The sequence below is a fragment of the Lissotriton vulgaris genome, chromosome 6 (genome assembly GCF_964263255.1).
Source record: "Lissotriton vulgaris chromosome 6, aLisVul1.2, whole genome shotgun sequence".
NCBI classification, from domain to species: Eukaryota; Metazoa; Chordata; class Amphibia; order Caudata; family Salamandridae; genus Lissotriton; species Lissotriton vulgaris.
In genome coordinates this window covers 957,877,377-957,949,465 of record NC_141694.1, presented here as the reverse complement: position 1 = coordinate 957,949,465, position 72,089 = coordinate 957,877,377, and positions in this window count along the sequence as shown.

The following is a 72,089-nucleotide window of genomic DNA, read 5'->3' as shown; positions in this document are numbered from 1 at the left end:
ATGCGGTCTCCACCCCGGCCGGGCTGAGGTACCGAACACAAAACAGTGTACTCAAAATCTTTAAGTTTTTTGTCATGCACCGCCCGAAAATGCCTAGCTACAGGATAGTTGTTATCACTGTTGATGATTGCGCGAATATGCTGGAGAATACGTTGATGTACAGGGAGCTTGGTGCTCCCAATATATTCGAGATTACAAGTGCATCTCAATTTATATACAACAAATTCAGACCTGCAGGTTAGATATTCGCGAATAGGTATCGGTATCTCACTAAATGCTGTGACATAGTGCGTGCTGTTTTTGGCAAAGGTACAAGCACGACAAGAGGTGCATTTGAAGAACCCTGTTTTGTTAACAAAAGTTTTTTTAGGTGGAACTTCAGGCATCGGCCTATCCAGTGCATCACGCATGGAAGGCGCTCTTCTAAATGTTATTGTGGGTGTGCTAGACAATAATGGTCCAAGGATAACATCCGTCAGGATTATGGGCCATTCTGTACAGATGATGCGTCTAATCTTGCGCTCCTGTGTACTAAAGGTAGTTATAAGACTCACAGTGCATTCAGAAATTGGCGTATTGGAAACCTTAGGTGTAAGGAGTGTTTTGCGATATATTGAGCATGCTTCTGGAGGGCCTGTTCCAGAGTGTGATTGGAATAGCCTCTATTTTGGAAGAGCTGTTTAGACTCTTTAAGACAAAGATCTAATGAGTCTTTGTCACTGCAAATCCTGCAGATGCGTACAAATTCCCCATAGGGGATACTGCTGATGGTGTGGGCCGGATGAGCGCTCCGAGCATGCAAAATTGCATTGCCCGCTGTAGATTTGCGGTGAAGACGGGTTTCAATTTTGTTGTTTTTGATGAAGATCTGGACATCAAGAAACTCTGCTACATCAGTTGTTACAGTGGATGTGAATTTGAGATTTAATTCATTAGTATTCAGATCCATCACAAATGCATTGGCCTCATCAACTGAACCTTTCCAAATTATACAGACGTCGTCAATAAAACGCCAGTAATTGACAATGTTGGGTAGCCACCGTTGGTGCGTGGTTCTGAGCTCGCGCTCCTCCCACCAGCCCACATGTAAACATGAGTAACTGGGGGAGAAGCACGAGCCCATTGCCACACCACGCAACTGCTGATACACGCGGCCCTGAAAACGGAAAAAGTTAGTAGTTAAGCAGATCTTAATCATTTCAATTAACATGTTGTTATGATCCCCGAAAACAAATGTCCCTTCTGCTCAAATAATGTTCACAAGCATTTATCCCTTGCTGGTGGTGAATCGAGGTGTACAGTGACTCAATATCCATCACTAGGAACAAATAGTTATCACACCATTCCACATTAATGACCTTATTTAGGAAGTCCGTTGTATCCTTTAGGTAGGATGGGAGATTTGTCATATGTGGTTGCAAAAAATAATCCACATATTTGGAGAGATTTTCATTCATGCTTCCGATGGCAGCGATGATAGGGCACCCCAGAGTTGGTGTCATTTGTTTGTGTATTTTAGGGAGGAAATACAGAACTGGCGTGACTGGATGCTCATTGTTAAGGAAGCTGGATTCATCCTTTGTTAATAGTCCTAGTCTCTTCCATGCTTGAATTTTTTTACAAGTTTTTTCATGACTCTGTGTCATGGCAAATTGAGTTGACAACAGATAGCAAGAGGTATCAGATAAATGTCTCCCTGCCTCAATGATGTAGTATTGTGTTTGCCATAACACCGTATTGCCCCCCTTGTCTGCATTTTTAATTATGACATTGTTGTTCTTTTGTAGTTTACTTACAAGCTGGTGATATTGTCTGTCTGTTAAATTCAGTAAAATAAAGATGATGGGTCCTTGTTGTAATGTTCATGTAGTATATTTATTCTTGGGATTAGATAGTCAGGTACAGCATTCAAGTAGGAATGTAATATGGTAAGAAACCCCACCGGGAGCAGATAACTTCCTGCTCAGCCTCCAGGTAACTGATAAATCCCTTGAACAGCAACAGGTAGAATCCTGGATGACATCACAGAGACATGACATAGACAAGCAGACACTAACACTAAGAAGGGACAAAGAGAGAGGAAGAGCAGGATATAACACACCTCCCTCCTTTAATTGAAAAAAATGAATAAGATGAAACTAAAGAAGGCAGAAGCAGAAAGCAGAAGAAAGAAAGAACATAAATGCACCAGCTATAAACACCCTCTTCAACATGATGGAAAGAAGAGGTAATATCAAAGGGGAGCAGGTACAAAGGTTGTACAAGCACAGTAAGCTAACAAAAGAATGTAAGCTTAAATGAAATGAAAACTGAACATCTCAATACAAATGAGCAAAGGTACAGTATGGCTCAGTACCGTGGATAGAAAATGAAATATCAACTCCTCAAATTCGAATATTTTCTATTCCTCTAAAATAAAGCACAATAAAAATGAGCCCAACTCCTCAAAGTAAACACATGAACTCCTCTAAACATAGAGCACAGTAAAAGTGGTTCATGACAAAACGGCTCTTCACAGAAAATGCACAACTTCTCTATCAATAGAATAAAACTGAGCCCATGCAGCTCCTCACGTAAGTAACAGAAAATCACCAATAAAACTGAGCCCTGCGGCTCCTGACAGTAAATAGATGAACTCCTCTAACCATAGAGCACTATAAGTGGTTCATCTGAAATGACAATACAATTGAGCCCCTATGGCTTCTAATAGCAAGCACATGAACACCTCTAACAATAGAGCACTATAAAGTGGTTCATAACAGAAATAAACATCAAAATTGAGCATCACTCTAGCTCATCATCACTAAGAATGAAAACAAATTGGAGCACCTCAACATAGTTGAGCACATTAATGACCCCAATAAGCATAACGCCTACAAATCATCACCAAAATGAAAGCAAATGAGCACCTCAACAAAGGTTGAGCACAAACGTGGCTCCAGTAAAGTAGGCAATAATAGAATAAATTATTTCAAAATGTATCACTTGCAAATCCACACAGAAAAGAACATGTAACAGCATACATACATAACCTAGAAACAGAGTTCTAAGCATTGAGCATATAAATAGATATTTAGCACACCACAGTACTTAGAAGAAATGCACTCAAGGGTAAATTACAGCGCAAACTACACATTGCATGAATTAGAAAATATGCAAAATTGCTCACAACATCCCACCCTCGTCGCCAGTGTTAAATTCAGTAAAATAAAGATGATGGGTCCTTGTTGTAATGTTCATGTAGTATATTTATTCTTGGGATTAGATAGTCAGGTACAGCATTCAAGTAGGAATGTAATATGGTAAGAAACCCCACCGGGAGCAGATAACTTCCTGCTCAGCCTCCAGGTAACTGATAAATCCCTTGAACAGCAACAGGTAGAATCCTGGATGACATCACAGAGACATGACATAGACAAGCAGACACTAACACTAAGAAGGGACAAAGAGAGAGGAAGAGCAGGATATAACACAGTCATTATAATTTTGTTGTTTCCTTTGATTCATAATTTCCCTGTTCAGTGCTTTCAACTCGGTAATCACTCTATCGCTGAAAACATCCACTGCATCGTGTGGCATGATTGGTAGAAAAGTGGACTTGGGGCGGAAAGGCGTAGCAACTGAACGTCTGACATCAATGCTTTGGCTCACATTTGGAGTAGGTTGAGAATCATTGTCATAAGCCAAGTCAAGCAGGTTCTGCAAGCCCGTGACGTCTTGTACCTAAAGGGATGGCCCTGAGTCCTCAGAAATCTCCGAAGTCGTTGTTTTTTAGCGTTTGGATTCCAATTTGAAATATTTAATTAATTTAATTTTGCGGATAAATTTATAGACATCTATTCTTGTCTGGTTATAGGAGAACCTGTTGGATGGACAATAAGAGAGCCCCAGTGAAAGCAACTGTGAGATCAGTTAAATTGATGACAGTATTTTCAACGGTGCTTGTAATTTTCTCCAATTCTTTTTTGTTTTCCCTTGGGAAGTACTTGCGATTGAAGATCTGCCTCCTTGAGTGCCTGCGCTGGCTGATTGATTGCCTTGTTTTGTTTGAGGATGCCGGGGGCGCAGGGAGTAACGCCGCTCCTCGCTGACAAAATTCAGCTCCTCAATTAAAGAAAAGTTTTCACGACCACTGATGCCTGGAATGGGTTTCACTGGCCCACCTTCTTAATCACTGGTCGAGGTTAGAGAGTTAATTGACAGATTGTCACTGTTATCAGTTTGTAAGGCAGTATTGGAAGTTGTAGGTTGATTACCTATTGGATTATCGCTATCTGCCAAAGCTTTACGTTTAAGGTTGTCGTATTTGCGAGAGAAAGTAAAGATTCTGCCAGTGGCATAGTCATTTTTGTCACGTGCAAATTTCAGATCTTCCTCTCTTTGATTGTTTCTTCCAATTTTTTTATACAAATGTCAATTTCTGCTTTACTCTTGGTGATGAAGTCGGTTTCTCCTGAAGCTTCCAGAAGGCTGTTAACACGATCGATCTCAAATAATAGTTTTTCACGGTCTGACTCTGCATACTTGATTAGTATGTGTATCATGTTCATTGAACTTTTTAAATTGTTGTCAGCCCATTCTTGGAGCATCTGGGGATCTGGGTTCTCATAGGTGGGAACAATAAGCACCCTCAGACCTCGTGGTATTCTGCCGGCGTCTCTGTATTTCTCAAGGGATTTTTTCTCCCACCACTTAGATATTTCGCTGCGTAATAATTTCTCTAACGTTTTTATGAGTGTTTTCACATCATTATTAGCAGCAGTAGGTGCAACATTAGTAGAACTAGACGTGTTTGTCGGAAGGCTGTCAAAACGTGCATCAGCTGTGGCTTCCCTGTTTCTGAGCGTGTCGCTTGATATCATAGTCAAAAGAATAAATGCAGTTTAAACGTCAAGCTTGGTTAAGTTAGTTCCAAGAACTCTGCATTCACACGTTTAATATCGCTACAAGCAAATTTGTAGAGGCAAATCCGGTAACCCGCTGTGACTGAGTTTTAGATGACAAGATGCACGACCAATAGGAAAGGGGAGTGTCTTACCGGAATCGGTGACGGGCTGCCTGCCAGTCAGCCGACCGGCTAGCCCCACAGCTACCACGCCGACAGACCGGACTCCACACTTCCTTAGCGTGTAACTTGTGATGTTGATGGTAACACTCCAGCGGGGGCACAGCAAGAGCAGATTCCTCGAATCAAATTCAATGAGCGCAGAAAGCGCAGAAAGCGCAAGCAGCTGCCCCAGCGCCGTGCCTCTTGTAAACGGGAGGGTCCAAAAGCCGGAAGCAGCAAATCCCGGCAGATGAATGAAGAAACACTCCTGTTCCGTCAATAATCGGCGGAACCAAACAGGTCTGGACCTCCAGAAGTCTCTTTCAATGTAGCGAGCATAGAACAAAGAAGAATCACTCCTCAAGTGAGCTGCAGGATGACGATTTATTCAGTAAAAAGACGACGCGTTTCACTCCACTTGGGAGCTTGTTCACATAACGCGCTCTGAAACTTAGGAACATTTATAGTAAAAATAAAAGTGGGACAATACAAAAGAGTGCACGCCCTCTCTGCATTATTAATAGAAATGGTGGACAGATTAACTCATATGCAAGTGCATGGAAACGCAAACAGACTAATATTTACAGAGTAGGCTTGCAATTAATCAGTAAATGTGGCAATCAAATTAAGACATAGTTTTTCAAATACATTTGTAAATGATTAAAAAACAAAAGAAACCACATCCATCGTTATCAGTATGCAATGAAATTGCCATTGGATACCATCTATTTTAGTGATAAAATATGTACTGTTGCTACAGGTGGTTCATCCCTGTCTTAATGGACCTTAGGCAGCATGTAGAAATTAGGGCCACTGGTTTCTTCACAGAGAGGAATTGGCATTCCTCCATGCTAAGTAAACCTCTTTCTCTCCGTTTCACTAGGGAAGAATAATGCCTACCAATGGGCAAACGGTATGAATTAAGGGTGGTTCTCTTATAAATGTCAGTATTATCAAGCTGTCTATCTTCCTCCGTGCAATATGTATTGACATCCCACAGGACCATATTACCTCCTTTATCTGAAGGTTTATTGATAACCTCATGGTCCCCAGATAGAGTGCCTAAAGCAGCTCTCTGCCCTGTCGTCAGTTTAGAAGCATAGTTGTCCCTAGACTCTTGGTGCTAGTTCTATCCAATTCTATATTAAGAGAGCAAACAAAATCCCTCTCCGGAGCCTTAATAATTTCCTCTCTTTCTAAATCCACCAGGATGGACCACCCCTTAATATCTCCTAGGCATAAGTCATCATAGGTTGTATCATGAGCCAGGGCAATAGCAGAAACACGTTTCTAGTACTTTTCTTACATTGTTGCAAAAACATATTTTTAAGTTTCAATTTTTGTGCAAAAAGAAACAAGTCAATTTGTGTTCTGCAACTGTCCAGGCTCTCTCCAGGGCAGAATGTGAGACTAAATTCTAACAAAGATGGTTCCTCCTTGGTCAAGCTGAGGGACGAAAGGTTAATTACAGTCAAAAATCCTTACCTATCTTCTTCTCTTTGTCTGCCTTGGTGATCTCCCATGCAACACTGTGTCTTTGTATTTTCCACCCCCTCTTCTGGTCTTTTTCCTCTTGCGTTACTTCCTCCTCTTCCTCATGGTGGCCTCCCTCGCAGTCTGATTGTTTATTTTAAAAAAAACAATACTCTCACAAGGATATAAATGAGAGTGCCTTTGTCAGATGTAATAGGTTGCTTCTCGTAGTCTGGAGAATAATTTTCTGAAACCCTGACTCAGAGATGACAAGCTGTTGTTATTTTTATGCCCCCACCTGCTTAAATTGCCTTATTGCACCATCAAAACCTATGCAAAAGGCAAGCATTCTCCCTTGGGCATAATCCTGCTTGTCTCGCAGCAATTTGTGGTTTTTCTTGAGTTTCATTTCCTCTTTGTATTTTTCAAATCTAATTTCCATCTGGTGAGTAAACAGCGATTTTACTCTTGGTTTGGATGCTTGTCTAGCAGTTCCTTCAAAATGGCAATTTCTTCAGTTACTTGCTCTAACTCAATGCTCATGTACTTAGCGAGAAGACCCATCATGGTCTTCCAGGTATCTGCCATGGGTAGTGACCAATCCTCCAGGAGTTTAGGATTAGGATTCTGATAGATAGGGTGATTATTATCGGCAAACCTCGCGGATCCCTCCCCACTTCGATATAATTCTCTAGTGGCATCACCTCCAACCATCTATTGATCTCCTTTTTCAAAAGTCTCTCATATAGAAATAATTACTATTTCACTGTCTTCGCTGTCTCCAGACCACTACTCGCCCAATCCCAGTATTCTCTGTTGTTACATGATGCTGCTCAATAAAGAGGCTTCTTTTCACCTCAATCTCCTTCCTTCATGCTTCACTCATTTTTTCAAATGCAAAAGAACAATTGATGGACAGAATGCTGAACAATATCATACATTCAACCCAGTACAGAGATCTGGGCATATTGTTCTGCACAGGGAGAGACATACTCCTCCCGTGACCTTAATTCATTTCAAGAGTGAAACAAATTATTTCACTCTGGAACCGTGAAACAGTTCCACCAGCCATATATGTAATGACATGGTGCCCCTGCCATTCAAACTACCATTTTTTATCTGAAACACCCAGAGTGCAGGAAATCGGTAAAGAAAGGGAGGGAGGAATAAAACAGATCTTGGATGACCTCTGGCACAAACATGAACGCAATATGCTACTCACCCCTATCTCCTACCAGATAATCCAGACTCCAGGGACGGAATCCATGGCAGCTGCTGCTTACCAACAAGGAAAAGAATGGTGGCGAGTGCCGGAGCCATCAGTTTGCACTCAAGGAAGTTCGGCAACCAACTGGCCACATCCACCATGCAGGCTGGTGTGGGATTATGGGTATAGGTCCCGTTGAAAATGAACAATGGACTGACAAATTCCTGACACAAAGAAAAAAATCTTGCACTCAACGTTCCATTAGCTCCACCAGTTCATTCGACTCAGCTATGCATTTTAAATACACAGGGTCTTTATCACAGCCTTGTAGAAAATTAATGTGCCTAACCATCATTTAAACCAAAATCATAAACATAGAAGATACGCTAACATAATTGTTCAGCTGGTATAGGTGAGTGCAAAAGCCTTGGTTTTTTTTTTATTCCTCATATACCAGAAGTGGGTATTCTAGAAAGGGTATCCCCTCCTCTCCACATTACGATGTTCCGGCCAGTTGGACCAAATCTACCAAAATCGCTCCAGAATGGGAGAGGAGGTAAGATCCCCCTCCAGCCTCCACTGTGAGCTAGGTCCACTCCATACCCTATAGTCCGTACGGCCCTCGGTTGGGTAGGATATCAAGCACCCACAGGACCCAGGTGAAATCACAGGAATATATCTCATCGGTTCCGCCAAGCCACCAAGGCCGCCCAAATTTTATCGAGGCTAGAGTTATCACATGCAATATCAGCTTCGCTGATATATATAATGTAGCTTAAAAAATCTGCAAAGATGGGAGAAATCTCCGACTTCAAAAGTTTACATATTTCTCATCTAGCTATAATCATTGCATAAAATATAAATTTAGTCCTTATCTCATTAAGCTGAGACCCAAACTCTAATCCAAAAAAGATGGTCATCTGAGTGATTTTAAACCGTATATTCCACACTTCTGTTATAAATTCTTCTATTTTGGACCAAAAAAGAGATAGTTTAGGGCACTCAACAAACATATGTATATCGTCTGCCTTGGAGAGCTTACAACGTAAACAACAATATTCAGAATTCGTAAACTTAGACAACTTCTTGGGTGAAAAATACGCTCTATATAATGTAAACAAGTGATTTCGTTTTAAGGGGGCGGATTTAACAACCGTATGTAACAATTTGAAAGAATCTCCCCACGGACCTTGTAATTCACCATGTTGTAAAGCTGCTACTTCTCCCCATAATTTATTAAGTTCAAGTTCTGTGACTTGATCTTTCTCATTTAGTGCCTCGTACCAAAAGGAAACTTTGTTTTTCCAGCTCCCTTTTTTCTTTACTAGATCAAATTTGGGATTAGTTGTAAGATCCCAAGTTATAGTGCTACACAAGCTAGATAACTGATAACATTTGAATCTAGTAAGAGTTCCATTTGTTAACCTGGATAAAGAGTCCCACTCCAATAATCTTGAGTCTACAAGGAGATCTTGCCACTGCCCAATGCCCGCTATTCTAAGAGGAATCTATAATTGATCCCTAAGGCATTCGGGTGTTCCCGGCGAATCCCATATGGGAGCAAGGGGAGTGTAATAAGAAATGCCCAATTTTTTCCTAACAAACACCCAATTTCTCAAAGCTGTTCCCAGGACCTTCAATCTGACCTTCTTGTAGAACTTCGGGTCTCCGAACTTAAATAAAAAGGATTCTTTACCTTGAGGAATATTATATAACAAAGCTTGGAATAACTGACCCAAACAAGATGTGTCGGCTTTATCGGCCATTGACCGGAAGTTTTTAAAATGAAAAGCTTGACAGTAGTGGAGAATGTCTAGCATAGCAAGCCCGCCTATCTTGATCTTTCTTTTAATTTTTTTCATAGAAATTCTGGGCGATTTGGAGTTCCAAATAAAGGACCCTATCCGTCCCTGTATTTTGGCAATATCTTTGGAGCTAAATGAAAGAGGTATCGAATTAAAAAGGAAGGTAATGTTTGGTAAGATGATCATCTTCAACAAATTCACTCTTCCAAAGATGTTTAGCGACAGTCCCGACCAACGATGTAGAAGTATATTAATATCCTTAAGTACCTTCTCCAGATTAACTTTCGGTATTTCTGAAATATTTTGTACCAAATGGATGCCAAGATATCTCATACGGGACTTTGTACCAGGAAACCTAACCTCCTGATTCCATTGCATGACCTCAGTTTTTTCTTTGTTAACTTTGTACCCCGAAACCTCTCCAAATGCTTCTGCTTGATGAAATAATTGAGGAATTGACGTTTCGGGATTAGATGTGAACATTAGGAGATCATCAGCATATAGGGAAAATTTTAAGTTTAGCTCATTCAGGCGAAAAGGTTCAATTAGATCATATGATCTTAGTTTGATAACAAAGGGCTCTAAATATAAATTAAATAATAGGGGGGATAGGGGCATCCCTGTCCGGTGCCACGTGTAATTTTAACCCAATCTGTAAGTAAATTATTTACTAAGAATTTAGCTCTGGGCTGGCAATATAACGCTTTTATCGATGTTATAAAGTTAATCGGTATGCCAAACTTTGACAGGGCTTCCCTCAAGTACAGCCAACTTACTTGATCAAAGGCCTTAGCGGCGTCTATAGCTACTATGCTTAATGGTACCTCTCCCACTGAAGCAAAGTCAATTGCCGCAATGGCCAGACAAGTCAATTCATTTATTTGTCTACCTGGCATAAAGCCCCTCTGGTCCTCATGAACAATAGTCTTAATGACTTTGGCCAATCTCGCTGCCAAAACCCCTGCAAAGATTTTATAATCCACGTTCAGCAGCGAGATTGGCCTATACGACTCAACCAATGAGGGGTCTTTATTAGGTTTCAGAACCAGGGTTACTGTGGCCTCAGACCAAGTCGGGGGTATAGGATCTCCTTCTAGATGTATTCCATTAAAAAGGGTCGTTAAGATGGGACCTAAAATTTCCGACCCTATTTGGTAAATTTCGACTGGGAGCCCATCTGGGCCTGCAGCCTTACCCCTGGTCATCCTCTTAAGTTGATCGTGTACCTCTCCCTCCTTAATTGGTGAACTTAAAAATGAGCTATCCGTCTCAGTTAGGCAGGGTGTACATACCCCCTCCAGCCATTGAGCTACACCTTCGGAAGATATTTTATTGTTGCTCCCCATATATAGATTCTGCATATAAGTTTTAACTTCGCTCAAAATCTCCCCGCTATCTGATGATATATCGCCAGAGCTCTGTATCCTCAATCCGGATATCTGGTTCCTAACACGATCTGCCCTGGCCTTCCAAGCTAGTATTCGCCCACATTTCCCCTGTAAGAAAAATTCTGGAGTCTGCTCGTATCCCACCTTTCATTAATAATTTTATCTAGGTTGGCCCGGTATTTAATTTTTAAGTTCTCTAACTCCTATTGTATGGATACCATATCCATTCGTTGTTCTAAGGAGGCTTTCTGTAAATCCTGCTCTTTTTGCTTTATAAGAGATAAGGAGTCTTCATCTTCCTTTTTCCAGATTTTATTTGTTCTTATCATTTCGGATGTAAGTATACCTCTTAAAAAAGGCTTAAAGGCATCCCATAATATTTGATCTGATACGGTGCCCTTATTAAGTTGAAAATATTCAGTCATATGTTTCAATAGTTCAAACTTTAGATTCTCTTGTAATAATAAGGCTCTATCTAAGGTCCATCTCCTAATTTGTAAATTCTGTGGGAGCTTGACCACTAACTCTACTAAGGAGTGGTCTGACAATATTGCCGGGATGTATGCAGTGGAAAGGGTCTCAGAGAGAAGGCTTTGGTCAATAAGAAAGAAATCAATTCGTGAGTGATGCCTATGTCTATGACTATCAAATGAATAGTCTCTGTTGTTCCGATTTTTAGTCCTCCAGACATCTATCAAATTGAAATCTTTCATTATGTTTCCAAGCCTTAGAAGTTCGATCCAATCTAGGATCGAACACCAAATTAAAATCCCCACCTAATATAATGGGAGCATTTAATTCGATAAGGCTACTTTTTAGACTAATCAAAGCCTCTGGCGCATCTTGATTTGGGCCATAGTACACAGTACATGTTACCTTTATGTTTTTTACTACCAACGACGCAGTCAGCCATCTACCTGTATGATCTGTTTCATACTTCTCAACCCTTATTCCACTATTAATCCTAATAATTATCATCATTCCTCTAGTATTATCGCTCTGCTGAGAACATAGAGTGTCCTGTATCCATTTTTGATTTTTAAAAGCCAATCTACACTCCTGCGGGTTAAGGTGGGTTTCTTCTAAAAGAAGAATATGGGCGCCAGACTTATTTAAGAATTCACAAACTCTACCGAGTTTCCTACTTTCCCTCAGCCCATTTACATTCCAGTTGATTATTTTTAATTTCTTCTCCATATTCCTTGATTGTCACAAAAAGGGAAGTGGTCCTTAATTACATATTGACTCTTCGTGCTCTCAGAGTTTCTAGATATATGAGGATTTTTTTTTTTTAGTGCCCCCTCTCTTCCCCCCACCCTCCTCCCCCGTGAGGAACCTTCCCTTATTACCTTTGGCGAAGACATCGCCATTTGAGGCCCTTCCCCCCAACTGGGATTCTGGTCCCATCCATGTATACTATACAGATCATGTGTTTCTTCACCCATCTATCCATGAAATATTGGAATTCTTTTTTTTTTTTACATAACGTTTTTTGTCCTTATTTGTATATATATCTATATATATATATATATATTTTTTTTTTTTTATAACATTTTTTATGTAGTTTATTTTCCCCTTCATCTCTCCCTCATATTCCAATACTGCAGCTTTAATATGACTATATATATCTGCATCTCTACAAAAATGGTAATTCTAATATGATCCACTAAACTCTCAAATTTAAACATTCCGTTATTTCAGACTTTCTGAGCCTCTTTCAGACTTATTACAAAGTTATCTAATTCCTGCGGGGATGTGAAATTGTAAGTCTTGTTATTCCATACCACCCGCAGAGAAGCAGGAAATTTCATCATCACCTGAGCACCCAGACCTCTTAATTCCTGTATCCTGGTCCACCAACTCCCACTGTCTTTGAGCCGTCACTCTACCCACATCAGAACGAATTAAATACTTTGAGGAACCAATCTGAAGTGAAGAGTCAACGAGAGCCCTGCCTAATATTAATTCTTTAACAGAATAGGATAGGAAATTTACCAAAATTTTCCTGGGGGCATTTCTATCAGGATGTCTACGAAAGGGGTCTCTATGGGCTCTCTGTATTTCGCGCTCCAAGTCAATATCCGGTCTGACTTTTAAGATTCCTTCTCTCAGAAGCTTGCAGATCATGGTTTTAACATCGCCATTTTCGGACCCCTCCGGTATTTTCAAAAATTTCAAATTATTGCGTCTTGCGTGGATCTCCAACCTTTCCATATCCTGCTGGAGGGTCTGATTCTTGGCTTTCAGGTCAGATATTATTTTGAACTGCGCTTGCGAGGCTCTTGAGAGCACCGCTACCTTGCCCTCTAATGCTACAGTTCTTGTACAGATATCATCTATTTTACTTTCCAGAATAGTACATTTCTGAGCGATTTCCTTTTGGTTACCTTAAAAAATTTAGAATTTAGGTAACAGTTTTGCCAAAAGATCTTCCTGTAAGGATCTAAATAGGTGCTCCATATTTTCCATATTTTCACCTCCTGCTTTATGTTGCTTATTCTCACTTAAACTACTTCCTACCAGAGGACCAACTGCCTCAAAAGATGTATTGCCGGTTACAGAGACCACAGCTTGTGAAGTAGACCCTACTAGAGGCTCGATGGAGTTACCACAAGATACACTTACTCTTGCATCCCTACATAAATCATTGCTTGGGACGTCATCTATAACATCGATTTCTGGCTCTATTTCTGGCTCTATCAATAAAGGTATATACCTATTTTGCAACGTCACTTCATTGCCAGCTACGCTGACAGCAGAGGTTTGTGAGGTTTGTGAAGCCACAGGAGTTGAATCCTGCTCAATGGAGGAAGAGTCTAAACTGGATACTGTTTTCTCCATGATTTTGAAGTATGACATTAAGGAAGGGGCTGGTTTTGAGGCTGCAAATGTCTTTTTTTTTGCTTTTTCCCCTCTACGTTCTTATATCTCTCTCTCTTCTCTTTTTTCTGTAATGGGGTTACAGGAATCGGGCCACAATCTCATTTTAGAGGGAGATATGGAAATTCTCTATCCGGCAAAGAACGGAGGAGGTACCTACTCCTTACTACCGGAGGGGCAACACCTTGCAATAAATTGCTTGTCCTTGAATCTAGATTAGTACTTATTTTGTTACACTCCTGTTGCTGCAGACAAGATCTTTCCACTGTATCCAAAGAGGTCTTGGACTTCGAGCCAGTAACAGAGTCCATTCCCTTAAATCCTGTGGGTTTGTAAAGAACCAGTTCCACCCTCCGTACTCCAGTATCATTCACTAGTAAACTCTGCTGCGCCTCTAATGTAGGAATGCCACAAACATCCACCAGCTCCCCCTCTGCTCTCCAATCACGATACCCGCTCACCGCTAATCTTCTGTGTCCTCTGGGGTAAACCCTAGCAGCAGCACCCCATATTCTTCTCCAGAAACCAAACCTGCTTGCCGCTTAAAGACCGCCTCTCTCGTCTCGTCCGCGCCGAGCCCAATCGTCCCTTCCACCTCCAGTCTCCACTTCCACGTCTACGCCCATCAGCTTCGGAGATCCCCCGCCGGGTCCTAATGCCTCCGGCTCAACGCATCGCGGTGTTGCTCGGAGGGGCCACTCAGAAAACAAAAGTAAATAAGCCCCCAATAAATTTGTAACTATAAGAAAAGGGGAGAGTGTAGATTCCGCTCGCTTACCACATGAAATTCAAAAGACATTGATACACTCATCCGAGAGACCAGACGTTCCCCAGTCGGGATGGAGCTCTCACGACCGCCGTCAGCCGGCCGCCATCTCCCTCCCTTGTCTGACAAAACTAAAAACAAGCCTTGTTTTTTTTTTTTTAATTCAAAACGCCAATCATAATATGCCACAAACTGTATTTTACTGCAGCTAACTGTAATGCAAAAGTTAACCTCAGATTTCCCTCATACAAAAAGAACAAAACCAGAGAAATTCAGCAGTTATAGTTAATTGAGCTAACTATACCTTACCCCCCGAATGCAATGTTTATGACCTCACATATTACATCACTCTTGACAATGTCTTTGACATTACTGATGATATCACTGATGACATCATTCAGTGAGTGTAACTGTTTTCTAAGAATTTATGAGTGTTAAACATATATACTAAGCTACTACAAAAGTGTAATTTGTATACTAGGTATACTACTTTTAACAGATAATATGTGAGTGGCTGTGTGTATTTGTATGTGAGTGGGTATCTGAGTGGCTATATGGGTGTGTTATTGGCTGTGTGAGCAGGTGTATAGGTGTATAAGTGGGTATGTGAGTAGGTGTACGGGTGAGTGAGTGACTGTTTGAGTGGCTATTTCAGTGAATGAGTGGATGTGATTGAATGTATGGGTGAGTGAGTGTCTGAATGGCTTTATGAGTGAGTGATTGGGTAAGTAAGTGTACTGTATGGGTAAGTGAGTGGCTCTTTGAGTGGGAGTTTGATTAAGTGATTTGGTGTGAATGGCTGTTTGGGTGAGTGAGCAGATGTGTGAGTACTTATATGGATTGGTGAATGGGTATGCAAGTGGTTGTGTGAGTGAGTGTGTAATTGGTTGCATGGGTGTGTGAGTGGCTGTTTTGAGAAGCTGTATGGGTGAGTGAATGGATGTCTTAGAGGCTGTATAGGTGAATAAGTGGGTGTGCAGTAGCTGTATGTGTGAGTGTGTGGCCTTGTAAATAGCTGTATGGGTGAGTGACTAGTTGGTTGTATAAGTAGCTGTATGGGTAAAAGAGTGGTTATGTGAGTGGCTGTATGAGTGAGTAAGTGAGTGGGTGTGTGAGTGGCTATGTGAATGAGTAACTAGATGTATGAGTACTTGTATGGGTCTACGAACGGGTATGTTACTGGTTGGCTGGGTGTCTGAGTGGGCGTACGAGAGGTATGTAGTGAGGGTGGGTGTGTGAGTGGTTATGTCGATGATATCATCAGTGATGTCCTCAGTGATGTCTTTTGAAATGTCTTGAGTGATGTCATCATGATGTCACTGACCATGCATTGAGTGAGGAAATATGTGAGCTCATAAGCAGTGCATTGCAGGGGCATGAGTTATAGTTAGCTCAGCTAAGTATAACTGCTGAATTTCTCTGGTGTCTAGGAGTGAAGTATGAGCCTAACTATAACATCCTTGTAAACCTAGGTTTTTTTTCAGTGAATTTCTGAGGTATTTTTAAATTATATATCCAAACTATAATGTCCCTGTAACCTTTGGTTTTTCAAGTGAATGACTAAGGTTTTTTTAAAAATCAATTTCCTAGCTATAACGTCCCTGTAACCTTTGGTCTTTTAAGTGAATTTCTATTTGTTTAACAAATAGTAGTGTTTGCAGAGTGGTGGAGAAAGGGGGCGGGACCTCCGACCAGCCTACAGCAATTCTGCTTTGTTGAACTTGCTGGAGGTAACAGGAGTGGCTCTTGGCCCCCAAGGACCCTCAGCAACCAAGGGGAATTCTTTCCCCAACCAGTAGTGTACCAGGAGGCATGATTGCAGAGTGGTGGGAAAAGGGGTATATGGCCTCCAGGGACCTGCTGTACTGGATTTTTTTTGTTTGTTTAATTAGGGGGGGCGTGTGGCTCCCTTCTCCAGGCTCATTTAAGCCCTGGAGACCCCATTCCTTGGGGCCAGGCCTTTTTTATTATTTAAGTTTTTATTTGGTGCAAGGGGGCAGTGGGGTCCCCCTCCCTGGTCTGGTTTCAGCCCCAGAGACTCAATCCCTTGGGCCTTGCATACTTGTAATAGGGAAGAGGGGCGGTTCACCCCATCCATGGGCCAATTTTTGGCCCATGGGCCCTATCCCCTGGGGCCCAGCCTTTCTGAAATGATAGAGAGGTGCTGTGCACCATGCCGTCCATGGGACAATTTTAGCCCCAGTAACCCCGATCCCCTGGGGCAGAGCCATATCTCCACATGTCTCCAGCCATATCTCTACTGGGACCGCAGGAGGAGCCTGAAGGCACTTGCGGTTCCTGCGGGCTTGAACCGGCATGTCTTTTAGACATAGGAAGGTGCTAAACATGCAGCTCTCTCTATCAAAAAGCAATTCTGCTCCACTTCCAGCCAGCAAGATCATTTTTAATGCTCTAGCTTGCTGGAAGCAGAGTATTTGCTGTGGCTTGGTGAAAGCCTTAAATCTCTCACCAAGCCTCATCAAACAGATATGTGCACCCCGGGACATAGCAGGAGCTGGTCCAGGGATGGGGGGGGGGGGGTTGGAGGTCCTCATGGACATCTATGCCCCCTCTTTTTGTATTTTTAGGGACTGCCCCAGAAAAGGGGCAGTCCCGAGGCTTAGAACAGCCTTGGAGGGGGGGCCTTCTCCCAAGTTTTTTAAAAAAGAAGGTGTCCCTGAGGCCCCTTCAATACATTTTGAGCATGGTCCCGTGGCGGTGCTGGTCCCTGGGAGGAGAGGGGGTCCAAGACCCCCTGATTTGTTTTTAAAAGGTGGCCTTGGGGAGGTGAGGATAATTGGGGCAGCGGGGGAGGTCTTAGAGGACTCTTCCACATTAATTTATATAGAAAACCCCTGTGGAGGTGGTGGTCCCTGGGGCATTAATAAGCCAGACAAGGGGATGCCAATGCTCCCCCTCCTTTTTTTTTTAAATGCCCACAAGACCTAGCTCTCGCGGGGCCAATTAATAATGAAGTGCGGGAGCCAGTACTTCATTTTTAAGAAATGTTCTGAAGAATTAGCAAATATCGTGCTTTTGCAGTATTTGATTGATTTTTAAAATGCTCTTTTGGGCCTTTCAGGATCCCTCTGGGATCCCAGGACATGCTTTACGGGTCAGGGTATTCCTACCCTGCCTATTTGTTTGTGGGTCTTGGCTCAAGGTGAGTCCCAAGACACCTGCCAACACTTCCAGGTTGAAATGTTGGCAGCCAATCAGAGATCTGTCTTTTTCTGAAATAATCGTGACCACAGATATAACTTACTTTTATTTATAAATGTATCAATAACTACTGAACGAATATACACCAAGTAACAAAAAAACACAATCTGTGAACCAAAGGCTAGCTTTCTGCCAAATTTGGTTTAATTCTGTTTAGTGGTTCAGGCTGTAGGCATGTTGACAGGTCATACGGAAATAAACATTGCAAAAGCACCCGTTTTACAACCCCATTTTTCTCAGCTCCTGCTTCACAAATCTACCTTACACTTTCTGTGTACAACAAGATTCACCAGAGCACTTTTTAAAGAACATTTCCTGAAGATTCGCCAAAGATATAGGCAAGTCAAAAAGCGCTTTTCCAAGCATGCTTCTAACTATAACTACCTACTGGTGATATATAAAAACACACTTGTCTTTCACAAGAAGACGCTCACATCCTATTTGTAGAATTTCAGGTGCTTTTATTTCTCTTTGAAGTATGCAGCAGTTAACTTCCAAACTTTACGCGTTTCAGCTCTCTCGGGAGCCTTGATCACAGGTGCTCTTTCTCTTTTTTAGACTGACTATGTGATTCTCCTTCATCAAACCACCTTTTTATTCTGTAGTTTTTGGTATGGAATACGCATTGCAAAATTTAAAAGCCATTCATTAAATACAGCAGAATACTTGTTCGCATTTCAGTGCATTATTAAAAGCAGCAATGATTGACATTTTATTTTACAGTCCCAGTGTGCATAACATTTAGCTACATAACTGGTTCTCCTGCTCTTTGTTTTACTTCTCCTTTGTGTACTTGAATACCTTTAAATCTGCAAGTCAGGAACAAATGCTCCTAATTCAGCCCCATTTCTTTTAGGAAAACATCCTGTCTTTTTTTGTTTTATGGAGGAGGGCGGATCAGGTTCCTTTCAAATGATCCAGCCAATTAATCTTTGTTTGATAGGGACCCAGACCCTGGCAGTGCGGCTTCGACTCATAAAACACACTCCTCTTTCACAAGAAGATGCAGCCATCCTATTTGAAGAATTTCAAGTGATTTTATTAGTTTGCAGTTTTCTTCCATATATATATATATATATATATATATATATATATATATATATATATATATATATATATATTCACTGAAAAAACCATAGGTTTCACACCAGTTATAGTTACCTGGAAATTTTACTGACATAAAACCATTGAAATTCCAACGTTATAGTTAGTTGGACTCACTATAACTTGCGCGTGTAATGCACTGCTGATGACATCACATTACATCACTCATGACATGGTGACACCATCCTTGTAACAGAGTGACTGACCTCCTTTCACTGTAATGTAAGCCTTGAAACACATATTCAAAAATAGAAACTAACATTTACAAAAAAGTGGAGATACCCATGCCAGTTACAACAACCAATTCAGTAATTCCACCATTTATATACACATCCACTCATTCACCAACAGTTCTATATAGTCATTCATACATATACTCACTTATCATATGTAGTGAGACACCTTTACATCCGTTAACACACCGACAGTCTTCCAAAAGTTGCTCACACACATACTCACACATGCAAATAAACTATTGAACATCCATTTTTTTGCATATACAGCTATACACACACTACCACCTTACTTCTAAGGAAACTTACACATACTTAGTCTCTTGAACAATCACTTATAGAAACATACTTATTAAAACAAGAACTCTTTCAATCTCTCACTCTCACATATACTCACTTATATACATCAATAATCACATATACTAGATTAAAACATATGTAGTTACTGATAAAGACACTAGTGAGACAGTCATTCACTTACTAACACATACATATACACACTCATTCACCCATGCAGTCCGGCACATATGCTGTCTTCAAAACACATACAAACAGTGAGTCAGTCATTGGTGCATCTGTGTGCTAAGTAACACCCCCACCAAATCAAACAGACTATTATAAAGATACTAAAAAAACATCTAATAACCCATATACACACACATGTAGCTTTTCACCAACCCATGCAGCCACTTATACATAAAGTGAAACACTGTTACAAACATTTAAATATTTAAACAATACTCGCTGATATATGTATTCACTATGATACACTTAATAAGCCAGTTAAACAATCAATTGTTTTAAAAAAACATCCATTAAGACACTTATTTAAACATTTATTCTTCCATCGACCTTTACATATACATATATAAAACATGTTTATTTTTCAGAAAGACACACATTCACTGGATGGTGTCATCAGTGATGTTATGAGTGATGTCACTGACCATGTCATGAGTGATGTAATATGTGACGTCATCAGCAGTGCATTACACGCGCAAGTTATAGTGAGTCCAACAACTATAACGTGGAATTTCAATGGTTTTATGTCAGTAAAATTTCCAGCTAACTATAACTGGTGTGAAACCTATGGTTTTTTCAGTGAATTTAATAGGTTTTTTAAATGCTAATTCCTAACTATAGCTGGTGTGAAACCTATGGTTTTTTCAGTGAATTTCATAGTGGAGAAGCGTGGCTCAGTGGTTAGAGGCGGCAGACCCGGAAGCTGAGATCGGCCGTGGACCAGGGTTCGATTCCCCGCCTCGGCGGGTCTCGGGCTCAAAAATCCACGGAGTTGATAATTCTCACTCCGGTGCCTACTCGACTGACGGGGTCACACTCTGCGACTCTGGGCAATAGCTTGCTTAATCTCCACTACGGCCCCTCGTGGCGGGATGCCTGGCTTTCACCTTGTGGATACCCGGCCGGGGTATTTCACAGGGGAATACCAGGACGGGTTCCCTAAGCAAGCGCCTTGAGACCCCTGGGTTAAAGTGTTGCGCTATATAAATCGAAACACATTTACATTTACATTTTTAAATGCTAATTCCTAACTATATATAAGGCCCCAAACCTGTTTTTTTTCTTTGAATTTCAAAATTTGGTTAATAGCAAATGTCTATAGGTATGAAATGTACTGTTTTTGTAAATGAATGAATCCTATATTTTATTTTTATTTTAAACAATTATTATTATTATTTTTTTTTTGTTGACCCTGGAGCGCTCCCAGGGCGCGCCCCGGTGAGCGCCCCGGAGAGCGTAGTCATTTGAAGCGCCCCGGTGCGTGAACCGGGAAGCGTCCCGTTCGCGCCAATGTCGCGAACGAAAACATGATTGTGACGTATCGCGTAGCCGCGTCCGCGTGATACGCACGGCGTAAGCGCACCCGGAAGCACTCGAGCGAATACGATCGAGCAACGTAAACATCCGACGCGCTTACGCGGCGCGACCCGAAAATAACACTTTTTATTGGTGCAGAACAGTTTTGGTTTCATAATGATGAAATCCCTGGTCTTGTGACCTGAAAATAACACTTCTCATTGGTTCAGGACAGTTTTTTTCCAAATGATGAAAGACCCCACCTTTTTTCCTTATTCTGACTTCATCCTTTGACTTAGGAAGACCTGTTTGTACCTCTCTGTACCTTTTTGATCTATATAATGGCTTCAGTAGCAGCAGCAGCTGGTGCTGCACCACCACCACCACCACAACCACCAAGAGGACCACCACAAGATTACATTGGTGGTCAACAAGAGGAGGAAGAGGAGGAGGGGGAGGAGGAGGGGAGGAGAAGATGGCTTGAAGAACACAATACCCCATACCAGCCAAGACCACACATTATATGGGAGTTTTTTTCGATCCCAGAAGGGAAGAAAAAAGTAAATGCAGCCAAGGTGACTTGTCTAATCTGTGGCATGGAACTTTCTAGGGGGAACCCTAATAAAAAATATTCATTCGGAAACAACACAATGATTAGACACATGCAGCGCAGGCATCCAATCAACTATTCTGCTGCAGAGATGAGGGAACTGGCAAGAAACCCTCCCCAAACTACAAGCACCTCCTCCAAAAGAAAGCAACGCACTCCGTTGGGACAAGAGGCAAGAGAGACGATGCCTTGCATTCAGCCACGGTTTGCGGATTTCCGAATAATCTGTAAACATTGTGGGAAGACCATCTCCTACGGAGAACAGAGCGTAAAGCTCATCGTCCTTGCTGGGGACAACCACAAATGCCCCAATAAACCCTAATTATTTCTTTTCTTTTTTTTTTTTGCTCCAGTTGAGCCATTTTCAATTCCCTGTTTTTTCGTTTCTCCCCATGAAAAATACAAAAAAATATAAAACTGTTCAGAAAACCCCAAAAAAGTTAAAAATGTTCAAAAAAACAATAACAAAAATATAAAACAACAAAAAGAAGAAAAAAAACAGTTCTTTTTAGAACTACCTCCAATTTATAAAAAAAGGCTACATTTTTTAAAAACTCTGTCATTCTTTTTTCCCCATGGTCCGCTTCCCGGTCCGCTCCCCGGTGCGCTTACCGGGCGCCCCCCCCCCGCGCAAATAAAAAAAAAACATATTTTTTTTGCCCCGCCGGGCCCTTTTATGGCCCCCACATCAAACCTAGGGGGTTAGGGGGGGTCTATCCCTGCTCCCTTATGGTCATTTCCCCCCTTTTTTTTTCCACCTCTTGTGTCTCTATCCTACCGAGACACAAGATGGCGGCCCGTCTGGACTGTTTCGAATGTTTACAGACACCCGAGAGCCAATCAGCTTTCCGTGCGCACCTCGCGTGGCGCGCCCAGAGCGCTCCCAGGTGCGCGTACCGGGGCGCTGCCATAGATATATATATTTTTTTGAACCTAAATTACTCAAAATTCACTGGAGCACATATCTTGAGACATAGCAAAGGAACATCGGGCTACCAGTCCCTACAATTTTGCCAAGTTTGGTGGAAATCCATTCAGCCGTTCGGGCTAAAAGTAAGGCCAACCGCCCTATGGAAATTAACATTGGGAAAACACGTTTTGGGACCCCCCTTTTATCTCGGCCCCCGCTTGCCGAATCCCCCCCACATTTTCAGGGAAGGAGCGGAGCGGGCCACAAACTTTAAGAAATTTGCAAAGATTCGTCCACCGGCGCCAAAGTCATTCCCAATAGAATGTTGCGGATTTCCTATGGAAAGTAGATCCTAACTATAACTACCTACTGGCGACCGCCAGTAGGTAATATATATATATATATATATATATATATATATTAGCGCTGCTTGTCAGGGAGGTGCGTATTGTTCCGGCAGGGCCACGCTGGTAACAGCTCTTCAAATAACCGCAAAGCGATAAATGAGTCCACACTCTCTCAGGATTCTTTGTGCAAAAAGGCTATTGACATGCCCAACGCATTTCGGTCTGGTTACTGGGTCCTTGATTATGGGATAATGATTCAACAATCCCAGGCATACTTTATTTCCACTAAAACAAGCATTTCCTGTTTCCTGTTGGCAATGCATTATGGTATATGGAGTGTGGCATGTTTCAAGTGCAAGGTGCTTTATGTGATTAAAACATAATACAGTGCAAAATAGTGCCGTCGATTGTGCTGAGATTCCTTTAAAAGTTTTTGAGAGGCATATTGCATAATTTTTAAACAGTTTAAATTCTTTTTTACATTTTTAAATATTTTAAACACGTTTATGTTTTTCATAAAATTTGCGTTAGTTCATAAATCTGGATTGCAACAATTAATTACTCTCCCTAGTGAGTTTTATTCCAAGTAAGACTCCACGAAGATGTTTTAAATCATCCTCTAAATTTCCATCCTTAGTCTTACAAATGTTTAGGCATTTGATCATTTTTAATGATTCAGGTATTTTGCCAATATGGATCTTTCCAGTTTATTGTACTTGGATGTTTGTCCTCTTTTTATCATTTTTAATTTAGAATTCTTGATTTCTTCATGGAGTTCTTTGTAGCTCGCTATTGAGCTCAAATTTTCCTTTCTTATTCCATTTGAAAATAATGCAACATTTGTTTGACCATTATTTTGTATTCATTTTTGATCTTTAAAAACTTAGAGGTGTACAAAACGTTCTTCATCCTGGTTGAGACCCTTTGGGTTTAGTGTTCTGAGTAACATAATAGGTTTTGATCCCTTTTGCCGAAGAAGTCTTTCACAGTTACCACCTCTTTCTGATGAGAGTATCTGTTCTATGGCATAGAATCTTAGATCTTCTCATTCACTGATGTGAGAATTCTCCATGTGCTTTGCAATGGCATTAGAGCAATCATTATTTTTTGTCGCTCTGAAATGTTCAATGAATCTCTTTTTAACCTCACAAGGTGTGCTTCCAATATATTTAAAACTAATTGGGCATTCCACAATGTAGATCACAAATTTACTTTTGCAAGTTATATGTATTTTGATTTTCCATTTTGTTCCATTGTATGATTCAAGCTCTTTTTTATGTACTGCAATTTGACATGCCTTGCTTTGTTTACATGGCCAGAAACCTTCTACTTGTGTCCATGTTCCTGATTGCTTTGTTTTAAAATGACTGTGAGTTAGCTTGTTCCCTATGTTTCCAGCTCTCCTGTAGGTTATATTGGGATGGTCTCCAATTACTGCTGATAATGTCGGATCCAATTGTAGTATTCCCCAGTGTTATTTAATTATCTTTGTTAGAAGGCTTGCTTCTGCACTATATGTTGTTATTAATCTTATTTTCTTGGGGTCCTCTTTCTCTTTTATCTTCGTTTTTTTAGAGTCCTGTAAGTTCTCAGAATGTGTTTGTTTTTTCACTTACAGGAGACTTTTGTCAATGTCTTTCATTGGATATTTCCTTTTTAGGAGCACTGGAAACCATCTACTTGGGGTGGAGCAAGGATGGATTCGGAGTGAAGGTCACTCGCTAATCGGCCGCTCACACCAGCCGTGTACATGATCGGCTTCTCTTCCTGCAACTGATCAGGAAAACCAGCTAGGCTCAATCACATCGAACTTAAAGTTAGAAGGTTGCCCCCGCAAGCACAGTCCTGATATTCCTGGAAAACCCTCTATAACCCCTGAGTCTGGTACTACTAACTACATTCAGGGCCTGGAAGTGGCCACTGGCATGCAAGCACCCTGGACCCCAGAAACTGGGCCGAGAATTTTTTTTCTGTATCCGATGGCACTGGAACATCCTCCGACGAAGGGGGCCTCGATACAAGCGAAGGCGATAGCGAGGAGTCGACCAAAGACAACGGTACGGTGCAGCGATCCAAGAAGGCAAGAAGCAAGGGGAAAAGATGAAGCCAACTTAAATGGGACTATTCAGACTCGCAGATGTCTTACCCCTTGGACGATGAAGATGATTTGCATCCCACAAACTGGGAAAAGACGAAAAGCTTGCCGGCCACTTCGGAGCCCTCACTGGAGTCAATCCTAGCCTCAATTAAAGAGTTTCAAGAAGAGGTACGGGCAGACAATCGTGCAGCAAAACGGGAGGCTAAAAAACTACAAGGAGGCCTTAGACGTTTGAACAAGACATGTACTGATATAAGCTATCGTGTCTCTATGAATGAGGGGTGCACAGAATGTCTAGAAACGGAGAACACGGCAGTGAAAAAGCAAAGTGAGGCCAACACTGCCAGCCTTGAGGACATCATGGCAAAAATGGAGGAACAAGAAAATCGCCAACGCGGGAACAATCTCCGCTTGCTTGGAATCCCGGAGGGGAAGGAAGGAGAGGATCCCAGAAGGTTTATTGTAAAACTCCTGCTAGAATCCTTCCCTGAGCACCCTGGCTGGGATTGGGACCGGGAGGTACAGAGGGCGCACCTCTTCCCCTTTAACACTAGGCGGCAACGTGATGGCAACAGGGCTACCAATGGCGGGCATCCAAGGGTGTTCCTGGTATACTTCGGGAACTTTCTTTTGAGGCAGCTGACATACGACCAGGCCCACCCAAACTCCAAGAAGGGGGCTAATGGAATAAACTTCTTTGCGAAACCCAATTTTTGCCATCAGACAGGTGAGCAAAGATGGCGCTTAAGACAGCTAATCTCCCCACTTCAGCAGCTGGTAGCAGAAGGTTATCTCATGAACCCTGCCAGACTTAAAGTCATCTTTAATGGGGGGCTCTAAGATATTCTTGTCAGAAATGAAGCCTGGGGAGTACCTAGAGGAGATCAAGTCTAAGAAGGGCCCTAGATAAAAAGTCCAAAGACACACATGACCCGGGCAGGTGGGGGGGATCCCTCTTTTTCTCTGTCTTATTATCTGTGTGCCTTTCTTCCTGTAATGTTTCAGGTCTCTCCCCCGTAACAATTCAGTTTATTGTAAAGCTCAAAATTTGGTGACCTAGTAATGTACTATTGTAACTCACTAAAATGACCTAGCCGTACTTGTTTCTAACCTACTGTAGGAGTGATTGGCGGCTGAGTTTCACTAATGACCAAAATCACTTAGGTTGTACCTGATTGCTCTGAGAACGGGGGGGTGGGCTGGGTGGGGGGGAGAACTTGAGAGGATGCAGCAGAAATCAAGGACACTTTCCTTTGCACATTCACTTACTTACTCACTCACTTACACAATAGGCAAGGTAAAGGTAACTATTGAAAGGGGCGAGCTCAATGGCTCAAGAGACTTCCGGACCATTTTTCTTAAAATATCCTAATGGCTAAAATAAGGGCTCTTAGGTTCATCTTGGCCAATATCTGTGGGCTGAATGATGCTGTTAAAAAGACAAAAAGTAGCACAAGGCTTACGGTCTTTGGGGGACGATATCATATGTCTCCAGGAGACATACATAGAGGGATCACAGAAACACCTGTTAAACTCACTAGGGTACAAAATCATTGGGGCTACTACACAGGGCACTAAAATGAAAGGGGTAGGAATCATGGCTGAAAGGAGATTACCCATAAAAAAATCTGTGTTAAATCCGACTCATTGGGTAGATGGGTGATCTCTGAATGCCACCTTTCCCCAAGCCCCCCTTTTACTCTATGCTCAATCTATGGCAGGAACACTGACGACCCAGGTATCATTAATATGATCTCTGGAGAGCTAGCTCACTGGCCCACTCCAATAATCCTGTGCGGTGACCTCAACATCAATCTGCCACATGACTGGGAAATAGGAAACAAATGGGGATACAAAGGCAGAAAACCCTTGGTGTATCAAGCATTAACTAATCTAGCACAAACCCACGGGCTGAGTGATGTTTGGTCTAAGCCCAACCCCTCCCAACCTGGATACACCTATTTTTCAGCCCCACACCGATCATTTGCTAGGCTAGATTACTTCCTGGTTTCATCTTCCTAATTAGGCAAATGCACTATAGACATGGCCCCGCGTTTCATGTCGGACCACAATCCACTTATTCTGAATATTGGGGGGTTGGGGAACTGGAAGGAGACACCAAGGTGGAGCTTCGATAAAATACTCTTACAAGATGCTGGTTATCGGGCCCACATGCAAGCCTGGGTTCAAGAGTTTCTGGAAGTAAACTTGGGAACGGCCTCTAACATGATAGTTTGGGACACACTAAAAGCGGGTATTCGGGGTAAGACTCCAAGGTTCTCAATTAGAAAAAACAAAAAAGACAAACAATTAATGACTGATCTACAGGAAAAGTTAAAAAGAGTGGAAACCACATTAGATCAATTGGTTCAAACTGGAATGGAGATTGAGATCATCCAAATTGAGGTTACACTCACCAAGGCAGAAATTGGGGCAGGGTTCGCAGAAAAAACAGCAGCTAAGTAGGTGGCTACGCATGAAGTTCATTATGAGTGTAGCAATAGTATTGGCCACCATCTTGCTGTCAAAACTAGGCAGCAAGCCGTAAGCAGCGAAATACTTACAATTCCACTACCAACAGGGATAGAGACCAGTGATCCTATTAAGATTCAAGAGGGCTTTCAAGACTGTTATGCAGCGTTATACTCAGAAAAAAACAACAGGCCAGCTGAACTAGTAGAACTTGAAATTGCCAGCTACATACAAGACATGGAGCTTAGGCAGCTTAATCAGGGCGAGTGTGCGCAGCTGGAGGTCACTCCGACATGGGATGATATTTCACCAGCCTTAGCCGGCCTTCCTGATGGTAAAGCTGCAGGAATAGAAGGTATTCCTGTGAAGTTTTATAAGATATTCGCACCCCAAATAAAATCCATGTTTCTTGACGTAGTAACCACTATATTCAATGGGGGTTCCCCTCCTGCCTCCTGGTCCAATGCCAAAATCTCTATATTTCCAAAAAAAGATAAATCACCCTTAGAGATGGGTTAATACAGGCCTATTACTCTAATAAATTGTGACCCCAAGGTCTATTCTAAAATACTTGCAACAAGAATATCTTCGGTAGTAGAGTCTTTGGTGTCAGAATGGCAGCATGGATTCATTCGAAAGAAGAGCACTACCGAGCATATTAGGAGGGCTATCACTCTGTTTGATGCAGCACAAGTGACAGGAGTCCCATTGTCTTTGATCTTGCTAGACGCTGAAAAAGCATTTGATCGGGTCTCCTGGCGGTTTCTGTGGAGTGTCAAGAAGAGGATGGGCTTTCGGTGTAAACTTACGCAAGCAGTACAGGCTCTGTATCAGTGCACGACGGCCTGTGTGGTGATCAACTGTGGGTTATCTGAGTATTTGAACATCTTTCGGGGCACGAGGCAAGGTTGCCGCTGCTCTCCCTTGCTTTTTGCCCTCTATATAGACCCCCTAATCAAAACTCAGCAATTTTGGTAGTGAGCATGCAGGGAGTCAATACTAAGATCATGGCATACGCTGATGACCTGGCCATCACCACCCCTGAACCTGAAAGTGCTATTCTGTCACTGGAACTGGAGGCACAAGCATTAGGAAAAATCTCGGGGTATGCACTAAATAGTAACAAAACACAAATAATAATCAAGAAAGAAGTTAACTGGAACAACAGCCGGGTAGTTATGAAGGTCAAATACCTGGGGGTGACAATACCAGCCACCTTAGATGAAATCGTAACGGAGAACTTCACCTCCTTGGCTCCAAAACAAAAAGAACTCTCAAACAAATTGACAACCTACATCTGACCCTTGGGGGAAGATGTAATGTAATTAAAATGACATACTTCCCGAAATTGCTCTATTACTTTTGCTCTATCCCACTGGAATTTAGCAAGGCCAAGCAACTGAAATTGTAGCAAATTTTTACGCAATTTACCTGGACATATGCTCAACAAAGACGGGCCCTAAAGCAACTGTCTCTCCCTAGGGAGCGGGGGCTGGGCACTGCCCAACATAGTACTCTATTACTGGGCGTCAGCTCTGCAATACAGCACTGACCTGATGAAAGAACGTTCTCTTACTCCTGCAACCGGTCTGCCTTCTCCATTTTGGCTTTTTATTGGGAGAGGAGTCCTGTGGCTGTCTGTTCAGACAGGTATCCTTTGGATACTACAAGCGGGTTAGGTTCAAGACATTGATGAACTCTTTTAAAGTGTTTGGCAACATACATCGAATTTACGGGCTGGGAAGGTTTAACTACTATACCCCTATCAGCCTGAACTGTAACCTGCCCGCTATCTTTGGCCGAAACTACCTAGCAGACTGGTACAAGGTAGGCAATTTCAAAGTTAGGAGACATAGGGCCAGATGTAGGAAAATATCATTTACCGATTCTAAAATACAGAATTTTACCGATTCGGTATTTTAGAATCGGTAAATGGTATGTAGCTAATGATTCGGTAAATTTTACCGAATCGGTAACATTCAGTAAATACCGATTCAGTATTTACCAATTCTGTATTCCGCATATATTCCTATGGGCCTCAATGAATGAGAATCGAATCGGTAATAGGGAGTAGACTTACAAGGGTGGCAGGGTGTCACATTGACACCCTGTTGCACCCCTGAATAGTGCATGGGTGCACATGTGGCAGACATACATGCCCTATGTCTGACATACATGCCCTAAGGGCATGTATGTCTGCCACATGGCACTGTTAAAAAAGCAAAAAATTGCTTTTTTAACGGTTTTTGTTATTTACCACCAACTTGTAGTTGGTGGTGAATAACGAATCCTTAAATGTGAAAAGCACTCACTTAAGTGCTTCCTACATTAAGGATTCAGTAATTTACCGAATCAGTATATTAAGAATTCAGTAATTTACCAATTTCTTAAGTTACCGATTCGGTAAAATACCGAATCCTACAATCATGCCACCTACATTCCAAATGCCTAATACCGGTCGGTAACGGCCGAAATTCGGTAATTTTGGCCATTACTGACCGGTATTGGGCCTCCTACATATGGCCCTTAATCTCAAACGAAAGAGTCAAAACCTTTGCTGACCTACAAAATAAATATGGTTTAAAAAATCAAGACACCTTTAAATATCTTGCTATTCAGGACATTCTTTCTCGAAAGGTTGGGGGACTCGCTGGGTTCTTGGAGGTTACATTTGTTAATTTTCTACGGACCCCAGTGACTCCACGTATAGGCCCTATGTACGCTGCTCTAAATAGCGAAACCCCAGACGATTTACCCAGGATAGTGGATAAGTGGCTCACAAAACTAGAGGTGCCGAATAGTTTATTTTTTAAATCACTTAAACTCTCAAAAAGTGACCTGCTGTCAGCAAAACTACAGGTGCAACACTTTAAAACCATCTTCCTTTTATATATTACACCTAGTAAAATTGCCAAATGGGGAACGGGTAAAGGGACATTGTGTCCTCGGTGCTCCGAGTTTGGCGCCGATAATATTCACATGTTTGTCAACTGCCAAAAACTTTCCCCTGTCCTTCTTAGAATACAGGAGTTTCTGGGGAAGGTTATTTCTCAGGCTTTTGAATTGACTCCTACAACAATCATGCTGGGACACAAGAATAGCTCAGTAGGAAAAAAGGAGGGGCGTTGGTGTTTGTAGCTATGACAGTGTGGAGGATCTGTGTAGCTTCAGCATGGATCGGGCCGACCCGCCTCCTTTCTCCCAATCACTGGCTAGGCTAATGGCAACTTATCATCTTGAAAAAGCTGTGTACGCAAAATAGCCGCAAAGAGAGAAAGAAGGGTCTAGACATCTGGGGACCTCTCAATACCTGGCTAGCACAGCCTGATTAGTTCTTTTCCCATGCTATTCTTCTTCTTTTTTTTCTTTCTTTTTCTTCTCCTTCTTTTTCCATAACCTTGCAGCTTTCCTAGTTTATGTTGAAACCTAAGGTGTTTATCTGTGTATATGTTTGTGTCCTTGAAAAATGTGGTAATTTTTCAAATATAGGAGTGGAGGGAGCGGGGTGGGGCTACGAAAAGATGTTAAACACTGTATACACTGTATTGGAAAATAAAACAAAAAACTTTTAAAATAATAAAAGGATATTTCCTTTTTATATAGTGTGTTTGGGCTGCTTGGCTATGTTTGTCCAACTCTGCATCTGATGAGCAATTTCTTTGAAGTCTTAAGAACTCGCCATATAGAATGCTTGATTTTAGTGTCTCTTGGTGGAAGCTTTCCGTGTGAAGGATTGCATTGGTCGCTGTTGTCTTTCGGTGTACTGTTGTTTGCAGCAAATTATCCTCCACATAGATTCTGGTATCTAAAATGCTACTTCTTTGGAGCTAATGTCATAAGTGAATTTCAGTTTTGCCGTGTTGTTATTCAACCTCTTAAAATATGCCGCAAATTCTTCCTCCTTACCATCCCATATGATGAAGAGATCATCTATAAACATAGCCACAAAATCGTCTTACCCATAAAATAAACGTTTTCCGGTATCCATGCTATTGTTTGTTTGAACCATCCCAATAACACATTTGTATAATTGGGAGAAAAGGAAAATCCCATTGTAGTGCCTTTAGTTTGTTCAAAGATTTGCTGGTTAAATAGAAATATGTTGTTATTCAAGCAAAATGTGATAATTTCTATTAACATCTCATTATGTGATTGGATATTCCTTTTTCCCAAGAAGAACTTGCAAGCCTGTATTCCAATCTAATGTTCAACATTAGTATATAGGGGGAAACAGCATCCATTGTTATTAGTTTGTAATTTTTTTGCCATGAAATTCCCTCCAACCTTTGTAAGAAGTCCTTGGTGTCAGGTAGATATGAGCCCCGGTCTTTTACTAGTGGAGCAAGAAAATAGTTGATGTTATTAGATACTGGTGCAAATAATGAAACTTTAGCTGAGACTATCGGCCTTCCTGGAGTTTTTTTGCTCTTATGTATCTTTGGTAGGCAGTATATTGTGGCCACGGTGGGTTGGTTTTTTGACAAATATTTTTGCTCTTCTTCATCTATTAGGCCTTTCTCCAGCCAAATCTGCAGTAGATTTTTTAGTTTATTTTTAATTTTCTTAGTGGGATTATTACTCATGCATTCATAGCACCTTGTGTCCCTAAGTTGGCTATTAGCTTCTCGAACATAACCACTTTTATTTTGAATGATGATGTTACCTCCCTTATCCGCTGGTTTAATTTCTATTGAATCATCTTGTTGAACTCGTCGCTCTTTTTGAGAAAGATTTTTTCCTAGGTTTGTGTTTCCTATTTGATATAGATCATGAATTATTGCTTCATGGAAAGATCTACTTTGTTTCCCGTTACCAAAGGATTTCTACATCAGATTCCATTACCTCCTCCTCCATTGTCAGTAGTGTTTCCAAGGTGGATTAATCTTCCGCTAGTACGGCACGTTTAAGTTCAGTTCTAGTTTCCTGTCTTTCTGTTGTTGTTTTCTCTACAAATATTTTGGCTAGTGAGTTTTATTCGAGACTCCGCAAAGATGTTTTTAATCATCCTCCAAATGTTCATCCTTAGAAAGAAATCAAGAATTCTAAGTTAAAAGTGATAAAAAGAGGACAAACAACTAAGTACAATACAATGGAAAGATTCATAATAACAAAATAACTGAATCATTGAAATTATCAAATGCCATACATTTTCTCGGTTAGAATATTTCCCATACCCTCAACAACATGCAAAGCCTTCCATTTCACCATTAAGCTGACCCCCTCGTATAATCTCAAAGGAGCACTCATATACAGACCGCCTGGTCCCCGCTCCAAATTTCTGTCCAATTTTATGTCACTGATCGAATCTCTGGCAATCGAAGATTCCTTTTTGGTTTTGGGTGATCTAAATTTCCATCTAGAAAAAACTGATGATCTCGAAACCCAAACTCTAACGGCTGACTTGGAAACCCTGGGGCTGGCTCAACTGGTAAAAGTACCCACACATGAGGCCGGTCATACGTTTCATGGTATTTTTTCCAACATAAAAGAGATAACAATACAAGATATCCTTCCCCTCACCTGGTCCGATCATCACGCCATTTTATGTACCATTTCCACCGGTTACTCTCCCATAGCTAAACAGGTTCCCTTAGGTCAAGAGCCTTTTAGAGTCTGGTAGGACATTGACAACGCAGCTCTTAGAGCGCTGCGGATCAGTTCTCGCCCTACTATATCCGCAGACGCTAACATAGCTGCGAAACAATTCTTCGTTTGGTTAGGCAATGCGATGGACACATTGGTGCCTTTCAAGACCATATCGAGAAATAGGAAGGTGCCCTCTGCACCATGGTTCACAGAAGATCTAAGAAAACAAAAGCAAGTCTGTAGGAACCATGAAAGAAACTGGCGTAGGTCCTACGACCGGGAGAGTAAACTGCGATATAAGGAGACACTGGTCAACTACAAAAAGATGATTAATGCAGCAAAAAAGAAGTTCTTCGGGGAACAAATTGATAATGCCAAAAATTCTAGTAAACAATTGTATGACGTGGTGAAACAACTGGCTGGGAAATCTCCAGATATGGTCCCATCTCCCTCTCAGGCCTTTTGTGATTCTTTGGCCAATTTCTTTTTTTCGAAAGTAAATGATATTTACTCCGAGTTTTCAGCCATCGACAAGCTCACTACTCCTATTTCCTACAGTAAACATCATGACTGCTCACTAATTCAATTTAAAGGAACACAGGAGGATCAAATAACGGACATCATGAAACTCATAAGAACTGTGTCAGCCCTGGACCCTTGTCCTCCGAAAATGTTTCCTTCAGTATTGGATTTGATAAGCGAAATCATTACGCAAGTTTGTAACAGGATGTTCAAGTCAGGGATCTATCCGGACATGTTAAAGGACACTCTTATAAAACCTCTTCTCATAAAACCGTGTCTAGATAAGGACGTGCTGAAGAATTATAGACCTATCGCCAGCTTGCCGTTTCTAGCCAAGGTGGTTGAGAGAGCTATGAACGATCAACTGTCCAAATATATCGAACAAAATAACCTGCTAGATGACTCACAGTTTGGGTTTCGCAAACTGCACAGCACTGAGAGTGCTCTTATCAAAGCTGCCGATGACATTAGAGTCATCAGAGACCAGGGGGGGACAGCAGTGCTTGTACTGCTGGATCTGTCTGCGGCATTCGACACGGTCAATCATTCCATCTTGATTGACCGTGTCGGACATCTGGGCATTCAATCCAGAGCCAAGGACCTGATGGCCGCCTTTCAGTCTGGTAGAACACAGGCTGTAACGTTAGGACCATTTAAGTCGGCTGAACTGGCTTTACCCTGTGGGGTCCCTCAAGGCTCATCCCTAAGTCCGACACTTTTTAACATCTATGTGTCGGACTTAGCAAGAGTTATTAAAACCTACCGGATGAGCCTTACCACATATGCCGATGACACCCAGCTGGTGCTCGCCATTAACAATGATGGAGAAGAGGTAGCTGTACAATTCCAAGAAGGCATGCTAGCGATTAAAGATTGGATGGCCTGTAATTGTCTTAGGCTTAACTCCGAGAAGACAGAGGTGGACATTTTCGGGAAAATTTCCCGTTATGGTCATCAGTCTGGTGACCTCCATCACTTGGAGCCTCACCAACTCCCATCCAAAAGGTCAGGAACCTGGGAGTAATCTTTGATGAAAAGTTGAATTTTGTCATCCATGCAAACCAGACAGCGTCCACGGCATTTCATAAGCTGAGGCTTATAAGAAAAATTAATTCTGTTTCTCCCTGAAAGTGCCAGAAAAACTGTGGTGAGTTCATTGGTACTTTCCTCACTGGATTATTGTAACGACTTATTCGCCAATGCCCAATCCCGGGTGGTAGCCAAATTACAAATGATTCAGAATGCGGCGGCAAGACTGCTTTCTGGGACCCCAAATTTAAACCAATTAGGCAAACAATCAGGAACTACCACTGGTTGACGATTAAAAATCGGATAAAATTCAAAACTTTATGTCTAACTTTCAAAGCGCTTCACAAACAAGAGCCGGAGTTTCTTAAAGAGAAGCTTATTGCTTATTGCCCCACCGGACAATTAAGATCTACGACACTGTATCAACTAGTGGTACCGCGGACCAGGACTGTCACATGGGGAGACAGACGTTTTACTGTTACAGCTGCCAGACTCTGGAACTCCCTTCCGCTGGTGATCAGACCAACACCCTCTCTACTTCAATTCAGGAAATTGCTGAAGACCTGGTTGTTCGACCAGTAATCTCCCCATTCTCCATTATCACTTATAGAATTCCTTCCGTCTTTTCTGAGACACCAATTTAAGTCACAGCGCCAAGACGCCCATGGGCAATCATTGCGCTTTACAAATTGTAATAATAAATAAATAATAAATTTGTAAGACTAAGGATGGAGCATGTGGAGGATGATTAAAAACATCTTCGCGGAGTCTCACTTCGAATGAAGCTTACTAGGGAGAGTAATTAATTGTTGAAATCCAGATTTATGAAGTAACGCAAATTGAATGAAAAGCCTAAATGTGTTAAAAATATTTTAAATTAATTTAAAACTGTTTTAAATGATGTAATATGCCTCTCTAAAATTTTTAAAGGAACCAAGCACAATTTGTGGCACTATTTTGCACTTTATTATCTTTTAATCACATAAAGCCCCTTGCATTTTAAACATGTCAAATTACATATACCATAATGCATTGTCAACAGGAAACAGGAAATGATTGTTTTAGTGGAAATGATTGATCCCTGTGATTGTTGAATCATTATTCCATGATCAAGGTTAGAGTAATTAGACATAATTGCGTTGGGCATGGCAACAGCCTTTTTGCACGAATAAATCTTCCTAATCTGAATCCTGAGAGAGTGTGGTCTCATTTATCGCCTTGTCAGTTATTGGAAAAGATATATATATATATATATATATATATATATATATATATATATATATATATATATATATATATATATATATATATATATATATATTCACTGAAAAAAACAAAGGTTTCAGACATGTTATAGTTAGGAATAAGCATTTAAAAAACCTTAGAAATTCAATGAAAAAAAGCATAGGTTTCAGTGACGTCACTGAACATGTCATGAATGATGTAATGTGTGACATCATCAGCAATGCATTGCGGGCACACAAGTTATAGTTAGCAGAACTAACTATAATGGAGATATTTCAATGGTTTTGTACGAGTGAAATGTCCAGCTAACTATAACAGTCCTGAAACCTATGATTTTTTCAGTGTATTTCTAAGGTTTTTTTAAATGCTAATTCTTAACTATAACATGTCTAAAGCCTATGGTTTTTTTCTGTGAATGTCAAAGGTTTTTTAAATGATAACTTTTAAAAGTAATGATAGTTATATGTATATTTTGGTACTGATTTTCTACAGTTTTTTATTGTTTATTTTTAAATATTTTATTTATTAAATAGCATTATATATTTTTAATATAAATGAAAACAAAATGTTTTTTAAAATAGTAAAACTGATTTATTATTTATTTTTTTGTTTTATTTTTTTATTTGAATATATTTATATTATTTTCTTTATTTTAATTTTTTTTCCAATTTTTTTTTGAGTAGCGAACCCAAAGCTTACCCATCACGATCGGTGTGCGGATTCTAGCTGCCATTTTAGAAATGTTGTGAATGATCCGCTTACGATGTGTGAGGGGTGCATATTTCCAGAGATGTGCGCGATTGCGACCGGTCCGCGACTCCAGCTCCTGCGCATTCACGACACATGCGCATTACTGTACGTGAAGCTTGCGCGGTGACTGGTACTGCGTGATGTCATATACGTGTTGGCCGGTATGGTTGCGGACCCCCACAAAAATATGTTATGTCTAAAATGAGATATATATGTCTTTATTACATATATTAGGGCAAGACATTATCTAAGGTATACATGAAAATAATATATTTTTATTGCAAAAAACTTATATTACTTTTAAATGCACTTTCGCGAAGTCGCCTAGGGTGCGTGTTCCGTGTGCGGGATCCCATGTGACCTGAAAAAAAATTATTTGATTGGTTCATAACATTTTCCATTGTAACTATGGAAGGACCCCACCCATTTCAATCATTCTTCTTGGAGCATCTTTGGAGAGTCATCTCTGTGCTTTGAAGACTATATTATCACAATTTTTTTGGTGTTTTAAAAAAAAAAAGAAGAAATGGCTTCAGGAAAGCAGCTACAGTAGAAGGAACATTCTTCAGAAGAAGATTTTTTGAAAGAAGCTACACGTCCTCAAAGGCCAGAGTCAGTGGTATGGAAATTCTTCACCTTTGCAGCAGGACAGAAAAAAGTAAATGCACGAAGGTCACCTGCCGGATTTTTTGAGCGAGTGTTAACTAGGGGAAGTAGTGAAAAGAAGTATTCTTGTGGTACTGCTTCGATGTATAAACATCTAAAGACCATTCATCTAGTGAATCAGGCTCGGGAGGAGTGTAGACGAGAGGAAAGAAACCCTCCACCTCCAGTTCCAAGTACTTCTGGGACATCAACTTCTACATCTGCACCAGACATACGCCCTGAGTTTGCTTTTCTTGAGAAGCACTGCGTCAAGTGCAAGAAACCTATATGTTTTGGGGAGCAGTCTGTAGAAGCAGTTTGTGCTGCGCAAAGTAACGATCGTTACTAGTTTTTTGTTCACTTTGATTTTTTGGAATTCAAAATAATTCCTGAAGTTTCCTGTTTTTTTCATTCTTTTTTTTGTTGAAAAAACACCTAAAAAAAAAATGTTCAGAAAAAAAAAATATATATTACAAAAAGAAGAAAAAAAAGTTCTTCTCAGAACTAACTTCTCTGGTTAAAGAAAGAACTATATTTGTATGATAATGTGTGAAAGTTTGTTTGAATATATGTGTAGAGCATAATTGACTGAAAGAATGCATTAGTATTGTATGTTGAATGTATAAGTGCAGAAGTATAAGGAAGTGCTGCAGCATGACACTGTAATCTCTTTAGCTGCACTGTGCTGTGGTACTTCCAAAGCACAGGGATGTGACATATGTACATAAATCTGTTGCAACTCTATGCTTCCCTCTGCACTGCTGCACAAACTGCAGACATACAGTGGCACAGGCATCCTTGCACAATGGTGCAAGAATGTTTGTGTTGTGGGGAGATTGTTTTTGTGCAGGAAGGGACACCTACCTGCACAAAAACAATCAGTAAAAGCATCTTCCTCATTCAATATATGCTGTGCAATGCAACATACATTGAAAGAGGAAAAAATGAGGAGAAATTAAAACAATTCTCCTTGTTGTGCCTTGCTACACCAACTGGAGGATGGTGCAGCATTCACACACATCTCCAGATTTATTTTTTCTGATAAATCTGGAGATGTGTCTTTTCTATGAGTGTTGCGTGGGAACACCCACAGCAACATCTATGGAACGCCCTTTCAATGCAAAGTGCTGTGTATGAAGAAGCCATATTTACAAGGCGAAGAAAAGCCACGCAGGGTGCCTTTTCCTCTCCTTGTAAATATGAAGGAGTGACAGATTGGAGGATTCCTAGACAGCATAGATAGTAACTGAGTATTTAAAAGAATGTATCAATGCTATGTACCTGATTAGAGGTCTGCATGCATAGTGCTCAGAATATTGCAGCTGTACTAGTTTTCTTGGCTAGGCCATACCATAGGTACATGACTAGTAACTAGAATAATTTCAGTGCTGCAAAGAGAGTACATGTTCAATTTATGAGTGCTTAGATATTTGCAGAGTGATAGGATACATAGATAGTGCAGGATGGGTCAATGGAGAAGTGCATGGATCAGACAGGAGGATTTCTAGATTACATAGGTACTACTTTACTTAGTAGTTGGTTAGAGGTTTATATATATAGTGCACAGCTGAATGTAGTAGTGCATTGATAGTGTTTGCATTACTTAATCTTACCTTGACAGTAGTGCATATGAAACAATGCTTAACATTTTTTTCTTGTTTTTTACAATTTAATTTTTTTTAAATGTTGTACTTTATAATTAGGATCTGTGAAAGAGAAGAAAAAATGCAGTTATAATATATAATATTATATTTTTTACACCACAATTTAATTTTAATATTATGCACATTATTTCATTTGCCTTTTTTACTGTTGTCAGAATATATTCAATTTCACTACAGATAGTGATTTCAATGATACTCATCACATAAAAGCGGGCAAAAAAAACCAATCAATGAGATTGTTTTAAAACACTCAATTCTATGTCAAAAATATTTGCAATATAGTCAACTTTTTCTGCACATTCCATAAAAACAACATCCTCAATAACATACCTTATAATACAAATCAAACACATATATACATGCGAGACCTATTGCATTGCAAATGCTTGTTCAGCTCTGCCACTTGTTCTTCAGAGCAATTTATGCTTTATTGTGCAACCGTTTGAATATTTAAATCCATTCTGGCCCCAGTAATGAACATATTCATAGTATGACTGGACACAGTAAAAGGAATCGCACACAATGAGTGTGGAGAATTCTCGGTTAGTATTTTTTACTACCAGTATCAGGGCTTTTAGTTCTTCCAGTTGAGCTCTGCAGTATCCTAGAGACTGTGTCTGCGTTTTACTAAGACGGAACTTACCGTCCTGCATATGTCCTTTTACAATTGCACAGGCTGCACTGTATTGCGGTTTACTTCCTGTGGCTGGCTGAGCTGAACCGTCAGTGTAAATTATGTATTCATAATGATCTAGAGGCATTATTTATTCGGGAGAGATATTCTTGTTTGTACTGCAGGAATGCTTGTGTTTCTAATGTAGAGTCAAACATGTAGTCTTCATCTGTTGCAGTGGGAGAATTAGCCCATTATATCCATCATGGATGCAGTGCTTTTGCATTTGGAACACTTGCTTTTGTAACAGCCTCTATGGTTGGTACTTGAGTAACAACAATTATTCGTTTCCCCTGAGCTAGTTCTCTTTCACTCGCTACCGCAGTCTGTACTGGTTAATTAGAGTTTCCAATTTTCTTCCATCAGCTGTACAACGTTGTATCATTAATATGATATACTGTCCAAATCTTTGTATAAATAATGTTGATAACATTTCTGAGATGCATTGGCTACAGTCCATGTTCTGATTTGCTGCTTTAACTAGTTTGTTGAAAGACACTGTTTTACAGTCTGGTAATGTCAAATATATAAATTGTTCAGTGTCTATGTTAATGCTAGATGTAAACATAAGATTTTCACATTCATGTTCCCTTTTATAATGAAGGCCAAAAAGATTTTCTATTTCTATTCCTTCATTTTCCAATACTGCAAGCATATACGTTAGAAATTCCTGAACATCTTGTTGAATATTCTGTGTAAATTGTGTAGAACCACAACATATATATCCAAAAGACGACGAATATCAGAAACACTTTGCATTTTGCTTTTATCAGTTCTCAATTTTTTATCAATAAAATGCAACAATGAACAAAATCTTTTTTCTCGATTGTCCATAATTTGCTGTTTCAGACTTTCTAAAAAAAAAAAACATTGACCACTACATTCGCATAACAGTTGATACCTGAACTATTTTCTAACTGATACCCGACAATCTCTTCAATAGTGTCCTTTTTCTTTTTGCTTGCAATCTCAAAATTATCTTGATTTTTTTTGTTTGCGGCGGAGCTAACACCACACCTCACCCTATTATTCATTGCAATAGCGGAGGAGTCGGCTGTCTCAGGGTCTATGGTGGAAGCGGAGATCGCGGTTATTCCCAAACCGGAAAAAAATCCACTCAACTGCCTTGTACCAGCCCATTTCACTGCTAAATCTTGATGCTAAACGCTTCTCTGTCATTTTAGCCACACAAATTGATACATTAATGCCCTTACTAATCCACCCTGATCAATCAGGTTTCATAAAGGGGAGGCAGGCTCACAATAACATTCGTAGGACTGTCCATTGGTGAAATTGGATGCCGGAAAGGCCTTTGTCAGGGTGGATTGGCCTTTTCTTTTTCTCACCTTGAAAACATTTGGATTTGGGCATCGCTTAATAAACATGGTGCGGGCCAATTACGCACACCCACAATCAAGAGTACAGGTCAATGGGTCGCTGTCACCACCATTCGCTTTGAGCAGAGGGACGAGACAAGGATGTCCCTTATCCGCACTCCTCTTCGCCCTGAACATCGAACCCCTTGCTGTCCAGTTTAGAGCTAACCCTGAAATCCGGGGTGTACCCTTTGGGGGTACAGAACACAAGGCCTCGCTCTTTGCAGACGACATTTTGATGATGCTGACTACGCCAAGCACCTCGCTGCAGGCGCTCCAGCGAGAAGTAGATGAGTACGAGGGGAAGACAGGTTTCTAAAGTCAATACCACAAAAATCCTTAATATTACATTTTACCATCCCCGAGAGAGAGGTGCTACAACTACGGGTCAGACTGCCTTTCAGTGGGCCAAAAATTCCATCCAGTATCTAGAAATTCAACTCACTGGAGAGAGGAGAATCTCTATAAGGCGATTATCCCCCACTGTTGACCCAAATGCAATACGACCTCAAACGCTGGAAACCACTTTTCATCTCATGGCTGGGCCGGATCAATGCTGTCAAGATGACACTACTTCCAAAATTGCTCTAATTATTTCAGGCACTTCCAGTAGATCTGGATCTCGAGTTAATGCCCAAACTACATTTGATGATCACTAAATTCACATGGCAGTGGAAGGGTTCAACTCCCCTTTCATGTGTTACGCCGCCAAAAACGGAGGAATGGGTAATAGAAATTTTCAGGTAGCTAATGTGTCCCCCACTCGCACCCTATCCATGCACCCATGTTCCATGTATGTTGTGTAACTTCTGTTCTGTACATGCTAGACAGACGCAAATACATTTGCGTCCATCCTTAACATGTTGGCTATCCAGTCATGCAAAGAAATCCTGTTAAATAGACTTCTAGGCATACGGTGCCAACGTCTTTACATGGTGCACTTCTGTATTTCGCACACGTTTTCTCCATGTTTCCTGGCCCAGTCGAGCTAGGCCCTTAAACGAGGCCCCCGAGCCTCATCTCTCCTGTCTCCGAAAGCTGTACGCATCCCTGACCCCTGCCTTACTTCCTGCCAGCGCAGCGGTGCCCGGCTCGGCCTGCTTGCCTGCCAAATTCATGTTTTGCCTACAGTTATCTGCACAGCCTCCTCGAACACACATTCCAGTCTAGTGAAATCGGTAAACATATTCCCGGCTACAGAGCAAAGGGCCCGGTCTTCCTGTCCTCCTTGCAAGTGATTTACTGAATCCGTTACCATGGTAGGCCCATGGCTCCGCACGTTGCACCAAGACACGTATGCACGCACCAGCATTCAGTATTGGATGGCCCCTGCCCGAGAGACCTTTTACTTCAGACACTACATCCTCCAAACATAAGATACTAGATATGCTATAGGTACAGGTTGCCCTGACACTCCAGACACCAGTCTCCTCCACTAGTGCTAAAGTCAAAGCCCCCAGTTACACGTCATGCTAGTTGCGCGCGCATGCAGGTCATAGGTTTCTGCTGATTCTGTAACTTTCTCTATGCATCCACCCACATGTGACGTTTCTTGTTATGTTTCTCTGACATGTACAGTGCACGCCCATGTGTACGCCTTTTTACACGCCTCCTGTTACGCACATGTGTTCTTATCTCTCTCTTTTAACCTGTTACGCCTACTGTATTGGATTCAATTGTGCTGCTTTACTATATATAATGTGAAATGCTAATAAAACGTTGAATGTCCCTTCCTGAACCTTAGTGGTGACGGAACATGATATCCCATCCTCGAGGATCATTGTCCATTAAAGCCCGTATGACTCAGATACCACGGACTCTGCCTCTCATTTGAATGAGCTGTCTTGTATTGATAATTATACGTAAAAAATGCATAGGTAAAATTATTTACCACATAATTTGGTGCCCGAATAGGGACCCCCCCCTTCCCCACTCGCCGGTGAAGTCACGTGGCCTTTGACCCCTTCTACAGCCCCGACGGAAACCGTGCACGTTTGCGGGTTTTCCTGCTATTCTTCCCTCGGGCCCACGAGGGAGACGGAGACTGCGGTCCGGCGTCCAGACGAGGCGGTGAGGAATGCGGAGGATCTCGACCAGAGCCCTAGTCGAGAGAGCAAGGTCCGAGGTGTCCGGAGGCCCACCTGTTCCGAAGCGCATGCGTGGTAGCGTGATGCGTGCCAGTCAGATGCCGTAGCAGTCCAGTCCAGTCCAGTTTCCGAGGCCTTCAGTTTCTTGCTTCCCGGTGAGTACCGTTGTTGGGAACGCATCTAGACGGGTTCATTAATTTGTGCCCGGTAAAGACAGATTTGGGTACACAGATCTGGTCCTGACGTGTTCACTTAGGTGGATACGGTCCGACGTGTCTCTTTATGAGACCGGTCTGTACTGTTTTAGCAGTGCATCTAGTTATTCAGTTTTATCCCGAGAGTTGTTCAGAATATGTGTTTTCTGTGTTCCAGGTAATTTCAGTCCGACATGTTTTAATGTATTTCAATGTTGTGGGGTGAATGATTGTTTATTGTTTATTACTGTGTTTATTGTGTTCACGTCCGAATCACTCTAGTCATGCCGCTGTTTTCAAAATTACGTCAGATAGGTACTAGGAAAGGGATACTTGAAGAAGCAGTTCCTGTCCCGCCCAGGGACACTCCAGGATATTTTATGTACCACAAACATGGCTTAGATGCTGTGTTGTATTTAGACTTATGGGTGGATTACACCAAGAATCTGGAAGAGAAGTATAGATGGCCTGTCTCAGGGACATGGAATGCAGATTGCATCATGAGAGTAGAAGAAGCATTGTGGAAAAAGAAAGCCAGACAATCTCAGAAAGATGCCATAGAATTATGGTGTAAAGAATCGCATAGAAGAACAGAACAAGCAATCAGAAAAGCAGAGAAAAGTAGAGAAGAATTCGAAAAAGCCAGAGAAAAAGGGTTACTAGAAGAAGGAGAACAGGTCAGATTAGAACAATTAGACCGCCAAAGAAATGCACTCATTACAGGCATGTATCCAGTTCTTGCCGAGGGCCTGCCCAAAGCGACCCCGGAAGTACCCCGTAACTTGCCACCACCATTGGTTCCGACTAAACTCCGTCACAAACAGACCGCAGCAGACATTTTCCTTTCTTCCTATTTAGATGACGTAGCTCCAGCATATACTAATGTACCCGTACCACCCACCAATAATGTACAGCAGCCTGTTCCGGCTGTTCAAGCCACGACCCCTCCACGTCTCCCAGACTCGCTTCCCGCACCTGTTGTCACTTCCCCTACTGCTATTGCCACTGATCCCCCTACTATTGGTCCTCTCAATCCTTTTGCGTCAGATATGACCCAGAGTTCATCCCCGTTACATGTATCTCTTCTACCCGCTATGACGTCAGGTCATGCCCTCGCTTCTGCCTCAGGAGGTGCCGTAGGAGGTCACCCTCACACCCCGCCACAAGTACACCGAATGACAATGAGAGAATTAGCAACACAGCGTACTCCGAAAGCAATGACATATGAAAAGCTTAGACAGTATATTACAGATTGTAGATATGAGCCAGTACCTGGCAAGAGAGGAGACATGATGTTAGCCTCGTTACGTCTACGACGTGTTACAGATTATTTGGTGTTGTTACCAGGAATGACAGACTATCTAGACAAGATATATCATTTTATTAGAACTGGAGAGAAACCAGAATGTATTCGTGAAGCCATGGCATATCAGAAAGTGGAGGCACAAGGTTTACTATTACGATTCTTAATTAATTGTCTGATAAGGGAACAAGATCAGCCAGGTGTTGTTCAAGAAGAGATGGATGTACTGATAAAATGGGGTCAAAATATTGCAGATTGTAAACATGATAAACAGAATTGTATAGATGCCATGTCTAGAAAGATCCGTAAAGAAATAGTAGCAATACATAACAGACGGAAGGCTGAAAAAGAAGCCGAGTCAGACAAGAATGACTCCTCGGAAGAGGAGGAAGAAATAGAGACTCCAGTAGAGAGAGAGGATAGAATAGCGTACGTAGGTAGAATGAAACTCCCTAAACAGTATTCTTTTGACAGACCTTTTGACAGACCCATTCGTCTAGAAAACAAGAAACGTTTCCTTTCCCCGATACCAGAGCAATGTTCTCTTGAACATGTATTCCAAGTCACTGATAAGATACTGAAAGAAAGAATAGGTTATCATGAACTTAATACCTTACGTGATCAGGAACTAGCCCGGTCAGCAGTCCAATGGGCCGGGGATGACAGTATATATAAAGACGATTCAGTAGCGCAAACGTTTTTGAGCCTTACTCCAGAAGAACAGCGACTAGCTGGTATGTACATGATCCAACATCTCATTACATTATATGAAAATCAGCAATCCGATCCAGGTCCATTGTATAATATATTGCAAGACTTACTCCTGAGAAGATGGAGAGGCCTAGGTACAGATTTAATTAATACCATTCTAGAACAACGTCATAAATACAGAACTTTCCTGACTCCACATTTAGTTTCTGTTCCACCCCCAATAAGACAGCCATATCACCTAGACAGACAGAATCCCTTACGAGAAGTTCATCCCGTCCTGAATACAGGAGGTACGCTTGAACGCGTGTTCGTATACACTCCTTTGACTAAAATGGAATTACTGGAAATGAAGAAAATTGTACCTTGTCACGATAAAGATCCTGCAGGGTTCCACCGTGAATTAAAAGACATGTTACTTACGGGTGATTACACGTATTCTGACATTCTTAAAATGTTAAAAGTATTGTTGCCAGCAGGGATTTACGAAAAACTGAAAGAAAAGGAATGGGAGGTGGGAGATAAAAAGATTATTTGGACTGAATTAGAAGACGAGGAAAAAGGACGTACCCCAGGTGTAGGTCTTGGGGACAAAACTAAAGCATTACCAGGATTATTAGTACAGGTTTTGCCTAGATTATTGACAGTTAAAAAGGAAGACTGGGATGCGATCTCAGCCTGCAAACAGAAACAAGACGAAGACACTAGTGATTTTTATTCCAGATTCGAGAAATGTTTCATTATTAATAGTGGCCTGAAAACAAGTAGCGAATCATATCCACATCTTTATGTGACCAAATTAGTCGAGAATTCCTTACCCCAGGTTAGGAATAGAGTATTGAAAGTTGAAAGTACATGGCAAGCTAATACGCCTTCCCAAATGTTACAGATGTTACAGTACCACCAGAACAGAATTAGAGAGGAACACGATCATGAGCAGAGACGTATGAAAGACACGAAAATGAAGGTACTAGTTGCCCAGTCTGTTCCAGCAGATGGTCAGAAGAGGGGTAACACGCAGAACACACAGACTAGCCATTCTGCAGCTCCTGTTAAAGGGAATTGCAATTACTGTAAACAGCCAGGTCACTTTATAAATGAATGTGCCGTTCTCAGACACAATATTGCTACAGGCAAAACGAAAGAAAGGCCACGTCCGCCTAGACCAGAACACGTTCAACAGAATATTCCACAGAATCCGCAACCTCCACAGAATGCACAGCAACAGACAATAGCTGTACCCCAACCCCAACCCATTTCCGCAACACAACACGTTACACAGCAAATGTACCAGTATGCACAGTCCGATTACCCCGATTATCAGCAGTACACATGAAACAGCCTAGAGAGGGAGGTTGGCTTGCCCCTTATCGAGGTTCCTGTAGATCAAGATGGTCCCTATGTACATAGTCAGGTATTAGGGAAAGACAGAAAATTTCTGATTGACACGGGGGCGAGCAGAACTACCATTAGTCATGACGAGGTCCCAGGGGCACCCCTCTCAGGCTCACAGAATGTTTCCCTTGGATTTTCAGGAAAGCCTATTGTTAACGAAGTATCACAGCCAGTTCCCCTTGCAGTTGGTCCATTGTCCCGTACTACAGATTTATTGCTTACAAAATCATGTCCAGAAAACCTGCTTGGTATTGAAACACTGAAAGCTCTAGGAGCCGTTATATGTTGTTCCCCGGAAGGAGTGAGATTATTCCTTCGTGATTTTAAGGGTCATTATGTGTTAAGAGATTTTGATGTAAGATTGAAAAATGTTCCACAGCATTTATGGGCGCAAGGTCCAACTGATGTAGGTTGTATGCACATTACTCCTTATCGTGTCACACTCAAGCAAGGTGTTGTACTGCCCCGAATCCGACAATACAAATTGCCCCCCGAGGCTGTAGCAGCCTTACTTAAAATTATTGACGAACTCATTGACCAAGGAGTAGTTGTAGAAACTGACTCCAATGTATGTAATTCTCCTATCATTCCGATTCTTAAACGAACTGACCCAAATGCACCTCCAGTTTATCGACTGGTGATCGATCTTCGAGAACTCAATAAATGTATAGTACCACAGTATGCAGTAGTCCCAGATATTTCGTCACTATTGACTGCCATTGATTCCGAAGCTGCGTTCTTTACTGTAATTGATCTGAAGAACGCCTTCTTTAGTGTCCCCATTCATCCCGATAGCCAATATCTATTCGGATTCTGTTTAAATGGCCGAAGCTTCAAATTTGCACGTGCACCTCAAGGGTTCACGGAAAGTCCTAGTATTTACAGCCAAGCACTGAAAAGACAACTAGACAGTATTCACATGCCTATTGACACTGCTCTACTACAGTATGTTGATGATCTACTGATCACAGCACGGACCGAACGTGACTGCGAGCGCGCGTCACTGACAGTCTTGTATTTTCTGGCCGAAAAGGGGCACAAGGTATCCCCTTCGAAGCTCCAGTTCTGTGTCCAGCAAGTGGTATACCTTGGGCACTTGCTGTCCAAGAGGGGTAGACAGTTGACACCAGATCGTATCCAGTTAATTGCACATCTGCCACAACCCAAGACACAAAAGGAAATACGGGCCTTCATTGGCCTCACTTCATATTGCAGACAATGGATTCCCCAGTATGCTTTTCAAGCCAAGCCACTCATACAGTTGACAACACAGGAGGCAGCGACTTCGACTGTCCTCCCTTGGACTCAGAAACATACACAAGCTTTTAATGACTTGAAGAAAGCTTTATGTCAAGCACCAGTTTTAGCGACACCATGTTACAGCAAACCTTTTACACTTTTTGTCACAGAACGCGATGGCACAGCATTATCTGTTCTTACACAAGAGCAAGCAGGACACCATAAGCCTTGTGCTTATTTTTCTAGTACATTGGATCCAGTAGCCCAGGCCTTGCCTGCGTGCTTGAAATCAGTTGCAGCAACAGCTCTAGCTATCAGACAAAGCGATTCAATAGTGTTAGGACATCCCTTGACAGTACAGGTTCCACATTCCGTGGAAGTTCTTCTGAACCGTACCCAGACTCAGCACTTGACCATAGCACGATTGACCGGTTATGAACTGACACTGTTTCAGCCACACATAGAAATCAGACGCTGCAACATACTTAACCCTGCCACATTGTTACCCGCGAGTACTACAGATCCGACACCACATGACTGTGTTGAAGTCATTAATACAGTAACAAAACCCCGACAAGACTTGACAGACATTGCATTGACCGATCCAGACCTGACACTTTACGTGGACGGTTCATGTATGAGAACAAGTACAGGAGAATTAGTGGCCGCATATGCTGTGACCACTGAAACTGAAGTCATAGAAACACACCGTATTGACACCCTATCTGCTCAAGCTGCAGAGCTTATTGCTCTGACTCAAGCCTGTATACTAGCCAAGAACAGGAAAGTAAACATATACACAGATTCACAGTATGCGTTCGGAGTCGTTCACGACTTCGGAGTCCTTTGGGAAGAGAGAGGTTTTTTAACTTCTCACGGTACCAAGATCCAGCATGGTCCCCTCATTCAGGCCCTGTTAGAAGCAATACACTTGCCTACAGCCATAGCCATTATGAAGTGCAAAGCACATACTAAAGTTACTGACAGTATTTCCCAGGGTAACGACCTGGCAGATCGTACAGCCAAATTTACAGCTCAGACAGACATTCCGACTGACATGATAAAGACTGATATAACTACACTATCACATTGCCTGACAGTTAAGGATCCCACTCTAGATGTACTCGACATACAGACACATGCCACACCAGATGAAATCAAGAAATGGACCGAACAAGGAGGGATCCAAACAGATCAGGGTTGGATGACGAAGGGAAGGGCCACATGGTTCCTCCCCGACTCTATGGTTCAAGTCATAATTAACACAGCACATAGTCCAGCACACTTAGGAGAGAAAGCCATGTTAGACAGTATACAGAATCTCTGGTACAACAAACATTTACGAGCAGCCGCAAAACAGAAAGTGCGTACTTGCATGATCTGTTGTCAGTTTAATCCAGGAAAAGGTGTCCCCGTGGAACAGGGTGGATTTCATCCTCCTGACCATCCTTTTGAAGTCCTCCAGATGGATTATATCCAGATGGACCGATGTCGAGGATTCAAGTATGTCCTCGTAGTTGTATGTGCTCTATCCCGATGGACGGAAGCATATCCAGTTCCCGATTACACTGCTGTAACCACTGCCAAACAGCTGGTACGTGAGTTTTTCCCACGGTACGGTTTGCCCCGTGTCGTGTACTCTGATAATGGACAGCCATTCTCGTCCGAGCTTATGAAACAGGTATCACTCCTGTTAGGCTACCAATGGAAATTCCACTGTGTCCGACATCCCGAAGCAGCAGGTCTCGTAGAGAGACATAATCAGACCCTGAAAACACGCCTAGCCAAAATATGTGCCGATAAAGGTGTAGATTGGATAGTTGCCTTGCCAGTTGCACTCTTTTACATGCGAATGGTAGCCCATTCTAGGACAGGATTGTCTCCTTTTGAAGTCACTTTTGGTCGTCCCCCGAACATGTGGGGTACGCCTACGCCGAGACGCATAACCGATATTGAAAGTACTGTGTTGACAGATTACTTGGCTGCATTGATGTCTGCACTACAATCTTGTCGTTCACAGGTCGCGGCTGCCTTTCCGGACAACACCCAAGTAAAACCGCACGAAGTCCGCCCTGGTGATCTGGTCCTTGTGAGGAACTTCGACAGGAAGAGTCCGCTGGAACCCAGATGGAAACAGCCAAAATTGGTTTTATTGTCAACAAGGACTGCAGTCAAACTGGAAGGAAGGAAGGGATGGCTGCATTCGAGCCATGTGAAAAAAGTTCACGGACTGTGTCCAGACTCTCCGATTAAGGACTGCCCACTTTCAGAGACTGATTCTAAACTCCCCCTGCTAGAGAAAACTCCCCAAGAGGAGTACCGTGTTAAGCTAAGGTCTAGTAAGTCAGACAGCGTTTAATTGTTTAAGTCCCCCTCGGGTGAAGCGGTTAGACAGGTTTCTGACATGTATAGAATAGACCCAAGTAGTCAGAGAGATAGGCGTATCGAGAAAAGAAAAAAGTACTGTAAAGTTTTGTACAGCAGATGCATAATTGCCTTGATCTCGATGTTTCTTCTGAGTCTTACAATTATGTGCATTAGTCTAATGTTACACGTTTTTTTCCCTCTTGATTCACTTGCACATGTTTCTTCTAATGACACTGTGGAGCACACTTTTAGTGATCTGCCCCCACATGAACTATCCTATCGTTTAGCCATGCGCAACAATACATTCATCCGTATGTTACACCATTCACACCAGACCAGCAATGCCACTAATTGCTGGGTATGTGGCCGACTTCCTCCCTATCAGAAATACAAGGGAGCTCTGCCCCTCTTTCCTTATCCGTTCACACATAATGGTTCGTGTGGTGCATGGTTTATTTTAATGTCTTCCCTAGATAGTAAGTCCATGGTTTCCCCAGGCAATTGGATATGGGGGAACCTGAATACAGTCATGAATAAAATATGTTTCCCAGACCAAGAAGGTCTTCCCCAAAGGACAGGGACCGATCTAGAAAATGAAGTGTATGGATTAGGTAATTTTACGCTTAACCTCATGATCCTGAACGTGCAGTCTGAGACTAATTCGGACTTACCGTTTATTACAGTTTTACCAGTGAAAGGTGAATTGTGCATCAGAAAGAATGGTTCAGTACATCTAGGACACAGTGATTGTAATACTGTTGTCGAATTCAGTGATAGAGGAAAGTCTACTTTCAGAGCTTCTCGTCATTCTTATTTCATATGTGGTCAGACAGCCTATGTACGTCTGCCATTGGATTGGGATGGGACGTGCTATATTGCTTTCCTATTGCCACCCGTTTTTCTAGCCCCGCCTGATTATCACAGAAATCCAAACCTTGTACACATGAGACATAAGAGAGACCTTCCTCCTGTTATCGATTATTCTGAATCATCATTGGATCAGTACAAAGATTACATTAAAGGATATTTTTGGTTTGTAGGTCCTGTCCAAAATAGTAAGATAATTCGAAGATTAACCAGAACTTTGGAAGCAGTAGTGAACGAGACTACTTTTGCTTTAGGTAACCTGACCGAGGAACAGTCTGCTATGAGACTTGTTGTTCTTCAAAATCGCCTTGTCCTTGACGTCATCCTGGCAGATAGGGGCGGGGCTTGTAGAGTCATCGGATCCAGTTGTTGCGTGTTTATTCCAAATAACGCGCCGTCCGTGTATAAGGCCATAACTCGGCTTCATGAAATAGCTCACCTGATACACCAGAATCCAGGCTCCTGGACTTGGTCCGGTTGGTTCTGGAGTGTAATATCTGCCTGGGGATGGAAGTTGTTGTCATTCCTAGGAATAATATTGGTCATAGTATTCAGTTGTTATCTCTGTCTACAATGTGGGCCAGCGATTTGCGGCTTGTGCGCCACAGCTTGTATTCCCCGTCCAAGTACACGTTCCCGTTCCCGAATAAAGAAAGAAGAACAAATGATGCTTTGTGAACAGATAGATGGTCTCATGAATATAGATATATCCTAAAGGGTGTAGTAGGGTCCAAGGAGGGAATGAGGTAATAGAAATTTTCAGGTAGCTAATGTGTCCCCCACTCGCACCCTATCCATGCACCCATGTTCCATGTATGTCGTGTAACTTCTGTTCTGTACATGCTAGACAGACGCAAATACATTTGCGTCCATCCTTAACATGTTGGCTATCCAGTCATGCAAAGAAATCCTGTTAAATAGACTTCTAGGCATACGGTGCCAACGTCTTTACATGGTGCACTTCTGTATTTCGCACACGTTTTCTCCATGTTTCCTGGCCCAGTCGAGCTAGGCCCTTACACGAGGCCCCTGAGCCTCATCTCTCCTGTCTCCGAAAGCTGTACGCATCCCTGACCCCTGCCTTACTTCCTGCCAGCGCAGCGGTGCCCGGCTCGGCCTGCTTGCCTGCCAAATTCATGTTTTGCCTACAGTTATCTGCACAGCCTCCTCGAACACACATTCCAGTCTAGTGAAATCGGTAAACATATTCCCGGCTACAGAGCAAAGGGCCCGGTCTTCCTGTCCTCCTTGCAAGTGATTTACTGAATCCGTTACCATGGTAGGCCCATGGCTCCGCACGTTGCACCAAGACACGTATGCACGCACCAGCATTCAGTATTGGATGGCCCCTGCCCGAGAGACCTTTTACTTCAGACACTACATCCTCCAAACATAAGATACTAGATATGCTATAGGTACAGGTTGCCCTGACACTCCAGACACCAGTCTCCTCCACTAGTGCTAAAGTCAAAGCCCCCAGTTACACGTCATGCTAGTTGCGCGCGCATGCAGGTCATAGGTTTCTGCTGATTCTGTAACTTTCTCTATGCATCCACCCACATGTGACGTTTCTTGTTACGTTTCTCTGACATGTACAGTGCACGCCCATGTGTACGCCTTTTTACACGCCTCCTGTTACGCACATGTGTTCTTATCTCTCTCTTTTCACCTGTTACGCCTACTGTATTGGATTCAATTGTGCTGCTTTACTATATATAATGTGTAATGCTAATAAAACGTTGAATGTCCCTTCCTGAACCTTAGTGGTGACGGAACATGATATCCCATCCTCGAGGATCATTGTCCATTAAAGCCCGTATGACTCAGATACCACGGACTCTGCCTCTCATTTGAATGAGCTGTCTTGTATTGATAATTATACGGAAAAATGCATAGGTAAAATTATTTACCACAGTACTACAGATTTCTCAGTGTATTACAAGGCGGCTCAGTTGCGAATGTTAGTGGAATGGTCCATGAGAGAATCTCATTAACATTGGCTACACATGGACAGGACAATAATAGGGAGATCAGTTTGTGACATACTGTGGAGACCGAAGAGAGAGCGACCCGCCAATGAGTACATTAGCACTCCCACCTGCACTACGCTTAATGTCTGGGATGAGGTCACGAAAGTGAGGAGGTTGACTTCCTTTCAATCACTCTACTCTCCCATCTACTTTAATCCTGACTCCACAGGGATTGTGTGGGGCGGTGGTATGAACGTAGATTTTACACGCAAGCCCGTCTCACATTGGTCCTTGGTGTGTACCCTATCGCCTTGTTTTTCAAAAAAAGCTTTGAGCTTTAGTTCCAAAAGAAACCAGCCAGTTCACAATGAAGATTGAATTTGTCCAGTTAAATCCTTGGGACAAACCCTATCCCTTTGTTTAAGGCCTTTTCTTCTGTTGTAGTGAGGGGTCTGGTCAACAGATTTGTGACTAAGCCCTGCTGTTGCTTGTCCCTGCCTGTGGGTCCCGTGTTTTGCTCCATGTGTTACTCCCCACTGGGTTCGCTTCGTCCCAGTGTACCTGGTTCTGCCCCTTTCTTCTGCCTCTTACCCTTCTGCCCCTGTCTAAAGACACCAATCTGTCATCCAGAGCCCTCACTACAACAGAAGAAAAGGTCTTACACAAAGGGCTAGGGTTTGTCCCAATGATTAAACTGGAGGTGTTAACATTTGAACAAGCCGTCTGCAATGACATTGAAAAAATGGAGGCAAAACAATCATTCTTCAATATGAGCAAGGATGAAAATTTGGCTCTGGAGAATTTGAGGAACTGTGACAGCATTGTCATAAAACAGGCAGATAAAGGGGGAGGTGTGGTAGTGCAGGACAAAGTAGCCTACAGAACGCATTTGTCTATAAACTAACAGGAACAATTATGCCCCCTTGACAACCAATCCCACACAGGAGCTGAAGCAAGAAATAAAATCCCATGTGGACTGCGCTGAGGCCAATGGCCATATATCAAAAAAAGAAACTAATTTTCTCACGAACTGTGAAGAAAAAGTACCATATTTCTATACACTGCCCAAAATGCACAAACACAAGAATCCTCCATGTGGCAGACCAATCCTGTCTGGAATAGGGTCTCTTCTTGAAACCCTATTACGATTTTGTGATTTTTTTTCCAGAAAACCATGGTACAGACCACTGAAACTCACTTGAAAGACACCAAGAGCTTACTCAATCTCCTTAAGGACATCACTGTGGATAAAACAACAATTCTGGTTAGCTTTGACCTCGAAAGCTCTTATACCAGTCTCCAGCAGGATGACACTCTGGAAGTTCTTAGGAACGCTCCTAATGAGACAGATTGGACGTATAAAACACCTAAACATTTCATTCTTGAGTGCGCCACTCTAGCTGTAAAAAGGAACTACTTTGAGTTTGTGGGGGAACTGTACCTCCAAACTGGCGGGACTTCCATGGGAAGCACCTTAGCCCCTAGTTTGGCAGGGCTTTATGTCTCTGAGAAAAAGTATATACTAGGTGATGCCAACCCTTTCTCTTCACACATTGCGTTTTGGAAGCGATACATTGATAAAGTCCTTGCCATCTGGCAAGGACCCAGTAACATCTTATTGGATTTCATCACCTGGATTAATTCATTTGACAGAAACCTGAAGTTCATGCACTCAATGGACACCAAAACCATGGTTTTCTTAGACATTGTAATCTCCAAGGAACATGGATGCCTGGACAGAAGAACGTATTATAAACCTACTGCCAAGAACAATCTCCTTAGGTTTGGGAGTTTTCATCCAAGGGCACAGAGGGATAATCTTCCCTACGGACAGTACCTCAGACTGAGATGTAACTTTAGTAAAACCTCCGACTATCGAGCCCAAGCAGCCAACCTTTCCATGAAGTTTTCTGAAAGGGGATACCCAGAACGAATACTGAACACTTGTCAAAAACATACAATGAACCAACCTTGGGATGCCCTTGTAGAAGAAAAAGCAACTACAGAAAAGAACACATCGCTAACATGTGTAACCACATGCAGAACAATCTCCAATCAGATGACACGCTGTATCAACAAACACTGGGGCATTCTCCAGACAATCTCCAGACAGGAAATTTACCTCCTTTAAGAGGGCGAGAAGCTCAAAAGACACTCTTGTAACTACTCGCTCAGAAAAATGAAACAAGACAATACTACTACTGTACTGAACGCATGGGGCCTACCAAATGTCACAGACCACTTTCCCTGTGGCAAGTGTAGTGTGTGCCATTTCACAAACGCTACCAAAACCTTAAACCCGGAACCGGGAAATGTTTGGACACAAAGGGCACACACTAATTGCAATAGTATGAACATCGTCTACCTCATAACATGTCCATGTGGCCTACAATAGGCATGACTGGTAGGAAAGTAAAACAAAGAATCAGGTGAAAAAAGTGACAACTAAACGCACTGAACATTTTCTGCACGAAAATCACACCACAAATGAGATGGACAATAATCGAACTTGTCAGAACCAGAGAACACACCAAACAGAATCTATTTGAGAAAGAACAACGCTGCGTTTATAGATTGCAAACACATAAAAATTAGTTAAATGACAACATCCCATGGAACTCCTTAAAGCAGAACTAAAATGAAAAGATGACCTACCTCCGCTTTAATGGATGTTCTTTTTTCTGGTTCCTGCCTGTGTTATACCACTGTGTTTTACCACTGTGTTTAACACTATTGTTTTACTAAATAATGCCTTCTTACATATCGGTTTGTGACTGTTGACTCTCTAGTCAAACTGCAAGCCCCTGATCCTGTTATTCCTTCGCAGGACTTATGTGATAAAATTGCCTCCTTCTTCCACACCAAAATTCAGGAAATTCATCTGGCCCTCGAGGAACAAAGAGCTTGTATCAGCGCGCCCACTGCAGGGGTTGAGATGAGTATGACTACTACTGACATCTCCCCACTGTGCACCCTGGACTCTTTTCCTCCGCTCGCCTTGCAAGATCTCGAGTTACTGTTAAATAAGATCAAGTCTGGCTCTCCCCTGGATACCTGCCCATTGAAAGTCATCAAGCAGTGTAGGGAGACCCTTCTGCCACCGTTGCTAGAGGTAATGAACCTAGCCATTAGAGACGGTATTTTCCCTATGGAATGGAAGAAGGCGGTAGTAAAACCCCTGTTAAAAAAGGCCTCCTTAGATCCGGAGGTCCTAAAGAATTTCCGGCCTATCTCTCTGCTTCCTGCCCCAGCGAAGATGCTTGAGGCACATCTTAACAAGCATCTCGCTGGCTTTGTGGAAAGATCTGGTTGCCTGGACTCCTCCCAGCATGGATTTAGGAGGGAATTCAGCACCGAGTCAGCCCTCACCATCGTGCTCGATAAGATCCGCGCGACAGTGGATGGGGGCCAGACCTCCCTCCTGGTCCTGCTAGATCTAACTGCGGCTTTCGATACCCTCTCCCCCTCAGTACTTTCATCTCGCCTGAGGGAGGTGGGGGTGAAGGACGCAGCCTTGGATCTTTTGACCTCTTTTCTTACGGGGAGAGAACAAAGAGTCAAGCTGGGGGAATTCCTATCTCCATCCCGACCAGTGCTGTGTGGGGTCCCCCAAGGGTCGGCGCTTAGCCCGACCCTTTTCAACATCTATGTGACCCCACTAGCCAGACTAATAAGATCTTTCGGGATGGAGGTAGTCTCTTACGCAGATGACACCCAAATACTCGTCTCTCTCCCCCAGTCAGATGTACTAATCGCCTCCAAGTTTAGATCTTGTATGGAGGCGGTTGGTCATTGGATGATTCAGAACTCTCTTAAACTAAATGGGGAGAAGACTGAGGTGATGGTGTTTGGGGGGAAAGAAAACATCTGGTCAGCCAATTGGTGGCCTGACTCACTAGGAACATGCCCTTCCCCTACAACATCTGCTAAGAATCTCGGAGTGATAATAGACCCTGCCCTCGATCTGGGCTGCCAGGTGAGCAGAACCGTTTCCACCTGTTGGGGCTTGATTCACATCCGGCGAAGGATTAGGAAATATTTATCCTTACAGGCTAGAAAACAAATAGCCGTCGCACTCATTGGTTCCCGGTTGGACTACTGTAATGCGCTGTATGCCGGACTAAACAGGAGCCACCTGCAGCGCTTACAGGCAGTCCAAAACGCTATAGCCAGATTTGTTCTGGATATTCCCAGATGCTCCTCGGCCACTGCGGCCAGGAAAATGCTGCATTGGCTACCGGTAGAACACCGAATCCGGTTCAAAATCTTATGCATGACCTACAGAGCCATCGCCAAAAATAGCGACACGGGCATTGGGTCTATCATTTCCCACTACATCCCTGGAAGGAACTTGCGTTCCTCCGGGAAACTGCTTTTGACAGCCCCCGTGTTCGAAGAGCTAGATGGGGTGGCAGGGCTTTCTCCACTCTAGCCCCTAAATGGTGGAATGATCTTCCCCTTGACCTGAGATCCCTTCCTTCTTTACAGAACTTTCGCACTGCCCTAAAAACTTTCCTCTTTCGGCAAGCCTATATGTAAGGACGTCTGTTTCAACTTTTGATCATATTTTTAGGCGCCTTGATACCTGCGGGTTATTGTTTTGCGCATTATAAATTTTTATCATCATCATCATCAATGAGACTATAATCCTAAACCAGAGTATTGAGTAAATATGACTGACTCATCTCTGGCCTTTCCCCTTATTATGTACTTAGACCAGTACATGGTGGTATTCTTATTTATGCGCATATCAAGAGACAGAGAGAGGACTAGAAAGCTAGTCCGAGTCCCTGTAGTTTATATGTGTTATCAAAAGAGACTAGCTTAAATATGACCAATATTGTTGGGACTCTGATTAGATTTGTCATGGGCACCTCGTTGGTGAGTTCATGAAGCCCTCACCCACCAACCTGGTTGGTGGCATGCTTCATCAATGTGTCCCGGGTGTGCTGCGATGCCTGATTACAGAGGAGCTGGTATTTTACTGAGAGTGCAGTGAGAGGTGAAAAGTGAAGTGTGAGTTAAAACGGCTTGACGAGGGTCCCAGTACCAGAGGGTAAATTAAATGTTAATAACTGGGCCCGCGTTAGCGGCTAAAATAAGGCTTGGGGATGTTTAAGGGAGGCGAGTTACTACCTCCTACATCCATCAGTTGGTCGACATGTTTCAGCCAGTGCCTTAAACTAAATCTGGCTTTCCTCAGGACCTTTTTAAAATAGAGTGTAGTGCAGGTTAAAAAGGAGTGTAATCCAGGCTATGTGTTACACTCACTAAGGTGTTTCTCTAAGTGTTGAGAGGGGATTCCCTTCTCATATATGCGCTTAGAATTTGCAGCCAATGCTTCCAGGAGTGAAGCGGTAAGGGGTTGACCAGCTTTTCTGGTCAGAGCCTGCCTTGTACCTGTTGCACCGTCCTCGTACTCCGGTAGTACTAGGACGGTGCAACAGGTACAAGGCAGGCATCCCCTCTCACACTTAGAGAAACACCTTAGTGAGTGTAACACATAGCCTGGATTACACTTCGGGCTGGACTGTTCCCATGAGGCACAGGGTCAGGCTGATTTGCATATAGCCATGTCTGAAGTGGGGTGGCAGAGTGGGCTAAAGAACGGTGATGGATTAAACCCAGATCTTTTGACTGGGTGTGAGTGTTTGATTGATTCAGATGCTCCGTCCATCACCACCCCCTTTTGTACCGCTTTTGGCCGCCATAAGTGTGGCAGGGTATGCTCAGACGTGAGTTCCTTGCTCACTTTGCCACTGGATTCAAGCAAGCCGGGCTGAAGACGGCTGGAATGCCAGAAACCGGTCCTCGGAAGCTTGTTTCCGGTCCAGGGAAGACATGGCTTGGCAGTTCGGGCTGGACTGTTCCCATGAGGGACAGGGTCAGACTGATTTGCATAAAGCCATGTCTGAACTGGGGTGGCAGAGTGGGCTAAAGAACGGTGATGCATTAAACCCAGATCTTTTGACTGGGTGGGAGTGTTTGATTGATTCAGATGCTCTGTATATCACCACCCCCTTTTGTACCGCTTTTGGCCTCCATAAGTGTGGCAGGGTATGCTCAGACGTGAGTCCCTTGCTCACTTTGCCACTGGATTCAAGCAAGCCGGGCTGAAGACGGCTGGAATGCCAGAAACCGATCCTCAGAAGCTTGTTTCCGGTCCAGGGAAGACATGGCTTGGCAGTTCGGGCTGGACTGTTCCCATGAGGCAAGGGTCAGACTGATTTGCATATAGCCATGTCTGAACTGGGGTGGCAGAGTGGGCTAAAGAACGGTGATGGATTAAACCCAGATCTTTTGACTGGGTGTAAGTGTTTGATTGATTCAGATGCTCCGTCCATCACCACCCCCTTTTGTACCGCTTTTGGCCGCCATAAGTGTGGCAGGGTATGCTCAGACGTGAGTCCCTTGCTCACTTTGCCACTGGATTCAAGCAAGCCGTGCTGAAGACGGCTGGAATGCCAGAAACCGGTCCTCGGAAGCTTGTTTCCGGTCCAAGGAAGACATGGCTTGGCAGTTCGGGCTGGACTGTTCCCATTAGGCACAGGGTCAGAGTGATTTGCATATAGCCATGTCTGAACTGGGGTGGCAGAGTGGGATAAAGAACTGTGATGGATTTAAACCAGATCTTTTGACAGGGTGTGAGTGTTTGATTGATTCAGATGCTCCGTCCATCACCACCCCCTTTTGTACCGCTTTTGGCCTCCATAAGTGTGGCAGGGTATGCTCAGACGTGAGTCCCTTGCTCACTTTGCCACTGGATTCAAGCAAGCCGGGCTGAAGACGGCTGGAATGCTAGAAACCGGTCCTCAGAAGCTTGTTTCCGGTCCAGGGAAGACATGGCTTGGCAGTTCAGGCTGGACTGTTCCCATGAGGCACAGGGTCAGACTGATTTGCATATAGCCATGTCTGAACTGGGGTGGCAGAGTGGGCTAAAGAACGGTGATGGATTAAACCCAGATCTTTTGACTGGGTGTGAGTGTTTGATTGATTCAGATGCTCCGTCCATCACCACCCCCTTTTGTACCACTTTTGGCTGCCATAAGTGTGGCAGGGTATGCTCAGACGTGAGTCCCTTGCTCACTTTACCACTGGATTCGAGCTAGCCAGGCTGAAGACGGCTGGAATGCCAGAAACCGGTCCACGGAAGCTTGTTTCCGGTACAGGGAAGACATGGTTTGGCAGTTCCGGCTGGACTGTTCCCATGAGGCACAGGGTCAGACTGATTTGCATATAGCCATGTCTGAACTGGGGTGGCAGAGTGGGCTAAAGAACGGTGATGGATTAAACCCAGATCTTTTGACTGGGTGTGAGTGTTTTATTGATTCAGATGCTCCGTCCATCAACACCCCCTTTTGTACCGCCCCAGTAAGGAATTTATGCATCATTACTGATGAATGTTTCAATGTTGACTGATACTGTTCAACAAATCAAGCAGGCAGAGAGTGGCGTAATTAGATAAATGTGCAAAGGATACCTACATTGTATTTATTATGGTGATATCAAACAAGCAACCCTGTTGCCTCGCTCAAAAAGTCAAACATTAATATTGCTGGAGAGGTCCCCCCAGGGGGAGGGGAAAAACAAAAGAATAGCTGTGAATAAAGAAAGTGAACATAGGGAGAATGTGAGGAAAGACAGAGTCATAGGGCACCCATAGAGGAGAAAGAAATATGGAACTCTGCAGCCCCAGATATTTTCCCACAGATAATAATTAGGTCCACACCCTGCTACACCACAGAGCTGCATACCCTGGGAAAAGGCAATGGTAATTTGGATATCAAACAAGGGGATGAATCCCTTCAGAGAGCAGCAATTGTTGAGGTGGAGGAGGAGTAAGATCTTTTTTTCCCAACAGTTGTGGCAGAATATGACAGCAGAATTGTCCACTTGAGGGGAATAAAGAGAACAAGCTAATTGATCGTCACCCTGGCACTCCCGTGACCCCCCCTGCCAAATACTATTTGGATAAAGGAGTCATAGGGGATGATGCCCCGATAAAAACATTATCAGCCATCCCTAAAGCCAGCAAGGTACATGCAGACAAATTGGAGACACAAATTAATGATCTACAAACATTAGCCACATTTACAATGGCAATTGATGTCAAATTGTGGCGGTTAAACCAACGAATTGGGCAGACACAAGATTTTGCCAAGGATAAATCAGCATGTTGCAGGTGTGACTCAATAGTGGATAAGTGAGCCACCCTACTGGATGACATGTCAGTCCTCATGACTCTGGATCGGGGAAAAATCTGGGAATCCAGGTCGACAATTGCCTCTCTCTCAGGGGACAAGTGTCGGGCCTGGTCGGTAAATGCTTCGCGATTTTAAAAATGCTGAGAAAGTTCCTGCCCCTCCTATCCATCGATCACAGAAGGACCACAGTGCAGGCCCTGATTGGCTCTCGCCTGGACTACGCCAACATTCTGTACCTTGACCTTCCGGACTATCTTACTTCACGTCTACAGATAGTTCAGAACTCGGCAGCCCGAGCCATTTTTGGCCTTAACAGAAGGGCCAGGGCATCGGAGCTCCTCAGAACCCTCCATTGGCTGCCTATCAAGAAGCGGATCGCTTTCAAGGCCCTGACCATCGCCTTCAAAGCCCTGCATGGTCTTGGCGCCCGCTACCTTCGAAAGTGGATCACTTTTTACCTTCCATCCAGATCCCTTCGCTCATCATCACTTGCTAGGGCAGTCAATCCTAGGATACATCGTGCTCGCATCGGTGGCCGCGCCTTCAAACATCTGGCGCCCCAACTGTGGAACGATCTGCCTCTCGTGCTCAGGTCCTGTTCCAATCTCCTGACTTTCAGGAAGGACTTGAAAACCTGGTTGTTTCAGCAATAAGTCTTTTTCTTTCCCTGCTCTGTTTCCCTTGACTCTTACGGCCTGTTTTTTTTTCCATCTGCTTCCCTCCTTGTCTTGGGAGGATCCGTCAGCGCCGGGACACTCCTCGGAGTAGCCGTGCGCTATACAAGCAGCATTTTAACATAACATAACATAACATAACATACAGGATATGAAGGCGAAAATCGGAACAAACACCACAAGGGGTAATGGGAGAAAGGATTCAAATGTTAAAGTACAGACAACAGAGAATGCAAATTGCAAGCACCCAGCAACACCAATAGGCAAGCAGGGGGGTGAAAACATTGATCAATTGTCCACCAAATATATCCCTGCATGAAATATCAGGTCATCTAGAAGTGCATAGTGATCCAATAGTAGAGGTAACTTATCAAGATGTGGAGGAGAAGGAGATAACCAATCAGAAAGAATTCTAAAAACAAATAAGAACAAATTACGGATAGCAAATGGTGTGCACTCTCAAGGAAAGATAAAAAGCTCCTAAGAACTAAATAAGAAAGGTAAAAATAAAGGAATCCTCGGCTTAGCCTCAATCAAGCAGGATTTTAAACCCTTCACAATCTTCACACAGTGTGCACTGCGTCATGACAAGATCAGTGACTCACCGGTTAAATAGGTCGTTAAAACAAAAATGAAAACAAAAATTACAGTAAAAGATATTGGCCTGCCAAAAGAAAAGTTGTCTTTGGCAGAGCAAGAGAATTATGTCTTTGGAGACACTAACAGTGAAAAGCCACTAGTAATACGTGATGGACAAGATCAGGGCACTGACTCTGAGGGTCTAATAAAATCATTTATAATTCCCGACTCATATTTTAGGAAAGTGCCATTTGTACAATCAATGCCATTAGCCCCGCAAAAGCGTATCTCCCATAAAAATTGAAATCGGAACAGGCAAGGATCAATCAACAATGCTCCATTATGATAGAAGTCCCCTCTAGGCAAAATGGGAGAGTGGAACTGATACGTACAACAGTAGTGTCAGGCTTATCTGCATGTGTGGAAATACCATCTAAAAAAGAAGTGTGGACACATGAGATCAATAAAGTGTCATTGGTGAGTACAACTCTGAAGCAATAAAGGGTTGATGAAAAGGCCTAAAAACTATAATGGTTCACCTGGAGTATGCCTCATGAGGAAGATGGGACATATTGAACAGACAGAACACCATAAGATTACCTCGGAATTCCCTGGCTTGGAAAAACTGACATCAAAGGACATTCATTATGTGGCCATTGAGGCACCGGGCGTGGGGAAATAAACACATATACCGAACTGGCTTAAAGGAGGAGACCATTGCCCAAAACTACATAGACAAGAAGAGGCAACTATCTACATGAGGAATGGATCTGACCTATATTCTGCCTGAGAACTGTCACATGACAGACCTTTAGGGGTGACGTTTCAGGTGTCAAAACTCGATCTGTATTGAAAAATGCATTAAGGGCACAGGAAGACATCTCTTAACCCCTTCCATGCTCATGACAAGGTCAGCTCGTCATGGATATTACCTGCGCTGTGCGTTTGACGAGTTGACCTTGTCATGAAACTATAGTATTCAAGCAATCTCAGCACAGGAGGGGAAAACCCCTAGCACCCAAGGTGTTAAAGAATGCACAGCCCCAAATATGTAAGAGAACATGACATTGGTTTCAAGCCATCATGGTAAAATTATAACAGCCTAGAAGCAGTCCACTCAATGTGGGTTGAAGGGTATAAATTCCAAAGGGCTGAGTCAATGCAAATGGAAGTGGAAACACTTCACCCTTCATGTTGGGAATGGTTGATGGGATTTTTAAACCAATGGTCCTAATTTGCAGCAAAACAGAAGGAGTAGGTTTAAAGCCTCAGGAGAATAAAATCTGCTTTTGGAATGCGAGGGAAATCTCAGTTCATGAGGACAAATTAAGGGAGTTGGATGAATTAACTATGAACAAATTAATTTGTCTGCAGGAAGTGTGGTGTATCAATCCCTAGCATTTACCTGACTATATTGCATTTGCAGCACCCGCCCTCCCAATGCCAGTGTGGAGGATGACCAAGTGGTGGGGTTTCAATTTTTGTGAAAAGTGACCAGCAGTCAATGCCTAAAAATATCCGGACCAGAAAAGGGGATGCTATCATTGTAATGATTGAACTGGGAAATGAGAAACCAACAGAGTGACTCAAACAAAAATTATGGGAAATATCTATTTGCATCCCTCAACAATACAGAAGTACGAGCCTGCATGAATTTTGGGAGATCTCTTAGCTTGCCTAAGGTGAGAATATTCGAAGGAGCAAGAGCTGTTTGGAGGAGACTCTAATTCAAACCCACTTCAGAATAGCAAACATGCAGAGTGGAAAGATAGGGGAAGCATACTGGAGCATTCCGCAAGTGCTACCCCAGGGTTAGAAACAGGAGAAATTTGGTGAACAACTGCTAACACTCTAAAGGCTCTAGGGATGCGTTGTCCTATATGGAAAAAGTTAAGACCCATAGGCCAGTGGCCTATACGTACATATTTTTTTCTTTTAAGCTAGCTACCATGGACTACCTATGGACATCAATAGAGCATTTTCACAAAATAAATGATTTTCAGGTAATTCCGAAACTCCTCAGTAAACATTCTGCAATCTTATATAAGATCATCAGGTTTGAGAAAAGGTACAAAATAAAGCTCACTGACCAACAAGAAGATAAAATGAATACATTGGAGATTGGAACAGACTCAAATAAATAAAGCGAAACAGGAACTGGGTATAATAAAATGATGCAAAGAATATAAGAAGGAAATGAAGCAATGAAAAATTGGATCAAGTTGGTGGTATCACTACAAAATAATTTTGCAGAGGACCCCAGAAAAGGGTTATACTTTTACAGATTGGAGTAGTCTACTGGACAGAAAGCAGGGAGACCTAAGAAAAGAACTAAATAAAGCCCTCCACTATCTCAGGAACAAAAATTCAGATGTGAAGAGTATGAAGAAAAAGTTAAATTCAAGCAAACGCGAAACCAAAATGGGCTGATAAATGTAACGCTGCAGAGCTGAATTAGGCTAAACTTTATGAGCACTCAAGCGAGAGAACTCAAGAAAATTCTGGGGCGTAGTAAATAAGTTTGCTCAAACCAGAAATCCTAGGGGCTGTAACATCTCCCTGAAGCAATGGTGTTGTAAGTAAATCTCCTAGTCTGGTGTCTTGGTATAGAAGATTTATTGCTGGTACAAAGCAGAGCACAGCAGTAGGTAGACTCGACGCCTGCTGACCAGTCACCAACTGAACAAGCAGAACGAGAGTCCTACAAAACAGTATAACATTCTAGAATAGTAAAAGAGCATAGAGAGAGGAGAGAATCATAGAGACAAAACAGGGAAATAGCAATAGCATAAATCTACAACACATCTCCCTTCTTTACAAAACAAAGAAATAAACGTTAATTGCAAAGATAGTCATTTAAATAAACAGGAGGTTTACGATACCTTTGAAGTTTAGGAGTGAGAGGAGAAAAAGGTACTTGAAAAGAAGAAGAATCAGTGATGGTGCTGCGAAGACTAGAAAAAACAGAATCCGAAACATCACCACCACCGTCACCAATCCTGTCAGAAGGAGAAGAGAATTAAGTGGGTTCTACCGGAGAAGAAGCTAACATGTAACCACTACCCCTCTCTTCATGAAAATCAACATTGGAATTATTTACAACAGAGCGAGGAGATGAAGGAACATTTTTCTCATACAAAGCAACCCTCCTCAAGTTCCACTTTTCTCCATTTTCAAGTACAACATAATGTGGAAATGCAACTTTAACACTGAAAGGACCCCTACATTTTGTCAAACCCCTAGAAACCCATCCCGGTTTGACCTTCACATGATCCCCTTTTGAAATATTGCTCCTCACATTAGCCATTTGCAGTTCCTGAGTTTCTCCAAATAAATTTTTAATCCAAGAAGGAACCAATTTTGTTCCAGGAACCCTCCCCGCATGAGCTCAAAGGGAGACTTAGTCATGCCACCATGAACTGTGGTCCGATAGGCACACATCATCTCTTGAACAAGTTCCAAAACATTCCCTTTTTCAGACAGTGCAAGCTGGATAGTGCCCTTAACCAACCTATTGATCCTCTCGCAGAGACCATTGCCCTGTGGGTTGTAAAGAGCAGACCACAAAGAGACATAAAGGTACGCATGTTGTGAGAAGTCAACTGCGTCCCATTATCTGTGACCATAACGCTAGGAAAACCTTCCACTTGAAAAAGAGACTTCAAAAACTCAATAGTGGTGACTGTAGTCACATCCTTGACAAACTTGACCACAACCCATTTGGTGTAGGCATCAACACAAACAATAGCAAAACGTTGATTCTCAATAAGTTCTACCATTGGCCCTAAAAAATCTAAGCACACAATGTGCCAAGGTACATTAGATGATGAAATACGCCCTACACTTGACCCCACAGCAACCTTCAACCTTTTTCCCCTTCTTTACAAGTGACACAGTGCTCAACCCACATTGACACCTGAGCATCCAACCCAGGCCACCAAAAGTTTGCTTTGAGTCTCTGTTGAGTCATGGTTTGTCCAAGGTGTCCCTGATGCACAATGGCAATCAGCTTACTCCTAATATCAAAAGGAGGAACACATTTATCATTTTGCATCAGAATATCCCTGCCAGAAACTGAAAGTTCATCCAACACCTTAACAAAAGGACGAGCTTGAACTTGCAAACAACTCTCCCTCTTAGCACCTTTTTTAACCATTTAAATAACATCCTTTAAAACAGAATCCTTTTCCATGGCTGCAGACCATTCCTCTCTAGAAAATGACCCTTCACAAATAGAAACCACATCTTGGACCCATGCAACACTCTCATCCAAGAAATCTTCACTCAAATTTCCATGATCAGTTTTGCTGGACAACCTCGAAAAACAATCGGCTTGAAGATTCCTCCAACCCTGAACATGTTGAACCTCAAAGTGAAAATCTTGCAACTTAGCTGCCAATCTTGCCAATCTAGGTGACCCTCAAACAGCACCTCCAGGAGACAGTATCCTAATCAAAGGTTTGTGGTCTGTCTTGAGGACAAAACAAATACCCCACAGATAAGTTTGAAAATAGTGCGCACCCCATACAGCCGCTAGAGCTTCTTTCTCAATCACACTATAATTGAGTTCAGATTCTGACAAGGTCCTAGAAGCAAAAGCAATCGGACGCTCACACCATTCATGCTTCTGAAGAAGTACAGCGCCTAACCCAAGTGCACTGGCATCAACCATGAGTATTTTAACACGCCTTGTATCAAATGGTGCCAAAATGCCAGCAGAACAAATTTCACTCCTTATCTGACAAAAAGCTGACTCCTGTTCAGGTCCCCACAGAAATGTGCACCCCTTTTTAAGTAGAGACCTTAGACATATTGTTTTTTTACAAAACATTCTTAACAAACTTAGAGTAATTCTCTGTGAGTCCCATGAATGACCGAAGTTGGTCTTTGTCTATGGGATGCAGAGCTGATTTTACAAATCCTTCTTTGGTCTAATCCCAGAGACTGAGATCTCATGACCCAAGTACTCAATTTGTTCCACAAGAAAAACACACTTCTCCCTACGCAGAGTAAGGCCTGCATCCGAAATTCTCTTCAGCACTCTTCTGAGTGTCTGATTATGCTCTAGAACAGAACTTCCAAACACCAGAATGTCGTCTTGAAAGTAAACCACTTTTTCCAGCCCCATGAATATTTCATCCACCATTCTTTGAAAAACACTAGCGGCAGAAATAAGCCCGAAAGGTAGCCTGGTGAACTGGAAAATACCCTCAGAGGTGATAAAAGCGGTGAGGCGTTTACAACTTTCATGCAACTTTACCTGATGGTAGGCACTCTTGAGATCCAGTTTTGAAAAAATCTCGCACCATCAAGGGTGAAAACTAACTCCCCAATATTAGGAAGTGTGAAGGTGTCACCAACCACACACTTATTTAAAGACCTGAGATCGACACAAAATCTCAGTTTGCCATCTGATTTTTTAGAAATGACCACCAGAGAAACCCATTGTGACCCCTCGACTGGCTCAATGACGCCACTTTGCAACATTTCTTCCAATAAAGACTTGACCTCACTCCTGATAGCTAAAGGAATCCTCCTCAACTTATGCTGAATAGGAGCAGAGTGATTTTTCAATTTTATTAGGTGAGAGTACCCCTTGAGTTCACCAAGTTCGCTATTAAACACAGAGCCAAACTCATTCAAGGTAGACTCAATGGAGTCATCCTCCATCACCATAACTTGCTCTGGTGCCCTCGGATTAATGATGATGTATAAATCAAATTGGTGTACCCAACCTAAGATAGGTGGGCCATCAAGGGATACATACATTTTACCTTTTGTGAATCTATTTTTGAACACTATATCTGACTCAAAATATCCCACAATGTCTATAGTCTCTCCCTGAAACCCTTTAGGAGAAATGTCAGTCTGAAAAGATGTTTATCACACCACAACATGTTGAAAGTTGAACTGGGATTAATTGTATAACTTGAACCAGTGTCCACCATCAGTGATACCTCACGCCCATCAATTATAAAGTCAGCCTTCGGTCTGTTTTGCCTTTTGTCATCAATACTTGCAACAACAGTGTCATTAACAACAAGTAATCTGTTCCTATCAGGTGACACATCACTACTGTAATCTTCAACTACAGCAATCTTTTGTTTGCCCTTTGCCCTGCACATCTTAGAGAAATGGCCAAAGCGACCACATTTTAGGCATTCCTTATTTGCTGCAAAACAGAACCTCGCCTCTGAAGTATGAGAAGTGCTGCCACATCTCGAGCAAAGTTTATTTGAAGGCGAATACTTCTTAATGTTGGTTTTAAATTTGTTTTTAACCACGGCAACGGACTCATCAGCTGAGCAGTTCGCTTCAAGTTCTGACTTTTTTTCCGACACTTCAGAAACTTCTTGCTCCATGCACTTCTTCTTAGAGTTCTCAAAGACTTTTATGCACTTTTCAGATTCCTCTACAACTTGAGCAGGATCTATCGCCACCTTGAGTGTGGGGTACTTGGCCGCCCAAAGTCTTCTTGAATCTTCCGATTGTTACACTGAACAATCAGCTGGTCACGTATGAGCTTGTCACACATGGCTCCAAACTTACATTTAATAGAGAGTTCCCTTAAACTAGTGACAAAATCATCTATGGTCTCCTCCGGCCTCTGTTTCTGGGTATAGAATTTATAGCGGTTCATTACAAGGTTCTCTACCTTGCAAACCTGACCTCTAGCCTTGACACAGCTTCTTTAAACTCATCAGGAATTGCCTGGCCATTGGCTTGTAGAGCAATCGGCAAGAATCTGAAGACCCTTTGACCTTCCTTCCCCAAAGTACTCAGTAAGATTGCCTTCTTTCTTTTTGCATAGAACTCTTGCCCATCGAGTGCCTCCAAATAATTGTCAAACATTATATACCAGTCCTCCCATTGTATACTGGGATTCCCAGGTTCAGATAAGAAGGGAGGAGGAAGAGCCACTACAACTTGCTGTGCCATACTAATTCTTCTTTCCACACAATTAGCACTGTGACCAGTTATGTAACAGTAGAAAAGCTTTCAATATACAATGATGATATGGTAGACAAATTATGAAAGTTCGAAGTTAAAGTAATAGGCACCAGATAAAAGTCAATTTCTTTTTTTTGTGTGGCTGAAAGTCACTTTCTAAATAAATATATTAAATAATGCACTCGATACCTTTAAAAAGAGAACCGCTACCAAAAAAAACACCTTCTTCGTGTCAACGCTGCTCCAGAGAATCAAATGTTGAGAAGAGCTTCCTCCGTGATCACCTCTGAAATCAAGATGGCCGTCGGGATGAAACTGAGGCTTGAAACGCAGCGCAGCACTCCAGCATGTCGCGTCACATCTGCCCAATGACAAAGCTGCCCGGTCAAGTGGAAGATGATCTTGAACACAGAGGGGTTGCTAAGTAACAAAGTCAGCTTACTTCTCGGCCATTTAAAAATCCTCCAGAACGACGTAAAATACTCCAGAAACAACCTTTTGATCCGGATTTGGAATCAGATGTCATCACCATTAATACTCCTTCATGTGAGACATCCACAGGTTCGAAAGTCTGTTGAGTGCCACTGCTGAGATAACGCTGCTCACAAAAATGTGTCAAGGAAAGAGAGACACAACATCTTACGTTCTGGACAGCAGGAACAAGTCGCCAAAATGTTGTAAGTAAATCTCCCAGTCTGGTGTCTTGGTATAGAAGATTTATTGCTGGTACAAAGCACGTACGGTGGCAGGGCTTTCGCCGTGGCCACCTCCAGATTGTGGAATCTACTACCGGTGGAACTCAGATTCTTGACATCAGAGCCTCTGTTTCGAAGGAAACTGAAGACCTGGCTCTTCTCTCGTACCTAGCCTCATCGATCCTCTTCAGCTCTCCCTTTCTGACCTTCTTATTCTCATGTTTTCAGCGCCGGGACACCCCCGTTGGGGGTAGCTGAGCGCTTTACAAATTTCTAAATAAATAAATAAATAAAGCGGAGCACAGCAGTAGGTAGACTCGACACCTGCTGACCAGTCACCAACTAATCAAGCAGAACGAGAGTCCTACAAAACAGTATAACATTCTAGAATAGTAAAAGAGCATAGAGAGAGGAGAGAATCATAGAGAGAAAACAGGGAAATAGCAATAGCATAAATCTTCAACAAATGGTCCACCCATATCAAGCAAATGTTGTTATAAGGTTCCCACTAAAAAAGGTAGGGTTGCATATTAGGTTGGCAGGACTTCAGAATGTAGGGACTGAGTCCATCTACACCTTCAGAGACTGTTGGCACAATTTCTAGCTAGCTCTCAGTGCCTTGCAAACACCTACACTTCCTGGGCTGCAAGTGAATTTGGCATCCTCAAACATGACAATCTGATCCCCAAGAGAATCTTGGAAACAGATCTGACCCCTTTTGTTGTTTACTTATGCATGCCCATGGTAAACACAAGAAAGATGCAAAGAAAGTTTTCGATACATTTATTGAAATAATTTTAGTCTTGCATAGAAAGTATGAGCTGCAATTATCAGGCAGATACAACAAAGCAATGCACCCTGCATAATGCATATGGTGAAAAGAATAAACAGTCCAACCACAACAGTCTGATTTCTATATATTTCTATCCATCACTATACCTACTCTGAAAGTATAGTAGGTGCACCCTCGAGCCTATCTCTTAGGTTAGCCTGAGCCTCCATACCTTTATAACTTGGTTGGCTAATCTGCCTGAAGTGTGATTGGCAATCCTTCTCCAAAGATCAGCAAAGCTGTAAGTCAAACCCAGCTTTTGTTCCAGGACAGTCATTACCGGGGTGCACGTCTTCCCCCTGAAGGCTAGTGTACCCTTTATATAATAAAAAACAGTGTTTCAGAAGTGCAGCTCTGAAGCAATAATATTTCTAGATGTCAGACGTTGTTGCTGATTGGACAACGCAAGCACTAGTCTATCTTGTTCTTTGTTCCTAGCCTTGAACAAAGTGTAATGTTTACATAGCAAGAAAGGCTTTCAAAAAACAAACTATATGTACATCATCTTCTCGGAATATATTGCACAAGCAAAACATGTAAAAATAACATTGTTAAAATGATGTTTGCTAAAACTGGTAAAATATAAAACTAAAATGGAGAACCAAAGTAGACCCCAGAAGGCCTCATGACATTTTACGTCACGGCACTAGAGTGAATTCCATCAGTGCCAGTAATTGAGAAGTCTAATAAGTATGGGGAACTGGCAGCTGAACACTACAAACAATCCGTTGAGACTAGTACTGAACAACAAAATGAAATTTAAATCTCCTACTGGTAGACATGACAAACCCATTAGCAGGATTGATGGAAGTGAGTAAAATACAGACAGTGATAATTTATGGCTGTGCAAATACAGATGGGAAAGGCACTAAGGAAGATGAGGGTAGCAAGCGCACCAGGCCCAAATGGACTACTGTTGCTCTTTTAAAATCAGATTTAGTCTTCTGGACGCCCGTTTTAAATTCCCTTTTCTCAGAATGCTACTACTCAGTTATAGTCCCAGAGAGCTAGAGTTGCTTACTTTTGGATCCTATATACAGGAAGGGAAGTAGATTGCTGTCCAAAAATTATAGAATGATAGTGTTGCATTGTTGCAAGCAGAGAGAAAATGGTATGCAAGATTAATGACAACCGCCCTAGCCTAAGGGCTAGGG